Source organism: Notechis scutatus, chromosome Z, assembly GCF_049901735.1.
Source record: "Notechis scutatus isolate UNSWTSFEM ecotype Mainland chromosome Z, rNotScu1.2, whole genome shotgun sequence".
NCBI lineage: Eukaryota > Metazoa > Chordata > Lepidosauria > Squamata > Elapidae > Notechis > Notechis scutatus.
Window position 1 is genome coordinate 107,343,804 of NC_142025.1, and position 72,089 is coordinate 107,415,892.

At 37.7% G+C, this 72,089-nt stretch overlaps 4 protein-coding genes across 4 annotated transcripts; 1 reads left to right on the plus strand and 3 right to left on the minus strand.

Annotated features, from left to right (window-relative positions):
* Positions 1-6,397: 6,397 nt before the first annotated feature.
* On the minus strand, positions 6,398-7,354 carry LOC113424065 (olfactory receptor 14J1-like). The gene has a single exon (XM_026685668.1). It carries the CDS (start codon positions 7,328-7,330, stop codon positions 6,398-6,400), a length of 933 nt encoding a protein of 310 aa, XP_026541453.1. The 5' UTR covers positions 7,331-7,354.
* A 6,234-nt stretch (positions 7,355-13,588) lies between these two features.
* LOC113424066 (olfactory receptor 14A16-like) lies at positions 13,589-14,131 on the minus strand. Its single transcript, XM_026685669.1, has one exon. It carries the CDS (start codon positions 14,129-14,131, stop codon positions 13,589-13,591), a length of 543 nt encoding a protein of 180 aa, XP_026541454.1.
* A 26,199-nt stretch (positions 14,132-40,330) lies between these two features.
* Positions 40,331-41,251, minus strand: LOC113429433 (olfactory receptor 14I1-like). Its single transcript, XM_026691941.1, has one exon. The coding sequence runs from the start codon at positions 41,249-41,251 to the stop codon at positions 40,331-40,333; it is 921 nt and encodes a 306-aa protein (XP_026547726.1).
* Positions 41,252-58,922: 17,671 nt separating this feature from the next.
* LOC113425640 (olfactory receptor 14A16-like) lies at positions 58,923-59,888 on the plus strand. The gene has a single exon (XM_026687863.1). The coding sequence runs from the start codon at positions 58,923-58,925 to the stop codon at positions 59,886-59,888; it is 966 nt and encodes a 321-aa protein (XP_026543648.1).
* The last annotated feature ends 12,201 nt before the right edge of the window (positions 59,889-72,089 follow it).

A 72,089-nucleotide genomic window follows, 5' to 3' on the forward strand; every position in this document is an offset into this window, starting at 1 on the left:
GCCTTTTATCAAATTTTAATCCCTGTCAAGTTTTATGGCATAATTTTATAGTCTTTTCTAACAATAATTTAAAAAATATATTTCGGATTCAGATGAACCTGAGGGAACAGCTAAACCTCCAAATGGCCTCAATGACTCTCAGAAAGAAGGCTAATGACCACATCACTGCAAGGAATATAAATCCTTGAATTCTCCACCATTCACTCAGAACTGAACAAGCTTCTTGGATGAATAGCAAAACACCTTCTAACGAAACAAGAAGGTCCAGTTGCCTTTTCAAATAAAACACATTTGGAACAGTTTAAAATATATTTGATAGAATGAGATGCTATTTGAGAATTTCATAAAAATGAGGACTGACTTCTGCCTTGAGTGCTCTTAGAAGTATTTTAAAGATTTAAGAATCTAATAAAAGGCAAAAGATTTATATGATCTGAAGAGAAACCAGAGTATGTTAGAAATGTAATCTGACACCGGGTTCATACTATGATATGTGGTGGAAATGTCCAAAGGCAAAAAATATTGGACAAAAATACATATACAGTTAGAAAAAATAATAAAGCAACTTATTGATTTTAAACGAGACATATTTTTGTTGGATATTTTATCAGAACAGTATTATAAAGGGAATGTGTTGTGAATCAATAAAAGTTAATAACTTAAATGCAAATCAGGGTTTGAAAACCTGCACACTTGATTGGTCCTTACAACAACAACTTTGGATTGGGCCAGAACTAGTCCCCTGATTGGCCACTATTTGGACTATTCTTATTGGTTATTAGTTTGAACTTGTTGCTCATCTCATTGGGTAATAAGGTAGCAGCTAACCCTATAAAAAAGGGTTACTGCTGCCCATAGCCTTGCTCTGTTCTGTTCTATTTACTGTTATTAAAGAGTTGAAGTCACTGGTCAGATGTCTGGTCTCCATTATTCTCCATACTTAACACTGGCGACGAGGATGGGATCCGGAGACCAAAGAGCTGACTAACCTACAGAGCAACCAACATAGCACGTGGTCGAACACGCACCATCAACGGCAACATGGCCAGCGGTGCCGTACCACCCGCTCCATTCAACCCAGAAACTGAAGACTGGGAGGCATACATGGATCGGTTCCAGATGTTTCTGGAGACCAACAATTTGAAAGATGCAACAACCGGCAAAAAAGAGCTATCTTTCTAACTCACTGCGGGCCTACCGTGTTTAAAATGGCAAAGTCACTTGCCAAGCCAGCAGAGGTAAAGAGATGGACTGGGACGTCCTCGAGCCTTTACTACAGGCTCACTACGCGCCCACCGTGCCAACCTTAGTCAGAAGACAACGAAAATTACCAGAGGGATCAACGGAAAGGCGAAAGCCTTGCCAATTACATCACGGACCTCCGCAACCTTGGAGGCCTCTGCGGATTCGCAGACTTAGAAGAAGCCCTCCGGGACCGCCTGGTTCTGGGCCTAGAAGACGGCACGATCCAGAGCAAAATCATGGCTAAGGGGGACATCAGCCTCACCGATGCCCTTAAAGAAGCCTCGGTAGCGGAGGCGACCAAGAAGTCGGCAGCCCGAATGCGCCGCACCAATGCACCGCCACGTAAACTTCGCCACTGATACCTTGCCTCGCTCAGAGAGACACCCGGTATCAACTCACCACGAAGACCTAGAGTCCCGTCCGACAGCGATGAGGAAGAGGTCAACCGACTTCGAACGGAGCGAGACCAGTCCACACAACACTCATTTCGACCGTGTGCCGGCTGTGGAGCCAATCACCCACGATCCGGCTGCAAATTCCTCGACGCACTCTGCCGCAATTGCGGGAGACGAGGTCACATCGCAAAGGTTTGCAGAAGCAAACAGAACTCCAAACCCCGACAGGCCGAATGCCAATCTTCAGGATTCTTCGGCACACACCGAAAAAAAATTGAACCACCAATGGGGAAACCACTCCTACAGAAACAAACCGTCCACCACTTCCACCAGGCGCGAAGAAACCCGGCGGGAAGAGACCCACCAAACAATCACCATAGGCCACGCCTACATCCCTTGATGCCAGGAAAATCCGAGTAAAGCTCGCCATCGAAAACAAACCTTGTGTGATGGAAGTGGACTCGGGTTCTTCCCTCTCGATGGTATCGTGGAAACGCTACAACAGCTCATTCCAACGATTCGCCGCCAAGACCTTAACCCTCAAAGGGTTATACTCAAAGACTATCAGGGTAACAGAATTCCCGTTGTCGGGTCCCGCACCGTCGCACTACCACTGACTGTCGTGGACCGCGACAGGCCTAGCCTTTTAGGCCTTCAATGGTTCAGACCGCCGGAATCACTGTAGCCGGAGTCCACAGGGCCGAGAGCAGCGATTGGGAGGAAGCACTCGTGCAAGAATTCCAAGACGTTTTGCGAACGGACTAGGCAAGTACAAGGGGACCCGATCTCGTTTAACTTGAACCCTGAGATAGCACCCATCCGCCTTAAGCCGCGTCGGGTGCCGTTTCGCCTTGAAGCCTAAAATCGATGAACAACTCGATAAGCTAATAGTGCAGGGCGTACTGGAACCCATCGACCACGCCCGTTGGGAAACCCCGATAGTGACGCCTATCAAGCCTGATGGGTCCCTAAGAATTTGGCGGAGACTACCGGGCCACCTTAAACCACGCACTGCAGCAAAGTGCATATCCAGTGCCACTTGCTCCATTCCCTGGGTGGCGGGAAAGTTTTCGCCAAACTAGATCTAGCCCAGGCGTATCAACAATTGCCTGTAGATCCAACCACAGCTGAGGCGCAACGATCGTAACGCATAGGGGTGCATTTAAATGCAACCGGCTCCAATTGGTAAGCGTCGCCCCTGGAATATTCCAGAGTTTAATGGAAAGGTTGTTACAAGGGATAAGAGGCGTTGTCCCATATTTCGACGATGTACTCATCGCCGCACCTAACAAAGACATTCTAGAAAAACGACTCAGAGAGGTTTTACGAAGATTCCAAAATGCAGGCCTCAGAGTAAAAAAAAGATAAATGCCAGTTATGTACTGAAAAAGTAGAATTTCTGGGATATCTCCTGGACAGCCAAGGAATCCATCCCACTGAAGAGAAATTACGGGCAATTAAAAGGCCCCCACTCCAAGGAACAAGGCAGACCTACAGGCGTTCCTTGGACTTATCAATTTCTATAATGTCTTTTTACCCCACAAAGCAACGGTAGCTGAACCATTGCATGAGACTATTAGACAAAAAGCAACGTGGGTGTGGGGACAACGGGAACAACATGCTTTCCAACAAGTAAAGAAATTGCTAACTTCTGATTCTGTACTTATGCAGTACAACGAGACTCTGCCGCTCACTATCACGTGCAGACGCATCACCTTTGGGGTTGGGGCAATTCTGGCCCACGTATTACCAAATGGAGCGGAAGCCCCATCACGTTTTTTTCGCGAACCTTAGCTAAAGCTGAACGAAATTATAGGCAGCTGGACAAAGAAGCTTTAGCTATTGTGGCTGCAGTTAAAAGATTTCATGAATATGTTTATGGCCGTGCATTTACAATAATCACTTATCATAAACTGCTACTGGGAATCATTGCGGGTAATAAACCAACCCCGTATATATTGTCCCCCCAGAATGACCCGTTGGTCTGAATTCTTGGCGGCCTACAACTACACCTTGCAACATCGCCCGGGAAATCAATTCTCCACGCTGATGCATTGAGCAGAATGCCGCTTCCAGACTCTGTTGTAGATCCAGCCCCCACCATCTCAACACTACAGATCGAAGCTCTACATGTGCCACCATTGACGGCTAGAGACATTGCCTTTGAAACAAAACGTGACCCAGTTCTGCAACACATCCTATGCTGGGTTGAACGGGGTGGCCGACAGACCAAATAGCACCGGAATGGGCGCCTTTCAAAAGCCACCAAACCGAGCTGTTTTCCCAGAAATGCTGTATCTTGTGGGGCGATCGAGTCGTAATCCCCAGCAAATTGCAACAAACTGTTTTGGCGGTATTGCATGAAGGACATCCGGTATCGTGCGGATGAAAGCACTTGCACGCAGCTACGCTTGGTGGCCGGAATTGACAAAAGAATCGAGGCCTGGGTCGCTACTTGTCAACGTTGCCAAGGCGTCAGCAACGCTCCGCCTAAAGCAATCCCGACCGAATGGGAAACTCCGAGGGGACCATGGTCCCGTATTCATATTGACTTTGCGGGGCCTACCAAAAGACACACTTTCCTTATTACCGTCGACGCCTATTCGAATTGGCTCGAGATCCATCGAATGAACACAACTACAACGGACTCAGTTATCAATAAATTAAACAGACTATTTGCCACACATGGGTTCCCAGATGTGTTGGTCTCAGACAACGGCCCACAGTTTACTGCGTTACCCTTTGAACAATATCTTGCTGATCGGGGCATCCGCCATGCGCTAACCTCACCCGCGCACCCTGCGGCCAATGGACGTGCAGAACGCATGGTACAATTTGTAAAAAGACCCTTCACAAAATGGAATTCGGCAACATCGATGAGAAAATCAATCGAATTCTCTTGTTACAGCATATCACGCCACAGCGTGACCAACAAAACACCCGCTGAACTTCTTATGGGGCGGAAACTACGATCGCACCTTGACCGGCTCCACCCTGCATTCGCACCGGAAAAGCCCTTCGGCTCCAGCAGCAAATGCCGGGAATTTAAGGTAGGCGATTTAATCTTTGCCAAAAACTTTTCCGCTGACCCGTTGTGGATACCCGCAACCGTTACCCACCTCACCGGGCCTAGATCTTACCGGCTGCTAACAGACGATGGGAGGGTGTGGAACGCCACATAGACCAACTCCGATCGAGATTACCACCCAGCGCCCATGACTCCCCGGGTTCACCAACTCAAGGGGGAGGAAATATCGAGGGAATTGACTTTGATATGACAAATAGCAGGCCAACGGAAACCCTACGGCCCAGCGAGACACCGGAACGTGAAGCGGGAGGGAGTTGACTTTTTCAGGGAACTGTAATACGGGGAAACCGAACTGCAAACCCCGAAGAAACACGGAGTAGCGGAGACAACCAGAGTGAAAGCAGCACAGAATCACCGTGCAGTGAAACAGAATTTAATAAAGATCATCCAAACGCTCCACCGAACCGGACCTTAGACCAAAACCAGTGGAGCCTCGGAAATCATCCAGGCAGACCAAACGGCCTGTCTATCTTGAGGATTTTATTACAGCTCCCTCAAACGGAACCCAAGGGGAGGGTGTTGTGAATCAATAAAAGTTAATAACTTAAATGCAAATCAGGGTTTGAAAACCTGCACACTTGATTGGTCCTTATACAACAACTTTGGATTGGGCCAGAACTAGTCCCTGATTGGCCACTATTTGGACTATTCTTATTGGTTATTAGTTTGAACTTGTTGCTCATCTCATTGGGTAATAAGGTAGCAGCTAACCCTATAAAAGGGTTACTGCTGCCCATAGCCTTGCTCTGTTCTGTTCTATTTACTGTTATTAAAGAGTTGAAGTCACTGGTCAGATGTCTGGTCTCCATTATTCTCCATACTTAACAGAATGGATATCTAATTTTCAGATTTGATCCAATCGCTTCATTCTTTCTGGTGCTAATAGTACTAGCCCTCAGTTCTTTCCCAGTAGCATATTGGACACCTTCTGACTTGAGGGGCTCATGTTCCAGCATCATATCTTTTTGCTTTTTGGTACTATTCATGGGGTTTTCATTGCAAAGATACTGCCATTTCCTTCTCCAGAATGGAGAAGTGGGTTGCCATTTCCTTCTCCAGAAGCCATTTCCTTTTCCAAATACTTTGGTCACCTAATGAAAAGAAAGGACTCAGTGGAGAAGAGCCTAATGCTGGTAATAATTGAGGGCAAAATAATGCTTCCTGGACCTTTTGAAATTAATTGCACCATTTAGCGATAAAAATATAATAGAATGGATGAGTCTCATGACACTATTAAATCTATTGGAAAATTATGAAAATGAACAATTTATTCTTTTTCTCATGCTCAAATGATGACATCAGGTATTAACATAAATACTTGTTATTGTTAAATCAATTTGACATGCAGATTTTAGATACTAAAGAATAGGACATTGAATATTCATATTTTGCATGAACATTGGAAAACTACACAGTGACTGACAGTGAACTCTATAGTAGAGTTATAGTCAGGCATGAACTCTGTAGTATCTATATAGTATAGGAATCAGTGAACAATTAATACAGTTAACATATAAGTGCTTTCCATGTCCTAAAGGTATTTTCTTCTATTAAGAAAGAGTTGCATTTATTCTTCATTTGATATATGGGGGAATGGTTATATAAGTTTTATATCATATATCTATTTTTGTCTTTCCTGATTAAATGAAAACCTAGCTCAGTACACAATTCACATTTCTTTAAACTGCAGTGATATGTGAGCATAAAGTCTTGAAAGAGCAACTTTGATGTCCTTGTTTCTCATGCTGTAGATTAACGGATTCATCATGGGTGGAACAATGGAATACATTATTGTAATTATGAAATCAAGATGGGGTGGACTGTCAGATATGACTCTTAGATAAGCAAAACTAGCAGTAAAGAAAAAAATGGAGAAAACAATAATGTGTGGTAGGCAAGTAGAGAAGGCTTTTGTTCTTCCTTCAACTGAAGGAATTCTCAGAACGGCAGAGAAGATATGCACATAAGTCAGAAGTACAAAAACAAAACAACCCAGTGCTAATGTACCAGTGAAGATCATAACTCCAATTTCATATATATATGAACTAGAACAAGCAATCTTAAGTAAATAAGGGATTTCGCAGTAAAACTGATTAATAATCTTAGAACAGAAAGGAGTAAGAAAAGTGACAGTACTGTGTAATGAAGCATTGAGAAAGCCAGCTGTCCATACACTGCCAATCATTTTGGTACAGGCCTTCCTATTCATTATCATTTCATATTGTAAAGGGTTACAAATGGCAATATACCGATCGTATGCCATCACAGTTAGGAGGGTTACATCACAGGTCAAGAAATAGAAGAAGAACATGACTTGAGCAACACATCCAGCATGAGAAATAGCCCTAGTATTCATAAGAGAATTAAAAATAGCTTTGGGGACAATTACTGAAATGGACCCAATATCTTGCATGGCTAAATTCAACAGGAAGAAGTACATGGGGCTGTGAAGGTGCTGGTCAAACACAATAGCAGAGATGATGACAAGGTTCCCTGATAATGTCATTAAATAGAGTATCAATAGTAAAGTCATGTGCATAATCTGTAGCTCCCAAATTTCTGAGAATTTCCAGAGAAGAAAACCAGATGTATCATTATTCATTCCTAATAATGATATTTCTAGAAAGAACAGGAAAAATAATTGTTAAAATATTTCATATTTTATGAAATATGAAAATATTTTTTTTCATATTTCAATACCCCATCATTAATTGGAGAGCATTGGATCAACTTTTAGAAAAGATTAGAGTACAACTTGTTTCTTCATATTTATTAAAATATTCTGAGCAATAAAGTTTGTAATTGTGTTTGGTTAAAGTTCAAGGTTGATATTTAACAACTATCAAGTCTTATGCCTATTTTATAGTCTTGGGATTTGAGATCTATGATATTTTACTTGGTTAACAGCATTTTTAACACTAATTTCATCAGAAATTGGAGTCTAAAGAAATCAGTTCTTTTTTATCAGATCGTAGAAAAATTATTGAAAGCTAGATTAGAATATATATATGAGAATATATATATGAATATATATATTAGAATATATATATGTTCAACTATGTCAATGTAACATAACTGAGGTTGTTATTTCACACACTCTCGTAGTTTAACAGATAGCAGATAATCAGAGTTGGAAGGGACCTTGTAGGTCATCTAGTCCAACCCCCACCCAAGCAGGAGACCCTACACCATTTCTGGCAAATGGCAGTCCAAGCTCTTCTTGAAAGTCTTAAGTGATGGTGCTCCCACAACTTCCGAGGGCAAGCTGTTCCATTGGTTGATTGTTCTCACTGTCAGAAAGTTTCTCCTTATTTCCAGGTTAAATCTCTCCTTGTTCAGTTTCCATCCATTATTCCTTGTCTGGCCTACAGGCGCTTTAGAAAATAGCTTGACCCCTTTCTCCCTGTGGCAGCCCCTCAAATATTGGAAGACCTCTATCATGTCTCCCCTGGTCCTTCTCTTTACTAGACAAGCCAAGCCCAGTTCCTGCAACCGTTCGTTGTATGTTTTAGCCTCCAGTCCCCTAATCATCCTGATTGCTCTTCTCTGTACTTTTTCTAGAGTCTCAACATCTTTTTTATAATGTGGTGAACAAAACTGGATGCATTAGTCTAGGTGTGGTCTTACTAAGGCTTTATAGAGTGGTATTAGTACTTCCTTGATCTTGATTGTATCCCTCTGTTAATACAATTTAGGATTGTATTAGCTTTTTTGGCTGCTGCTGCACACTGCTGGCTCATATTTAGCTGGTTGTCCACTAGGACTCCAAGATCCCTCTCACAGTTACTGCTATTGAGCCTGGTTTCACCCAGTGTGAATGACCATCATACCTCTACCTTGTTCTATAGAAATTGAGGTTGTGAAAAATGGCTTACAATATTCTTCAAGTCATAAATTGTTGTCTCTAAGCAAAACAGTCAATTTTGCCATGTCAGCTAGCTCCACCAATTTCAAAGTCCATTCTTCCATTTTGGGAATAAACTCTTTCCATGTCTGGACATATATTAATCTTGCAGCTGATGTCATATACAACAACAAAATCTCATATTTCCTTTCCAAGAAAACATGTGCTGTCCCTAAAAGAAAAGCTTCAGGTTTCATTTTTCATTAATTTTAATTTTTTGAAAATCAAAAAATTCTTAGCCTTCTTACATATCACCCGACATATTAAAAAGTACCTTATTACATTACATTTCCAACATTTGTTTGAAACATCTTTTATAATAGATCAAAAAGTTAAATACCATTGATACACCATTTTATCAAAAAAAGCTTTCAAATTGGGCCTCAACTTAAATTTCAAATCTTGTATTCACATTTTTCCATTGATCAAAGCTTAAAATTATAACTGAAGTTTTTAGCCTATTTAACCATACAATCTTTCACATATACATCTTCAAGATTAAATTTTAATAATAATTTATAAACTTTGTCAAGAATGTGTTCATCATTTTTAATATGTAAAAAACATTTTATCCAGTTTAAATCTTTCAGACAAATGAATATATGTAAACCAAAGGCAAGTATAACCTTGCTTTTTCAATTCTTCTTTTATTTTGAGTCTAAAATCTATATTATTACAAAATGACAAATAAGCGTATTTCATCCATGGTTGTTTGGATATCATCTCTCTTCTTAAAAAAGTTTATTGCAATGACACCCATAAAAGCAATTTAGGAAATAACCTTATTTTACATGTATTCTAAAATCTAGGAATGGCATATTTAACAAAATGATTCTTAAATGTTACATTAACTTTTGATTTCTCATACCATTAAAAACTGTACCATTCAAATAACAATCTTCTACTCCAATAGCTTCCTTCCTTCCTCCTTCCTTCCTTCCTTCCTTCCTTCCTTCCTTCCTTCCTTCCTTCCTTCCTTCCTTCCTTCCTTCCTTCCTTCCTTCCTTCCTTCTCTCCCTCCTTCCAATTCTTCTCAAGTCAGAAAGAAGCTGTTAGAATTTGAATTTGAATTAAAGTATATTAAACTATATCAAAATGACATAATTAAGATTGTTGTCTCCCTTCCTCCCTTTCTCTCCCCTTCCCTACCCCAATCATCTATCTATACCTAACTGATACTGTTGAAGATGCTATTTTGCTTGTTTGTCGAAACAAATTCAATGTACCATAATACACAACATTTTATATTCATAGAACAGGTTTTGGTTTTTTTTCCAGAATAGCTCGATAACTGTGCATCTGAATTTAGTCAATTCAGCCTGACTCAGAATAATAATCTCCTCTGAGCTCTGTCCTTTAATAGTTCTAGAAATATCTTATTAGTTTTTGAACATTACATTCAATAGCAATGGAGCAGTAGATAGAGATATTTGTTTTTAAGCCAATATCTTAAAGTTTCTTCATTATTGTCCTTCATGGAACTATAGGATTTGCATTACTTTAAAAGATACTTTGAAGGTCCCTCTGTTTTGTATCTTGTTCTGCACAAAATTTGTATTGGGAAGAAAATATTTAAACCTTACAGAAAACTTACATTTTAATTGATAATTTAATTTGAATCAAGAACTCTATCTAGTTATCTTGGTTTATAAAGTGAATAAAAATGTTTCCAAATATTGGAAAGGGTTCTAAGTTTTAAGAATAGGGGGAAAGGAATTTATGAGAAATTAAAATAGAGTCACACTAAAGCTTAGAAAACACTTAAATCTTAAGCTTAAACTTCAGTGGGTTAAATTTACAACTCCATCCTGCAAAAAAAAAAAATATCTTTGAATAAGTAAAAATATTCTAAATAGTAACCAGAGAAAAGTGAAACAAATTACTGTGGGGAAAGGCTTTCTTTATTTCTACTTAGCTAATTTAAGATGTATTCAATTGCTATTTATTTTAATCCCATTCCTTAAGTAAAAGTCCCTGAAGAGTCATTCCTCTATAGTAGCTAAAATTATTTATTAACTATTATTTTGTAAAAGAAAGGAATGGGAAGACTAATGAGTATTTAAAGGGAAAAAAGGGAGAAATAGTGAATAATGCAAAATAAAAGCAAGTGAATGACTTACCATCTTCATCCATATTTATTCCAGCAGTTTTCTTACCTTTTTTCCTTATTGTCTTTCTACATATATCAGTAAGATTTTATATTGTGTAGTATTTCAGTGAGAGTTTCACTAATATTTCTTGCCATGTCCCCAAAGTTTTTTTTATTGTCTCCATACACAATATAAAAAAGTCACAGTGGATTGATTTTTTAAAAAAAGCAAACATAACAACAGAGATTCATTAAGTCATTGCCCAAGGGTTTGTATTATTTTAACAGTGGGGGCAGGATTAATTTGCAGGCTCAGAAACCAAAAAATAGATGGCTCTTACACTATCCATTTTTTTAAAGAAATTGAAATAAAAATGTATCCATTTCATAATTGTAGATATTTTCATTATGTTAAGTATAACATGTTATTGTTCCCATGTAACATGTATTTTGCTATTATTGATGAGAGGTTCAAATTCAGCATAATTACTGTTAATAATTAAAACAATTTGGTTGATATTCATTCAGCAATCAGTATAATTGTCCTTAGAAAATAGGATAGTGAGCATATCAGATTAGAAAATTCGCTGTTTCTACCAACACCCAGGAAGATTTTGACTTTGATTTTGTTTTGCTGATTAGAAAGGTTTGTGGTTATAAAAATGGTTAGTATATATTATTGTGTGAAGGTAAAAAGTTGAGGCTACAGTGCTATTATCTTCTACTTTGCTAAAGAGAGCTGGAAGTCAACTCTTTTTTTTTCTTTCTTTCTTCCCCACATTTTCTCTTCTTCCCTTTTTCCTTTCCCTAGTTTTCCATTATTTTTACTTTGATGATGATTGTTGATGATTAATTTATAACATTTCAATTTTTTTCTTACTTTGAAACGGAACATTTGTTTTCAAGCTTTCTTTTAGGTTTAGATTATGATTTACTTAAGTTGCGTTGTTGCTTTACTTACCCCCAAAATTATGAGAAATTGTGCTGCCATGTTTGTTTGCATCAAGTTAAGGACTAGATGCATGACTGTAGAAATGATCATAACACAGAGATTATTGTAACCTACTCAATATTTGTTGATCTATAGTATAAGAAATATCCAGTTTCTGATAAGTTTTTATTTTAGCCTTTATTTAGCAATAAATAAATAAGTAAATTCTGCAGGGCAGTCACCATTTATAGTTCCATTTAAGATAGATCAAAGCAATTAGGGTTGCATTTTACAACTACACCTCAGAGCACATATAATACTCATATACACTACACAAAGAATATGATTTAATTGTTTTATTGATAAATTTGGATAAATCTAAGTCACAAATATTTTAATAATGTTTACTGCTGCAGATTAACAGAGTTGGAAGAGACCTTTTTAGTCCAACTCTCCACTCAAGCAGGACACCATACACCATTTGTGATAGATGGCAGTCCAGTCTCTTCTTGAATCCATTATTCCTTGTCTGGCTTACAGGTGCTTTGGAAAATAGCTTGTTCCCTTACTCTCTGTGGCAGCCCTTCAAATATTGGAACACTGTTGTCATGTCTCCCCGGTCCTTTTCTTCACTAGACTAGCATTGCCAAATTCCTGTATGTTTTAGCCTTTAGCCCCCTAATGTAAACTAACCAAATCCTGTTTAAGCAAAATTTACTATTTTCTCTCTCTCTGACTCTTTTAGTATAAGAAGATTAACTTTTTGCATAAAGAATGGATTGAACAGTTTATTTGATGCTTCAAAAACTGGTAACAATTTTGATTCATAAACTTCCTTTTTATGCAAGTTTTTATCTCTGATATAAAGAGAGACAATGTCTACATTGATTTTGACAGAATTTTCAAATAATTTTCCACAAAATAGGCAAATAAGTTTATTTACTTTCAAATACATTTCATCAATACATTTTCCTAATAAATAAATAAAAAATATTGTTTTCACATGTTACACTTATTCCAATGTATTCTACATGGGTTTGCCTTTTATGATTATCCAAAAGCTGCAACTGATCCAGAATGTAGCAGCATGCACACTTTTGGCTGGACCATGGCTCACTCAGCTGTGTGACTTCATTGACTTCTAGTTGTTTTCCAGGTACAATTCAACAGGTGCTGGTTGTCAACCTCAGATAGCATCAAATCAATTGTAGTACTGTCTCTTCTTGAAGGTATCTTCCCATCCTATTAGCTTTAATGTTGCCATCTGAATGGATGCATGCTTCCTCAACTGCTGTGAAGACCTGGCTCTTCCCACCAGCATTAGATTAGGATGGGAGGGAGTAGGAGATTGAAGTGTAAGGAATCTTTGGTCTAATTCCTAGGATGATGGCTATGTTTTAACTATGTTTTATGGATTGCATTGTATGAGATAGATGGTTATATAAGTACCATAAATAGGTAAATAAATATTCCATACTATATCCATAATTTATATTATATATTTAATTGAAGATCCATTTAATTTAACATTTAATATCAGTTTATTATAATTTTTGTTAGCTATTATTGTCAGAGTATTGTAATAATTATTTGTGAAGCTGACATATCAGACACAATATATAAATTTAATTACTATAACAGAAAGAATATAGTCTAGTGGTTAAGACAATGGAAAAATAATCTGGGTCCTATCCAGCTGCAATTTCCTGCAGGAAACATTCTCTCTCAGTTCCTTCTCAAAATGTTTATAAGAAAATTATAGATTTGTCCTCCCAGAGTCAGAGCTTTTTCAGTGCAGCACAGACACATGCTATTAGTTTGATCTTATAAAATGAATTTTCCAGCTTATTTTTTTCTTTGATATTTTGTAAGATTTTATACCCTATGTCTGTTTTTTTATCTGTATATTAAAATTTGAAAATAGGTAAGTGCATACTTAATTCTTCTTAAACAGCAATAATATTTGAACTGAAAGTCTTGTAAGAGTGACTTTGATGTCTTTGTTTCTCAGACTATAGATTATTGGATTCAACATAGATGGAATAATTGAATACATTAATGTTATTATGAAGTCAGTGAATGATGGGTGGTCAGTGATAGGTTTTAGGTAAGCAAAAGAAGCAGTAAACACAAATAAGAAGACAAAAACATGTGGTAGGCAAGTAGAGAAAGCTTTTTTCTTTCCTTGAACAGAAGGAATTCTCATAACTGCAGAAAAGGCATGTACATAAGTGACAATGACAAAAACAAAACAGCCAGCTGTTAGAGTAATAGTAAACATTAAAACTCCAAATTTAGTTGCATATGAAACAAAACAGGCAATTTTAAGTAAATATGGGACTTCACAATAGAACTGATTAACAATATTAGAACAGAAAGGAGAAATAAAAGTGGCAATGGTGTGCAAAGAAGCATTGAGAAAGCTGGCGATCCACAAACTGCTAATCGTTTTGGTGCAAGCATTTCTATTCATTATCATTTCTGTTGTGAATCAATAAAAGTAACTAAGCCCAATGCAAAGCAGGTTTTGAAAGCCTGCACACTTGATTGGTCCTTAAACAACAAACAAGGATTGGTCCATAACAAACCCCTGATTGGCCAATATTAGGACACTTCTTATTGGTTATTAGTTGAACTTGTTGCACTAATTATTGGTTAATAGGGTAGCAGCCAACCCTATAAAAGGGTTACTGCTGCCCATAGCCTTGCTCTGTTCTGTTCTATCTACTGTTATCAAAGAGTTGAAGTCACTGGTCAGATGTCTGGTCTCCATTATTCTCCAAACTTAACACTGGCGATGAAGGTGGGATTCGGAGACCGAAGAGCTGACTGATCTACAGAGCAACCAACAGAGCACGTGGTCGAACACGCACCATCAACGGCAACATGGCCAGCGGTGCCGTACCACCCGCTCCATTCAACCCAGAAACTGAAGACTGGGAGGCATACATGGATCAGTTCCAGATGTTTCTGGAGACCAACAATTTGAAAGATGCAACAACCGGCAAAAAAAGAGCTATCTTTCTAACTCACTGCGGGCCTACCGTGTTTAAAATGGCAAAGTCACTTGCCAAGCCAGCAGAGGTAAAAGAGATGGACTGGGACGTCCTCGAGCCTTTACTACAGGCTCACTACGCGCCCACCGTGCCAACCTTAGTCAGAAGACACGAAAATTACCAGAGGGATCAACGGAAAGGCGAAAGCCTTGCCAACTACGTTGCAGACCTCCGCAACCTTGGAGGCCTCTGCGGATTCTCTAACTTAGAAGAAGCCCTCCGAGACCGTCTAGTTCTGGGCCTAGAAGACGGCACGATCCAGAGCAAAATCATGGCTAAAGGGGACATCAGCCTCACCGATGCCCTTAAAGAAGCCACTGCAGCGGAGGCAACCAAAAAGTCGGCAGCCCGAATGCGCCGCACCAGTGCACCACTACGTCAACACGCCAACGATACCTCGCCTCGCTCAGAGAGACACCCGGTATTGACTCACCACGAAGACCTAGAATCCCTGTCAGAAAGCGATGAGGAAGAGGTCAACTGACTCCAAACGGAACGAGACCAGTTCACACAACGTTCATCTCGACCTTGTGCAGGATGTGGAGCGAATCACCCACGATCCAGCTGCAAATTCCTCGACACACTCTGCCGCGTTTGCGGGAAAAGAGGTCACATCGCAAAGGTTTGCAGAAGCAAACAAAACTCCAACTCCAAACCCCGACAGGCCGAATGCCAGTCTTCAGAATTCTTCGGCACACCCCGAAACAAACTGAATCACCAATGGGGAAGCCACTCCTACAGAAACAAACCATCCACCACTTCCACCAGGCAGGAAGAAACCAGGCGGGAAGAGACCCATCAGACAATTACCATAGGCCACGCTACATCCCTTGATGCCGGGAAAATCCGAGTAAAGGTCGCCATCAAAAACAAACCTTGTGTAATGGAGGTGGACTCAGGATCATCCCTCTCGATGGTGTCCTGGAAGACGCTCCAACAGCTCATTCCGACGATTCGCCGCCAAGACCTCAACCCTCAAAGGCTTATACTCAAAAATTACCAGGGTAACCGACCCCGTTGTCGGGTCCCGCCGATTCCAGGTCTCTTCAAGGACCACACCGTCGCACTGCCACTGACTGTCGTGGACCGTGACCGGCCTAGTCTTTTAGGCCTGCAATGGTTCAGACCGCTTGGAATCACTGTAGCCGAGTCCACCGTGCAGAGAGCAACGATTGGGAGGAAGCCTCGTGCAAGAATTCCAAGACGTTTTCGCGAACGGACTAGGCAAGTACAAGGGGACCCCGATCTCATTTAACTTGAACCCTGAGGTAGCACCCATCTGCCTTAAGCCGCGTCGGGTGCCGTTTCGCCCTGAAACCTAAAATCGACGAACAACTCGATAAGCTAATAGTGCAGGGCGTACTGGAACCCACCGACCACGCCCGGTGGAAACCCCAATAGTGACGCCATCAAGCCTGATGGGTCACTGAGAATTTGCGGAGACTACTGGGCCACCCTAAACCACGCACTTCAGCAAAGTGCATATCCAGTGCCGGTAGTGCAACACCTGCTCCATTCCCTGGGCGGGAAAGTTTTCACTAAATTAGACCTAGCGCAGGCGTATCACAATTGCCTGTAGATCTGGCCACCGCGGAGGCGCAAAACTATCATCACTCATAGGGGTGCATTTAAATGCAACCGCTCCAGTTCAGGGTGAGCGTCACTCCAGGAATCTTTCAGAGCTTAATGGAAAGGCTGTTACAAGGAATAAGAGGGGTCGTACCGTATTTCGACGATGTACTCATCGCCACCCCTAACAGAGATATTCTAGAAAAACGACTCCGAGTGGTCTTACAAAGGTTCCAAGACGCAGGCCTCAAAGTTAAAAAAAAATAAATGCCAGTTATGTACCGAAAGGGTGGAGTTTTTGGGATACCTCCTGGACAGTCAAGGAATCCATCCCACTGAGGACAAATTAAAGGCAATTAAGAAGGCCCCACTCCAAGGAACAAGGCAGATCTACAGGCGTTCCTTGGACTTATCAATTTTTATAACGTCTTTTACCCAATAAAGCAACGGTAGCTGAACCATTACATAGACTCTTAGACAAAAAAGCAACGTGGGTTTGGGGACAACGTGAACAATACGCTTTCCAACAAGTAAAGAAACTGCTAACTTCTGATTCTGTACTTATGCAGTACAACGAGACTCTGCCGTTAACTATTACTTGTGACGCCTCACCTTTTGGGGTTGGAGCAATCCTGGCCCACGTATACCGAACGGAGCAGAAGCTCCCGTCGCGTTTTTTCACGAACTTTAGCTAAAGCTGAAAGAAATTATAGTCAGCTGGATAAAGAAGCTTTAGCTATTGTGGCTGCAGTTAAACGATTTCATGAATATGTGTATGGGCGATGCGTTTACAATAATTACTGATCATAAACCACTACTGGGGATTATTGCGGGTAATAAACCAACCCCGTATATATTGTCCCCCCAGAATGACCCGCTGGTCTGAATTCTTGGCGGCGTACAACTACACCTTGCAACACCGCCCGGGAAATCAATTCTCCACGCTGATGCATTGAGCAGAACACCGCTCCCAGAATCGGTTGAAGATCCAGCCCCAACCATCACAACGCTGCAAATTGAGGCTCTACACACGCCGCCACTGACGGCGAGGGACATTGCCCTCGAAACAAAACGAGATCCGGTCCTGCAACACATCCTACGCTGGGTTGAACGTGGTTGGCCAACAGAACAACTATCACCTGAATGGGTGCCTTTCAAAGCCCGCCAAACCGAACTGTTTTCCCAAAAGGGCTGCATCTTGTGGGGCAATAGAGTCGTAATCCTGGGCAAACTAAAACGAACTGTTTTAGCGGTATTGCACGACGGACATCCGGGCATCGTGCGAATGAAAGCACTCGCACGGAGCTACGCCTGGTGGCCGGGAATCGACAAAAGAATCGAGGCCTGGGTCGCTACTTGTCAACGTTGCCAGGACGTCAGCAACACCCCACCTAAAGCAAGCCCAACCGAATGGGAAACTGCAAGGGGACCATGGTCCCGTATTCATATTGACTTTGCGGGGCCTACAAAAGGGCACACTTTCCTTATTACTGTCGATGCCTATTCAAATTGGCTCGAGATCCATCGAATGAACACAACTACAATGGACTCAGTTATCAACAAATTAAACAGGCTATTTGCCACACATGGTTTTCCGGACGTTCTGGTCTCGGATAACGGGCCACAGTTCACAGCATTACCATTTGAACAATATCTTGCTGACCGGGGCATCCGTCATGTGCTAACCTCGCCCGCGCACCCTGCGGCAAACGGACGTGCAGAGCACATGGTACAGTTTGTAAAAAAGACCCTCCACAAAATGGAATTCGGAAACATCGATGAGAAAATCAATCGAATTTTATTGTTGCAGCACATCACGCCCACAGCGTTACCAACAAAACGCCCACCGAACTTCTTATGGGGCGGAAACTGCATCGCACCTCGACCGGCTCCACCCCGCATACGCACCCGAAAAGCCTTTCGGCTCCAGCAGCAAATGCCAGGAATTTAAGGTAGGCGATTTAATCTTCGGCAAAAACTTCTCCGGCGACCCTTTATGGATACCCGCAACCGTCACCCATCTCACAGGGCCTAGATCTTACCGCCTGCTAACAGACGATGGGAGGTGTGGAAATGCCACATAGACCAACTCCGTTCGAGATTACCACCCAGCGCCCATGGCTCCCGGGTTCACCAACTGAGGGGGAGGAAATATCGAGGAAATTGACTTCGATATGACAGATAGCAGGCCAACGGAAACCCTACGGCCCAGCGAAGTACTGGGAATTGAAGCAGGGAGGGAGTTGACTTTTCCATGGGACTTGAACACGGGGAAACCGAACTGCGAAACCCCGAAGAAACACTGATTGGCGGAGACAACCACACGAAAGCAGCACGGAATCACCGTGCAGCGAAACGGAACTTAATAGAGATCATCCAAACGCTCCACGGAACCGGACTTTAGGCCAAACCCGGTGGAGCCACGGAAATCATCCGGACAGACCAAACGGCCTGTCTATCTTGAAGATTTTGTTACAGCTCCCCTCAAACGGAACCCAAGGGGGAGGGGTGTTGTGAATCAATAAAAGTAACTAAGCCCAATGCAAAGCAGGTTTTGAAAGCCTGCACACTTGATTGGTCCTTAAACAACGAACAAGGATTGGTCCATAACAAACCCCTGATTGGCCAATATTAGGACACTTCTTATTGGTTATTAGTTGAACTTGTTGCACTTATTATTGGTTAATAGGGTAGCAGCCAACCCTATAAAAGGGTTACTGCTGCCCAAAAGGGTTACTGCTGCAAGGAAAGGAATATCAGAGCCAAGAAAGAAGAGCAATAAGAGGAGCAATACATCCATAATAAGAAATATATCTGATATTCATAAGAGTATTAAAAACAGCTTTGGGGATAATGACCGAAACTGAACCAATGTCTCGAAATGCTAAATTCATCAGGAAGAAGTACATGGGAGTATGAAGATGGTGGTCACAAACAACAACAGAGATGATGAGAAGGTTCCTGTTATGGTCATTAAATATAGTATTAGTAACAAAACCATATGCAAAATCTGTAGCTCCCAAATCTTTGGTAATTCCCAGAGAAGAAACTCAGTTGTGTCATTATTCTTTCTGAATAATGATATCCCTAGAAGGAAAAAAAGACCTATTGAAATATTTCCTATTCATTACTTTTTAGAATGAGCTGTAAAACAATAGGTCAGCTTTTAATGAAGATTATGTTAAAATTTATTTTCCACGTTTATGTAAAACAATCTGAGGAAGCATTATATCCTTCTGTTTGCTTAAATGTTATTGTGGTGATTTTTTCAAGATTTTTACCTCTTGCAAGGGCTATAGTATTCTTTTATAAAGCTTAAAATATTGATATTTTTTGCTTAAAGTATTTTTCATCACTAAATTCTCCATAATTGGAAGGAAATGAAAACAAAAAATTAGGTGAAAATTGATGGAAGTTGGATTTGAATTCAAGTATATTCAACCATGTTAATATGTAGGATCCAATCTGGATCAGTCACCAAGATTGAAGATTATGTCTTCCAAGCTTTTGGACTCATGCTGGAGCCCATCTTCAAGGAACTTCTCCAGAGCTTCAGCAGAGTTCTCTGAAAATGGGCTCCAGTATGAGCCCATCAGCTCAGAAGACAAAACCTCTGGTCCCAGTGACTGACCCAGATTGGATCCTGCAACATTATCCTGGGACATAAATATTTGCCTTTATTCATGTTAATATGACATAATATCAGTTCCCATTTCCCTCCCTTACTCCCTCTTGCCCTCCCTCTCTATCTCTTTCTCACTTTCTTCATCTCCAACTGACACAGTATAGGAGGATATATTGTGCTATGAACCTTTCTGATTATTTGTCGAAATGAATTCAATGTACATATACATTTTATATTTATTGAACATGATTTGATTTTTTAACAGAATAACTCTAAAGTTATGTATTTTATTTTTATAAAATCAGAATTGCCACCATTACTAAGCTCCTTTTTATTGTGAAGAAACATCTTATTAGTTACATTCAATTATTCTGGGAAGTGAGAATGGTTGATTTTTTTAAGCCATCATTTTAAAATTTCTTCCTAAATGTTCCTTCGTTTTCTGTAGAATTTAAATAGCACTTAGACTTATATACTGCCCCATGGTGCTCTACATAATTCTCTGGGCAGTTTATAGTGTTAGCATATTGCCCCCAATAAATGGGCCCTCATTTTATTGACCTCAGAAAGATGGAACAGTGAATCAACATTGAGCCCCATCAGGATCAAACTCCATGCTGTGGTCAGAGTTTGCCTACAATACAGCATTCTAATTACTGCACCACCAGGGCTCCTAAATTATAGCATTACTTTAATGCTATAATACAGCATTCTAATTACTGCACCACCAGGGCTCCTAAATTATAGCATTACTTTAATAAATCATTTGCAAGACCTTCTCCTCTCTAGTTTGTGATATACAAAATGGGAACTGTGGAGAATGGTTCCAAATTATAGCCTTCCATTCCACTTAGCAACTTAATTTGAATCATTACTCTATCTAGATGATTATCTGGGTTTAGAAAGTGAATGAAATGAATATAGATACAACTCTAGTGAAAATGAAAGTGTATTAAAAGATTAAGGAGGTAATCAGAAAAAAAAATAAAACATATAAAGACATAGTAAATCTATAAGCTCATTCTGTGACCTAATGGATTACATTCATACCAGTGGTGGGATTCATTTTTTTTTACTCCCGGTTCTGTGGGCATGGCTTGGTGGATGTGACAGAGGAAATGATACTGTAAAATCTCCAGACAGAGGTGGTATTTGACAGTTTTCTGAAATACTCAAAAATTCCACTACCGATTCTCCAGAACTGGTCAGAACCTGCTGAATACCTCTGATTCATACTCATTCATCCATCCATCCACCTTCTCAAAAAGAGAGAAAAGGGAAAAAAATACAATGAAATTTGAAAGGTACTCCAGCACAGTGCCCCAAACACCACATCACAATCACACTACACAGTATTTAAAAAGTAAAATAATTAAAATAATAATAATAATAATAATAATAATAATAATAATAATAATAATAATAATAATAATAATAATAATAATAATAATAATAATAATAATAATAATAATAATAATAATAATAATTAAAAACCTAGTCTAAAACCTATTTAAAAATATATATTAAATTAGATAGTTTAAAAATGCCACTTTATACATAGAACTAAATCACAAATGTACTGTTTGATTCAAGACAATTATTGCCTTGGAAAAGAAACTGCTTCTCAGTCTACTAGTCCTCATTTTAAGACACATATAACATCTCCCTGATGGTAACAATTCAAAATATGAATGACCAGGATGAGAACGGTCTGTGGAGATTTTTTGTGCTCTAGAGAGGAATCTGGTCTTTGCAATCTCTTCAAAAGAAGAAAGAGAGCAACCGATGATTTTTTGTACTGTGTTTATGGGGTATCATCTTATCCACTACAGAGCATCCAGCGTACCACACCATTACACAGTATGCCAAAATGCTTTCAATGGTAGAATGGTAAAAAGTACCGTATTTATCGGCGTATAACACGCACTTTTCCCCCCTGAAAATAGGGGGCAATGATGTATGCGTGTTATACGCCGATATAATGTTAAGAAGCCAGCGGAGGCCGGGCGGTGCGAGCGGAGGCCGGGCGGTGCGAGCAGAGGGCAAGCGGAGGCCGGGCGGTGCGAGCGGAGGGCAAGCGGAGGCCGGGCGGTGCGAGCGGAGGGCAAGCGGAGGCCGGGCGGTGCGAGCGGAGGGCAAGCGGAGGCCGGGCGGTGCGAGCGGAGGCCGGGCGGTGCGAGCGGAGGGCAAGCGGAGGCCGGGCGGTGCGAGCGGAGGCCGGGCAGTGCGAGCGGAGGCCGGGCGGTGCGAGCAGAGGGCATTATTTTGCATTATTTACCTTATAAGTGGTAATAATATTAATAAAAAAAAAAGTTCTGAGCTACCCTTATTTTGCTTCAAAGTTTTTATTTAGAAATTTAATTTTTTTTCCTGAAATTTCCCTCTTAAAATGAAGATGCGTGTTATACACCTGTGCGTGTTATACGCCGATAAATACGGTAACCAGCAACTTCTCACCCAGACCACTCTTTTCAGCAGTCTCAGAAAGTGCAGGGGCTGTTGGGCCTTCTTTGCAGTGGCCATAGTGTGAACCAACCAAGTAAGGTTGTCGGAAATATGAGTTCCTAGAAATTTAAAACTACGAACTCTTTCCACACAATCTCCATTGATATATAGTGGGAGAAACTCTGCTTTGCATCGTCTGAAGTCTATAATCAATTCTTTGGTCTTTTTGATGTTCAGGGTAAGGTTATGACTCTTGCACCACAAGACCAGTCTGAGAACCTCTGACCTACAGGCCATTTCATCTTCTACTGATATGAGTCCCACCAATGTGGTATCATCTGCAAATTTTATTATAGAGTTAGTGGGACAAGAGGGAATGCAATCATAGGTGTAGAGTGAATACAAGGGTACATAGCCCTGTGGAGAGCCACTGCTGAGAGCAAGAGTGGAGGAAAAATATCTGTCAATCCTAACAGTTTGGGATCTGTTAGTAAGAAAGGCCTTTATCCAACAGCAGATGTGAGAGGAGAGGCCCAATTCCAGCAACTTCTTAATCAGTATATCTGGAATGATGGTATTAAAAGCCGAGCAATGAAAAGCATCCTTACATAGCTCCCACTATGCTCCAGATGGTTCTGTGCAATGTGGAGAGCCATGACAATAGCATCCTCTGTGGATCTGCTATTCCAATAGGCAAACTGGTGTGGGTCAAGGTTTGATGGGAGGCAATCTTGTATATATTTTAAGACCAGTCTTTCAAAACACTTCATAATTATGGGTGTGAGAGCTACTGGTCTATAGTCATTTAAAATATCAGGAGAGGGCTTTTTGGGAACTAGAATAATAATGGAAGTTTTGAGACAAGATGGAACAATGGCTTGTGTAAGAAAAAGGTTAAAATATTTGTAAATACACCTGCAAGCTGGTCAGCACATGTTTTGAGTACTTTCCCAGGTACCCCATCAAGTACCCCATCTGGGCCAGCAGCCTTCTTTACATTCACTGCTCTAAGCACCTGCTTCACATCATACTCTTGTACTGTGAACAGCTGAGTAGTGGTGGTTTGTAGAGGCAGTGTGTTCGAAGACCTATTCAGTTTGAACCGGGCAAAGAAGCAGTTTAATTCTTCTGCCAGTGATGCATCCTTTTTTATTGATATGGGGTTGTTGTCCCTATAATTAGTGATGTGTTTAATTCCCTGTCAAGCCCATCGTGGATCATTATTTGTGAAGTAGTCCTCAATCTTCTCTTTGTAGTCCTTTTTTGCCTCCTTGATGCCCCACCTCAGTTCTGCTCTTGCCTTGTTATACCAAATTCTGTCCTCAGATCTGAATGCCATATCACTTGTCCTGAGAAGTAATTGCACGTCCTTGTTCATCCAGGGCTTCTGGTTTGGAAAAATCCGGATGCGCTTATTCACAGTAACCATATCCACACAGGTCAAGGTGTAAAACAGTACAGTTTTTGTGTATTCCTCCAAATCATCTTGTTCAAATAAGTTCCAATTAGAATTTGAGAAACAATCCTGCAGCTGATCAAGTGCTCCCTCCGGCCAGATCTTGATGAGTTTGATTTCAGGCTTAGTTTTCCTTCTGAGGGGGGTTTATGCTGGTATAAGGAACAGTGATAAATGATCTGAAAGTCCCAGATGTGGAAAGGACACTGCTTTATATGCATGTTTTATATTAGAATACACATGATCAAATGTGTTATTTTCTCTGGTGGCACATGTCACATATTGAGTAAATTTGGGAAATACAGTCTTTAAGCATCCCTTATTAAAATTACCAGTTATTATATGAGCCCCATCAGAATAAACCTTCAGTTGTTTATTTATTGTAATATGCAAATATGCAAGTGCAGTATTAATATTTACCTCAGGAGGTATGTAAACAGCTGTTAAAATCACCACTGTCAGTTCTCTAGGTAGATAGAAGGGTCTGCACATGACTGTCATTATCTCTAAATCAGGAGAGCAGTATCTGTTTATAACACGGCTGTTGGTGCATCAGTTATTATGAACGTATAAACAAAGTCCACCTCCTTCAGTCTTACTAGAGTCCTTATTATGGTCTGGTCGGTGGATGGTATGACATGTCAGTTTTAGTGAGGCATCGGGAATAGCTGAGAGAAGCCAGCTCTCTGTAATAACTATCACACAGCAGTCCCTTATCACCTTACATTAAGTTCTAGTGCTGTTTATTTTCATCCCTCTCCTTAAATAGATGTGCCTGAAGAATCATTTCTATACAAGCAGTTGATGCTTATATTATAATCTATTTTGGTAGAATTGTAAATGTATGTATGTATGTATGTATGTATGTATGTATGTATGTATGTATGTATGTTATGTCTCACCTTTCTCCTTTCCAAGAAAGATGAAGAGTCCAAACTCAAACAAACACAGGCAGGCAAGAAGACTCGGTCTTTACAGAGTTAATTCCTTTATACAGATAATGTCCTTGGCATTCTAACACACACTGCCTGCCAAGTCCGAAATGATAACAAGAAGAATTAATCACTAAAGCTTCCAACACAGACCACAAGAAACAATCACACCGAAGCCTGGAAGAAAAGTAAAACTTTGTCCTGTACAAAGTTTCCAAAGAAAACACACCCACTTTTATCCCCTGTGGGGTGTGTCTCAATGACTCAGCTCACTCTCTGATTCGCCCACGCCTCCTATGTTGCAGCTCACATTTATTCCTACGACGCTGCCTAGGATCAAGCCAACATTCGTCTACTTGATTCCCTGTCAGAGGTTGCTCTGATATGCCCTCCTCCTACTGATTAATCTCAGGCTGTTCCTCTCGGTTATCTGCTGAAACCTGAGGTATTATCAGAAAGGAAGGCATTGCCAAAGAGGAAGGTCCTGTGGAGGAAGGCATTCCCAATTCCTCCTCCTGATCTTCCGAGTCCTCTTCCTCTAACAACGCAGGATCAGGAATCGGAGCCACAACACACACACACACACACACACACACACACACACACACACACACACAAACACACACACACACATATATATATATATATATATAGATAGATCTTTGGTTATTCGGGTTTTCTCCCACATAAGATTGGAAGTATCTAGGCAACGTTTCGATGAAGTCTCATTCATCATCTTCAGGCTTCTGTCTTCAGCTCTGTGCTTCTCAGAGTGATTTATTTATTTTATTTTATTTATTTATTTGATTTGCCAATTGTTTACAAGATAATAAGTATAAGTGTATACATAGTTGTGAATACATGAAATGGGTACATATAAGAAAAATAAAAGAAGAATAAGAGAAACAATAGGACAGGGACGGTAGGCACGTTGGTGCGCTTATGCACGCCCCCCACAGACCTCTTAGGAAAGGGGTGAGGTCAATAGTAGACAGTCTAAGGTTAAAGTTTTTGGGGTTTGGGAAGAAACTACAGAGTCGGGTAGAGTATTCCAGACATTGACCACTCTATTGCTGAAGTCGTATTTCCTGCAATCAAGTTTGGTGCGGTTAACTTTGAGTTTGTATCTATTGTGTGCTCTTGTGTTGTTATGGTTGAAGCTGAAGTATTCATTGACAGGTAGGACATTGCAATGTATGATTTTATATACCATGCTTAAATCAGACCCAAGACGGCGTAATTCAAGGTTTTCTAGTTCTAGAATTTCAAGTCTGGTGGCATAAGGTATTCTACAACGAGTAGAGGAGTGGAGAACTCTTCTTGTGAAATATTTCTGGACTTTCTCAATTGTGCTAATATCAGATACGTAATGTGGGTTCCAGACTGATGAACTGTATTCGAGTATTGGTCTAGCAAATGTTTTGTATGCTCTGGTTAGTAGTGTGACATTACCAGAGAAAAAGCTACGTAGGATTAGGTTAACAACTCTTAATGCCTTTTTGGCTATGTAGTTGCAGTGGGCTCTAGCACTTAGATCATTAGAAGTGAGTATTCCAAGGTCCTTTACAGAGCTTGGGTCATCAACAAGATCTTGACTATTCAGCTTGTATTTTATTTTCTGATTTTTTTGCCAATATGTAAGACAGAGCATTTATTTGTTGAGATTTGAAGTTGCCATTTGTTTGACCATTCTGATACATAGTCAAGATCTTTTTGTAGGGTAGCAGTATTGTCTGTGGTATTGAACAGCTTTACATCATCAGCGAAAAGAACGCAATTGCTCTTAATATGATCACAGAGATCATTTATGTAGAGTATGAAGAGAGTTGGTCCTAGAACACTGCCTTGGGGACACCACTATTGACAGGTACAGAATTTGATAGACGCTCCCAATTTTGACCATTTGTTGTCTGTTTGCCAGGAATGCTTCTATCCAGTTATTCAGTTGTCCAGAGATACCATAGGATTTTTTATTTTTAGGAGTAGTTTGTCGTGTACCACTGAATCAAAGGCTTTACAGAAGTCTATGTAGATTGCGTCTATTGCTTTGCCCTGGTCGAGTTGTGTCGTCCATATGTTTTTACAGTGTAAGAGTTGCAGATTACAGGATAGTTTTTTTCTGAAACCAAATTGTTTATTAGAGAGTAGGGTGTTTGTCTCTAAGTGGAGGATGATGGATTGGTTAATAATTGATTCCATGACTTTACATGTAACGCAGCATAAGGAGATTGGTCTGTAATTTTCAACTAGGCTTGGGTCTCCCTTTTTGAAGATGGGGATGACTGTGGCTTGTGACCATAGGTTAGGCAAGGAGCTGGTCCTGAAAGATTTTTCAAAGATTATGCTTAGAGGTTTGCCTATGGCAGTGGATAGCTTTTTTAAGAAGTAGGCACATATTCCATCCGGTCCAATAGATAGAGATGGTTTTAGATTGCGTAGTGCTTTTTCAACATTGTCTTCTGTAAAATCGATATGTATTAGATTATTGTTTTTATCTGTGGTACAGCTAGGAAATACTGGGCATGATCCATTGCTGTTTACAAATACTGAGCCGAAGAATGTGTTAAAGATGTTGGCTTTAATGGTGTCGCCGCGTTGCAGTCTTTACCATCAGGTCCTATCATGGGTGGGATGGACCTTGAGTCTTTTAGTTTGTTGTTTACAAAATTGTAAAAAGCACGGGTGGAATTGGTGCTTAGAAGGTTTTCCTCTTGTTTAATGTGATAATTGGTGCATTCGGTCTTTATCTGGTGGCATAAATTTTTGTATCGGCTTTTGAAATTGGCAACGTGACCAGATTTGTTTTTCCACCAGAGTGATCTCTTTTTGGATTGAAGTTTCCTTATTGTTATGGGTAATCTGCTTTTTTGTTTTGTTTTGGGAGTTGTTGTTGGTACATATAGTTTGATGACTCTTTTGACTTCAAGTAAAAATATGTTGTAATGGTCTTCAACAGTATTGCATCCAGTGAATAGAGATTGCCAATCAAGGGATGAGAGATCGTTGTCTATAAGATCATAGTTGCCTTTTTTGAAGTTACAATTGGGGATTACATCATTGTGGTGATTTTTGTGTGGGCGTATGTTGAGACAAAAGTCAATCATATTGTGGTCACTGCTGGAAAAGGGTTCTTTAGTTTGTATTCCGTAAATTAAATTCAAACTATTGCAGAAGATGAGATCAAGGCAGTTGTTTAGTCTAGTGTTGTTGGTTACTAGTTGTTCCAGTCCCAGATTTGTAATAGCATTGTAGAAGGTTGTGTGTATGATTTCAGTTGTACAATCATTTAGGGTCCAGTCAATATGAGGTAGATTGAAATCACCAAGAAAGATAAAAGGGTATGGGCAGGATGCAGCCCATGTTAGTAATGTATTTAGCTTGTTTACATGTTCGATGTCATAATCAGGTGCTCTGTAACATAGTAAGAATCGAATTGTGATATTTAAGGATAGTTCACAGATGATGGTCTCAGGAAGAGCAAGCTCCTGGGTAACTTGGATATTTTTTAGATGTAAGGATTTTTTATAGAAGATAGCAACACCACCTCCTCTACTTAATTTCACAATCTGATCGGTAAACATGATAGTCTCTTACTGTGGTAATGGAGTCAGGAGAGATGCATTGAGCCATGTTTCACAGACAAATATAATGTCGAATTTAGCCATATTTAGTAGGAGGAAAAATTCAGGTATTTTATTCACGAGGCTTCTTGCATTGAGTAGTTTGCATTTAAGGCCAGCAGTAGTTGGAATTGAGGTAGTTAGGGCGTGCATGCCTAGTCTTGGGTGATGGTGGATCGGTTGAGGTAGGATTGTGGTTGAGGGTTATAGCTGAGTTGCGGGTTGTGTGGCTTACTTTTGATACAGTCAGCATGGTAGTCAATGTACAGGTCCTTCTCTCCATTGTCTAGACGTTTTTGAGTTCAGTGCGGAGTACACGGGAGGCGGGCACGTTGCTGTATGGTTAGGTCAGGGAGACAACGGAGGTTCTTATGGTTGGTGTTGGTTTTGGCGAGTGAATTTATAGTGTAAATGAATTTACGCTTTGCTTGCTTCATTTTTGCAAATGACCGTGCACAAGCGTGGGAGCCACAGAGCCGTCTCTGTTTTTGAGCTCTCGGCCAATGCGGGAAATGTCAAGTATTTCATCAGCGGAGATGGTTGATGCTTGATAATCACTGATGATGTTTCGGACAGTTGTGATGTCATCATTGTCATTGATGTCCTCTAGACCAAATAAGATGGCGTTTGGACGTTTCCGTTCACGCTCAACAGCTTCTCTGATGAGGATTGGGATATCAATATTTGTCTGGGTTGTGTTTTTTGGGTTTTGGATTGGGTTGTGGTTGTTGGGTAGAGATGTGGTTTGTAGCTATTGGATGTTCAGGTTTTTGCATTGTGTCTTTTTTTTCAAGGTTGGATATTCTTTCTTTTACGGCGTCCAGGGATTCTACTATGGTGTTAAGGGATGTTTCAATGGTTTCAATGGTATCAACTCTTTCCAACAGATCCAGTTTGGGTTTGCATGATTTGCAGAGATATGAAAACTCATTGGATGATTCCAGGTATTGAATAAATTGCTTGGTTAATCCCAAGCAGTCATGATGAGTGTATTTTTTACACAGAGAACATTTGATGGAGTTTTCATTATCCTTTAGATTTTTGTAGCATTTAAGGCATGTGCAGGAGTCTTGTGGTTCATTGGTGGGGATTATCTTCTCTTTATTTGTGGTTTGGCATTGGATTTTCTTTTTGGCATGGTAGGTTTGTTAAGATAGTACGTTGATTGAATTAATTAAAGGAACAATTTTGGGTAATCTATATAGCCAATATCACACCAATCAATCAATTGCAGTAATCTCTCTAGTCAGATAATATTCCTGAGCAACAATCAGCCTAATCAATTAATTACTCTAATCACTAATCAATTAATCAATGATGTGAGCTTGCAGTTGCTTCTTCCTTTTAACTGCTAGTGGGGGTGTGACTTGATTGGGTGGGGGCTTGGCTGTGTTCTGATTGGGTGGGGGTGTGTTCTCATTGGTTGGGGGTTTGGCTGTGTTCTGATTGGGTGGGGGTGTGTTCTCATTGGTTGGGGGTTTGGCTGTGTTCTGATTGGTTGGGGGGTTGGCCATGTTCTGATTGGCTGGAGGTGTGTTCTGTTCAGGTGGGGGCTTGGTTGTGCTCAGGTTGGTCTTAGTTACTGGGGGATTTGAGCTGGTGAGCTGTGATCTTGCTGTTTGGCTTCGAGTTCGTGGTCGTGCTGCATCTTCATGGTGGGGGTCAGTTCGCTTCATGTATGGCTCAGAGGGGTTTGAAGTGGGTAGTGATGCAGCTGCCAGCACCACACTTCCACGTAAAAAGCATACTCACACCCACACAGAAGATGAGACACGACCACAGACCAGAAGCTGCACTGCAGCTGCATCACTACCCACTTCAAACCCCAACTGCAAGCTCACATCACTCTGAGAAGCACAGAGCTGAAGACAGAAGCCTGAAGATGATGAATGAGATTTCATTGGAAACGTTGCCTAGATACTTCCAATCTTACGCGGGAGAAAACCCGAATAACCAAAGATCCACATACAAATACCGTGAGAACCTCCAGAAAATATATATAATATATATATATATATATATATATATATATATATATATATATATATATATATATATATATATGTATGTATGTATGTATGTATGTATGTATGTATGTATGTATGTATGTATATATATATATATATATATATATATATATATATATATATATATATATATATATATATATATATATATATATATATATATATATATATGGCCTTCAGCTTTGTTCGGGTATTTTCCCACGTCATTATAGTTGTGCTTTTAAAGTTGTAGCAACGTTTCAGCAGAATCTCATCTGCCATCATCAGGCTTCTGTATTGTGTTTGTCTGTGAGACTTTTACAGTGACTCACAGACTAACACAACAAGCTGATGATGGCAGATGAGATTCTGCCACGCTGCTACAACTTTAAAAGACACAACTGGCGTGGAAACTACCCGAACAAAGCTGAATACCATACATATATCTATATCTATATCTATCTATATCTATCTATCTATCTATCTATATCTATCTATCTATCTATCTATCTATCTATCTATCTATCTATCTATCTATCTATCTATCTATCTATCTATCTATCTATCTATCATCTAATTATCTATATCTATATCTATCTATCTATCTATCTATCTATCTATCTATCTATCTATCTATCTATCTATCTATCTATCTATCTCTATCTTTATTCTATCTCTATCTCTATCTCTATCTCTATCTCTTTATCTTTATCTCTCTCCCTCCGTCTCTCTCTCTCTCTCTCTCTCTCTCTCTCTCTCTCTCTCTCTCTCTCTCTATATATATATATATATATATATATATATATATATATATATATATATATATATATATATATATATATATATGGTGTTCGGCTTGGTTCGGGTATTTTCCCACGTCATTGTAGTTCTTTTAAAGTTGTAGCAACGTTTCAGCAGAATCTCATCTGCCATCATCAGGCTTCTGTATTGTGTCCGTCTGTGGGTCAGACTTTTACAGTGGTTTCAGATTTAAATTTGGGGCAGCCTATTGCTGTGCCAGAATGGTTTTTTCTTCATCCTGATTGGTTGGGAGTCTTGGTCTGTGTTTATTGGTCTCGGAGTTTGCTGTGTTCTGCTTGATGGGTGTTTCTGATATCTTCTGTCTGTTTTTGGCTCTTTTTGTATCTTGATTGGCTGGCAGCATTGTGTTACTTTAATGGAGGTCTTTAGTGCAGCTTGGCTTCGGGTAAATGGACGGCTATCATTAGTTAGGAAGCTGGGTTTCATCTGGGTGCCTGGTTGGGGTGTGTTTGAGCTGGAGGTATCAGGGGGGATCTGTTTGTGCCCAGGTGTTTGCCTGGCTTGTGGTGTGGAGATTTTTTTGTTTGTGAGTGCAGGCTTCCAAATGATTGACAGCCTGGTGGAATCATCTCTTCTGTTCATGCTTTCTGGTCTTTTTCAATCTCTATGGCTTCTCTGATGACTCTGTGGCTAGGGTTTTCCATAGTGGCCAGGGTTTTGGTGCCATTGAAGTTGATGCTATGACCTGTAGCTTCCATGTGTTGGACTAGTGAGGAAGTGTGTTCCAGCTTTTTGACTGCATTTTTGTGTTCATCCAGGCGGGTACTTATTCTTCTATTGGTCTGTCCAATGTATGTGGCCGGGCATGATGCACAGGGGACTTCGTATACGCCTTGGTTTTCCAGGTCAATTTTATCTTTGGGGTTGCTAAGGATGGCTGCTATTTTCTGTCTGTTTTGAAGGCAGTCCTGATGTGATGTCTGTGTAGTACCTTACTAATTTTGTCTGTAGTACCTCTTATGTAGGGCAGGACAGCTGTTCCATAGGTCTGTTCATCTTCTGGGTCTCTATTATGTTTCAGTGTGTTTTTGTGGATCAAGCTGGTGATTTTGCTTTTGTGGAAGCCGTTGGCTGTCAGTACTTTAGTCAGGGTGCATAGTTCAGCCTTAATGTGTGTCTTGTCTGCCAGGCGTTTGGTTCTGGTAATTAGTGTTTTAGCCACGGAGTTTATCTGTGCTGGGTGGTGGTGGGATTGGGCGTTGAGGTAGCGGTTGGTGTGTGTTTTCTTCTGGTATATGGTGTGTCCTAGTGTGCCATCTGTTTTTTTGTAGATTAGTACATCTAGGAATGGTAGTTGTTTGTTTGTTTCTGTTTCCATGGTGAACTTGATTTTGGGGTGTGCGCTGTTTAGGTGTGTTAGGAAATTGTTTAGGTTTTCTTGTCCATGGGGCCAAATCACGAATGTGTCATCGATGTATCTTAACCATAGTTTGGGTTTGAGGATGGCATTGGCCAGGGCTCTGGATTCGAATTCTTCCATGAACAGGTTAGCAATGACAGGTGACAGTGGTGATCCCATGGGGGCTCCTTCTATTTGTTTGTATCTTTGTCCTTTGTATATGAAATATGTGTTGGTTAAGCAGTGTTCTGTTAGTTCCATGAGGTGTTTGGCTGGTTGGTATTTATTTTTGATGATTTCAAGGGTCTCTTTTATCGGGACTTTTATCGGCACCACCACCCAGCACAGATAAACTCCGTGGCTAAAACACTAATTACCAGAACCAAACGCCTGGCAGACAAGACACACATTAAGGCTGAACTATGCACCCTGACTAAAGTACTGACAGCCAACGGCTTCCACAAAAGCAAAATCACCAGCTTGATCCACAAAAACACACTGAAACATAATAGAGACCCAGAAGATGAACAGACCTATGGAACAGCTGTCCTGCCCTACATAAGAGGTACTACAGACAAAATTAGTAAGGTACTACACAGACATCACATCAGGACTGCCTTCAAAACAGACAGAAAAATAGCAGCCATCCTTAGCAACCCCAAAGATAAAATTGACCTGGAAAACCAAGGCGTATACGAAGTCCCCTGTGCATCATGCCCGGCCACATACATTGGACAGACCAATAGAAGAATAAGTACCCGCCTGGATGAACACAAAAATGCAGTCAAAAAGCTGGAACACACTTCCTCACTAGTCCAACACATGGAAGCTACAGGTCATAGCATCAACTTCAATGGCACCAAAACCCTGGCCACTATGGAAAACCCTAGCCACAGAGTCATCAGAGAAGCCATAGAGATTGAAAAAGACCAGAAAGCATGAACAGAAGAGATGATTCCACCAGGCTGTCAATCATTTGAAGCCTGCACTCACAAACAAAAAAATCTCCACACCACAAGCCAGGCAAACACCTGGGCACAAACAGATCCCCTGATACCTCCAGCTCAAACACACCCCAACCAGGCACCCAGATGAAACCCAGCTTCCTAACTAATGATAGCCGTCCATTTACCCGAAGCCAAGCTGCACTAAAGACCTCCATTAAAGTAACACAATGCTGCCAGCCAATCAAGATACAAAAAGAGCCAAAAAACAGACAGAAGATATCAGAAACACCCATCAAGCAGAACACAGCAAACTCCGAGACCAATAAACACAGACCAAGACTCCCAACCAATCAGGATGAAGAAAAACCATTCTGGCACAGCAATAGGCTGCCCCAAATTTAAATCTGAAACCACTGTAAAAGTCTGACCCACAGACGGACACAATACAGAAGCCTGATGATGGCAGATGAGATTCTGCTGAAACGTTGCTACAACTTTAAAAGAACTACAATGACGTGGGAAAATACCCGAACCAAGCCGAACACCATACATGTAAGTACACTGCAAAACTTAAGAAAACATATATATATATATATATATATATATATATATATATATATATATATATATATATATATATATATATATATATATATATATATATTCTCTGTGGATATCAGTATCTAACAAAATGAAATTCAATGATGAAAAAAGTAGAATTCTACATTTAGACAAGAAAAACAAAATGCACAGGTACAGTATATGAGGTACTTCTCTCAATAGTAGTAACTGTGAGAGGGATCTTGAAATGTTAGTGGACAATCAGTTAAATATGAGTCAGCAGTGTGCTAAAGTCAAAAAAGCCAACACAATTCTAGGCTGCATTAACAGAGAGATAGAATCAAGATCACATGAAGTGTTAATACCACTTTATAATGCCTTGGTAAGGCCATACGTGGAGTACTGCATCCAGTTTTGGTCCCCACAATGTAAAAAAGATGTTGACACTCTAGAAAGAGTGCAGAGAAGACCAACACAGATGATTAGAGGACTAAAGGCTAAAACATATAAAGAACTGGGTATATCTAGCTTGATTTAAAAAAAAAAACTAGGGGCGACATGATAACAGTGTTCCAATATCTCAGGGGCTGCCACAAAGAAGAGGGAGTCAAGCTATTCTCCAAAGCACCTGAGGGCAGGACAAGAAGTAGTGGGTGGAAACTAATCAAGGAGAGAAGCAACTTAGAACTAAGGAGAAATTTCCTGACAGAGCAATTAATCAGGGGAACAACTTGCCTCCAGATATTGTAAATGATCGAACACTGGAAGCTTTTAAGAAAAGGTTGGATAATCATTTGCCTGAAATGGTATAGGGTTTCCTGCCTAAGCAGGTTGTTGGACTAGAAGACCTCCAAGCTCTGTTTCAACTCTGTTATTCTATTCTATTCAGTAAGATTTTCTACCGTATAGTACTTCAGTGGGAGGTTGACCTATTTTTTCTTGCTATTTCCCCAACAATGTATATTTTTAATTGTCCCTATATACATATAAAAAAATAGCAGAGTAAAAAACTTTAAACAAAACAGCAACAACAAAGACTCTAGAAGTCATTCTGCAAAAAATGTACTATTTTAATGATGGTGGAGGCACGACTAATTTCCAAACATAAACCAGAGAATTAAATCTGAATTTATTTGATTAACTCAGTCATATTAAAAATACAAATATGGTCAGAACAATTCTCTTTGATCAATTTTAAATAATTAAACTGTGGTTGAGCAAAGGATTTGGAATGATTAGTTCTATTTAACAACTTAAATTGTATTAATAAATAAAATTAGATGGTAAAGATGACTTAAACATTTAACATGCATTACAAATGAAGATGTGCATATATTAAAAAAAAAATATCTGAAAACATTCTCAGAGCTGAAGAAGCTTCTTGGATGAGAAGCAAAATGTCTTCAAAGAAAAACAAGGAAGTTCAGTTGCCTCTTGAAAAAAGTACCAGAGGACAAAAAGGAGATACTTAATAAAGAAATAACTTTAAGTGAATTAAAAGAGGCGATTAAAAAACAAAAAAGCAATAAAACCCGAGGCCCAGATGGCTTCCCAAGTGAGTTATACAAAGAGATAGAAGAGGTACTAGAAAATGTGTTGCTAGAGATCTGCAATGAGGTATTACTGGAAGCTAAAGTTCCAGAATCATGGAAGGAAGCTGATATTACATTAATCCCTAAAGAGGGTGCAGATGCCAATCAAATAAATAATTATATCTCTTCAATATCAATATCTCTTCTAAATTCAGACTATAAAATTTTCATGACTGTAATGACAGAAAGATTTAAGAAAGTGCTCAATGACAAAATTCATCCTCACCAAAACAGATTCCTTCCCATGAGACAGATTAGATATAATTTTTTAAATATATTTGATTTGATTTGTCAATCGCTTACAAGATACAGGTATAAGAATAAATATAGTTTTAAATACATGAGATAGATACTTATAAGAAAAATAAAAAACAATAGGACAGGGATGGTAGGCACGATTGGTACGCTTATGCATGCCCCCTACAGACCTCTTAAGAAGGGGGTGAGATCAATAGTAGACAATCTAAGGTTAAAGTTTTTGGGGTTTGCGTAAGAAACCATAGAATCAGGTAAAGTATTCCAAACATTGATCACTCTGTTGCTGAAGTCGTATTTTCTGCAGTCAAGTTTGGTGCGGTTAACCTTGAGTTTGTACCTATTGTGTGCTCTTATTTATTTATTTTATTTATTTATTTATTTGATTTGCCAATTGTTTACAAGATAATAAGTATAAATGTATACATAGTTGTGAATACATGAAATGGTTACATATAAGAAAAATAAAAGAATAAGAGAAACAATAGGACAGGGACGGGTAGGCACGTTGGTGCGCTTATGCACGCCCCCTACAGACCTCTTAGGAAAGGGGTGAGGTCAATAGTAGACAGTCTAAGGTTAAAGTTTTTGGGGTTTGGGGAAGAAACTACAGAGTCGGGTAGAGTATTCCAGACATTGACCACTCTATTGCTGAAGTCGTATTTCCTGCAATCAAGTTTGGTGCGGTTTACTTTGAGTTTGTATCTATTGTGTGCTCTTGTGTTGTTATGGTTGAAGCTGAAGTATTCATTGACAGGTAGGACATTGCAATGTATGATTTTGTATACCATGCTTAAGTCAGACCGAAGACTGGCGTAATTCAAGGTTTTCTAGTTCTAGAATTTCAAGTCTGGTGGCATAAGGTATTCTACAGCGAGTAGAGGAGTGGAGAACTCTTCTTGTGAAATATTTCTGGACTTTCTCAATTGTGCTAATATCAGATACGTAGTGTGGGTTCCAGACTGATGAACTGTATTCGAGTATTGGTCTAGCAAATGTTTTGTATGCTCTGGTTAGTAGTGTGATATTACCAGAGAAAAAGCTACGTAGGATTAGGTTAACAACTCTTAATGCCTTTTTGGCTATGTAGTTGCAGTGTGCTCTAGCACTTAGATCATTAGAGGTGAGTATTCCAAGGTCCTTTACAGAGCTTGGGTCATCAACAAGATCTTGACTATTCAGCTTGTATTTTATTTTCTGATTTTTTTTGCCAATATGTAAGACAGAGCATTTATTTGTTGAGATTTGAAGTTGCCATTTGTTTGACCATTCGGATACATAGTCAAGATCTTTTTGTAGGGTAGCAGTATTGTCTGTGGTATTGAACAGCTTTACATCATCAGCGAAGAGAATTGTTATGGTTGAAGCTGAAGTATTCATTGACCGGTAGGACATTGCAATGTATGATTTTATATACTATACTTAGATCGGACTGAAGACAGAGTAGTTCTAGGTTTTCTAGGTCTAGAATTTCAAGTCTGGTGGCATAAGGTATTCTGCAATGAGAAGTGTAGATCTCTTCTTGTGAAATATTTCTGAACTTTCTCAACTGTGTTAATATCAGATACGTGATGTGGGTTCTGGATTGATGAGCTGTATTCAAGTATAGGTCCAGCAAATGTTTTGTATGCTCTAGTTAGTAGTGTGATATTATCAGAGAAGAAGCTACGTAGGATTAGATTAACAACTCTTAATGCCTTTTTGGCTATGTAGTTACAGTGGGCTCTAGCACTTAGATCATTTGAGATGATAAATGGTACAGCTGGGTAGAGCACAAGAAAAAGAGTGTACAGAATAAATGAACCCAGGAAACATATTATATATAGTTGTATATTTTAATGTATAAAATAATGGGTTCAAGCTTCTCTTCTATTATATAAACATTATGAAGGTTTTATTGATTAAATAATACATTTATAATCCAATAGTAATAGCAGAGTAACGTGTGTTATTTATTAATTAATATGCTATCTATAAGAGACAAGGAATACTTGCCAATTATTATTTATTATTGTTTATTATGAACTATCAAACCTAATATCAAATGTAATAGAAAGAAATATGTTTACTGTTCTATTTGTAGGTTTACTATTTTTTATTTCTGTATATTTGTATGTTTATATTTTTTTAATCCTTTGTAAATAAAGTTTGTTTTAAAAATTTTTTAAAAAAGAAAAAAAATACCTTTAGGACATTTTGAAGGAATTACATAATTATGGGCATTTATTTGGGAGCGATAAAAAATAGTGGCAATATAAATACTAATATTTTTAGAATTTTACAGATTTTTTATTAAGTTTAAGGAATGAATAAATGCAATAATAAAGTCAAAGTTTTATGAAAATTGCTACTCTTTTATTTATTTACTGTTTAATTTTGTTTATTTCATGTTTTAAAACCTTAAAATATTTTTCAGGAGAATGAGGGTGATACAGTAAGAAAATTGATCCTAAAAATTCAGAAGGAACATCATCATTATTATTTCAAAAATGATGATAATATTATTATTTTTTATGAAGATGATTGTAATTGTGATGATTCTATAAGGTTGTTTCCTATTTTTTCTCACTTTGGAATGGACATTTTGTGTAGAATTGTTCTTATGTCTTTTAGATTACAATTTGGCTACATAACAAAGCCCAACTTTATCAGAAATTATCCTGCTATTTTTGTTTACATCAACTTAAAGAGCTAGAATGATGGTAGCACATAGATTCTTGTAACCTATTTAATATCTGTTGGTCCATACTATGAAAAATATTTAATTTATGATACATTTCTCCTTAGCCCTCCTAATTCTTTAAGATAATATGCAAATTTGTGATTGTGTGGTTGTATAAAATGTTAATTCTAGGAAATCCATGAATCCATTGCTTACCAGATACTGTATATATATGTAAATAAGAAAACAAGAAATCACATTAAAATAGTGATGGTTCTTCTGAATAGGCCTGGAAATGTAATACTCACAGTTAATTGCCTGAATAAATAATATTGCAGCTTCTCTTTATTCTTTTCTTTTCTATCCAGGAAATGATTAGTAGGGGAAAATGAATTGTGTGGGGGGGGGAGCAAAAAATGTCTTTATTTCCCCTTTGAATGGTATTGAATATAGTCTGTATAGCCTATATGATTTCTGAATATATTGTTTACATGAAAAACATTGGTTCCTCAATTAACTTTTTTAAAAATCAAAGAAGTAAAACCTAGTTTGCTATTATTTGTTTTAAATGTTCACAAAACATAAACAGATGTACAGCTAAAGTTCCTAAAGAAACAGATTGAAAACAACAGAGTTGTCAATGCCTGGAATGCACTACCTGAATCTGTTGTTACATCCTCAAACCCCCACTCGTTTAACCTCAAAGTATCCACTATTGACCTCACCCATTCCTAAGAGGTCTGTAAGAGGCATGCATAAGTGCACCATCATGCCTCCCATCCCTGTCCTATTGTCCCCATCCTATTTCTTCTATTCTTACTCATGTTTATACTTATAGCTATTATCTTGTAAGCGATTGACAAATCAAATCAAATCAAATCAAATCAATCAATCAATAAATAAGATGATTGTTTTCATTATAACCAAAAGCCATTATAAATTTATCAATATTGAAATATTTACAATTGTTCATATATATTTCTGTGCATTCATTTGAACACTAAGCAACATTAACTATAGAATTAGTACTCATTGCCACCAAAATCAATAATTTATTATGGTCATAGGCCACTATACGAAAGGTTGAATACAAACAATCAATTAATTTAATGATCAGATTCAAATTAATTTACTATGAACATGTTATGAGAAGACACAACTGTCAAGGAAAAGTTATAATGCTGATAGATGTGGGAAGAAAAAAAAGAAGAGGATGAGCTGCAGCAAGGAGGATGGATTTTGGAAGATTTGAAATATCTGGTTAGGGATAAACATAATGGAGAAAAGTTATCTATGGTTTCTTGGAGTTGAGAAAGATTTAATGGCACATAAGTCTAGATGAAAAGCAGCAGCTAGCTCATCCCCCAAAATTGTGATTGGAATTGAGAACAGAACCAAGGCAACAACAACCAAAATATAAATTTCCTATTTATTATGGATCATATTTATAAACATGCTAGAGGCAAATAAGGTCTAGATTCAGGAATGTAATTGTAATGAAATATGATTTGAAGAAAACTCTCCATATGAGATGGAAAAATAAAAGAAAGTCACTTTCAAAAATATTACCAAGAGAATTGCAGGGAATGGCCCCATACTAAACAAGGGTCAGTATTGCCTCAATGGATCATAGTATCATCAGTCTTAACCTAGATGGTATCAACCTCATAATCAGTAAAATAAACTTTCTAACCTAAGCCAAGTGTCTGCAATCAGCAGATGGTTATATAAGTTTTATATCAAATGTATATGTTTCTTTTCCTTATTAAAATATAAAAATAGTTACACAAGTCACACTTCTTTAAAATGAAATAACTTTTGACCAAAAAATCTTGAAAGAGAGACTTTGATGTTCTTGTTTCTTATGCTGTAGATTAATGGATTCATCATGGGTGGGATAATGGAATACATTATTGTAATTATGAAATCAAGATGGGATGGATGATCAGATATGTGTCTTAGATAAGCAAAGGAACCAGTAAACATAAATATGGAGAAAACAGTGAGATGTGGTATGCAAGTGGAGAACGCCTTTTTCCTCCCTTGTATAGAAGGGATTCTTAGAACAGCAGCAAGAATCAGCATGTATGAAGATATGATGAAGACAAAACAACCAATTGTTAATGAAACACTGAACACTACAACTCCAATTTCAGTTATATATGAATCAGAGCAAGTAATCTTTAGTAAATATGGGATTTCACAGTAGAATTGGTTGATAATATTAGAGCAGAAAGGAGTAGTAAACATTTCAACAGTGTGCAATGCAGCATTGAGAAGGCAAGCAGTCCAAACACTTCCAATCATTTTGGCACAAGCTTTCCTGTTCATTATTATTTCATATTGCAAAGGATTGCAAATAGCAACATACCGATCATATGCCATAACTGTAAGAAGAGAAACATCTGAGCCGAAGAAGAATAGAATCAAGAAGACTTGGACAACACAACCAACATATGAAATTTTCCTTGTATCTGTAAGAGAATTGAAAACAGCTTTGGGAATAATGTCAGAAACAGAACCAATGTCTTGCACAGCTAAGTTCATCAGGAAGAAGTACATGGGGGTGTGTAGGTGGTGATCAGAAACAACAGCAATGATGATGAAAAAGTTCCCCGTTACTGTCATTATGTACAGTATTAGTAATAAAGTCTGTAGTTCCCAAATTGTTGAAAATTCCAAAAGGAGAAACCCTGATGTGTTGTTATGCATTTTTCAGCATGACCACCCTGGAAGAAAATGGACAACTGTTAAGGTTTTCCTTTCAGGACAGTTTAGAGATATTTTTAAGAATAATTTAAAAATGTTGACACATTAATATTTTAAATAGTCTTATCAGTCAATTATCTTTTTTTTACAAATCAGTTGTATCAGTGTTATTTAGCAGTAATCAGGTTATTGCTATATTTTGTCTGAAAAACAAATACAAATGTCAGTTTTGTTCATTTTTAATAGGTGTTTAAGAAACTATATTTTTCATAAGCCCTTCCTATGACAATAAGTGAAATTGAAATTTAAAATCTTGGGAAAGAAAATTGTTTAATCAGGTATTATCTTTGGTATTAATTGCCAACAATATTTATTTGAATCCTGCTGTATTCAACTGTGGCAGCATTAGACTCTTTTCTTTCTTTTCTGAATATGTCTTGATATTTAATAAACATATTATTGACAGTTAGGGTTCCCTCCATTTCATTCTGCTGATAAATATTCATGGTACAAAGCACAAATATGTTGAAAAGAAACATTTTGCACTTTTAAAAATAACTGAAAAAAATGAAGCAATAGAAATTGGTGAGCCAATTCCTCTCGACAGTTTTCAAATATAAAGTGTATTATACTATCATTTCTGGTGTAACTCTTTCCTGTCCACGTGGTGATAACTGTCAACTTGTTCAGAGATGGTTTATGGAGAGGTTTTCCTTGACTCTTTCTAAAACTGGATTTTAAAACCCCACTTTTTTTTGTAAATGGCTTTTGAGTTGATTTATGACTGTAGCCTTGTTGCTTGTATCCTAACAATTTTTATTCACTGTTTCCTAGTATGATTTGATTGCTTATTGTACTATATGACTATTATTAAGTGTTGTACCTTGTGATTCTTGACTCTTGATGAATATATCTTTTCTTTTATGTATACTGAGAGCATATGCATCGACAAATTCCTTGTGTGTCCAATCACATTTGGCCAATAAAGAATTCTAATCTAATCTAATCTAATCTAATCTAATTCTAATCTAATTTAAGGACTCACACATTGTTATTCCTAAAAAAAAAGGTGATGTCCTGCATTTCTTATCCTTACTTTATGATAAAGAAATCAGTCTTTTAAAAATTGCTTGTAAAATAAAAGTATTTCTTTGACCAAATTAATAATGTGTAATATGATTGAAATTACTTTGAACCAAAATTTATGTGAGCAAAGGGATTAAAACTAGTAAATTCTGTTTATCAACTTAAATTGCATTCAAAAATTAATTATTTAACTTCAGACTATTACATTTATCTAAATTAGTGATTTTTTATGTTTAATGGTAGATCAACTTAATATGTTACTACATTTTAGTGTTGTTTATTTTCATCTACTCCTAAGTAACATTGCTTGAACAATAATGATGAAATGAATAATGTCTGACATTATAATGTGCTTACTTGTTTAGCTGGAAATGCAATTGTTCATAAAGGGAAAGAAAGCCTATGATCCATAATGAAGAGATGAATAGTAGAAAAAATTTATTCAAGAAAAAATTACCATCTTCATTCATGCAGATTTTTTATTTGTTTTTCTATGTCTTTACACCTCTGACAGTGAGATTTTATGAGTATTAATTAGGTAACTTTTTCTACTGTCCTTGTCCTTGGGATTTTCCCCAAAATTGTTAATGTCAGTCTCCATAGGCAGTACAGAACAACCACTGTGGATTGAAGGTTTTTCTGAATCCCTTAGGTTCATATTATTTTAGATGATTAGTTCTATAAGAAAAAAACCTTCCCACTTTAGTACCAAACTATGAGTAGCTCAATAAAAGTAACACATACAGTAAAAAAAAACACCAAGAAAAATAATAATAAAAAACAAAACAAGACCCAAATCAGGAAAAACAGAAAAATAAATTTTGCCCCATTTGTATAGTGCTTCAAGGTTCAATGTCATTATTTCTATGTAGTTAAAGCCCAGGAAAATGTTGCTATTTGTGATGAAAAATGTGCCCATCATCCAAAAATAAATAACAATTCAAGATTTGTTAGCTCATTCTTTCAATGAAAGGGTTATGATCTGATATTAGTATAATGAACATTCAATTTTCCTGAGCGGTCTTGCTATTGGTTTGATTTGAAAATGACCATCGGTAGGCCAAAAACAAACCAATGGGAATGGCATTGACTTCTGACTTCCTGCTGGCTTCCTCATTTAAATTAATTGTGGGAAGCTGTTGGAAATCACAATCATGTGACTGTAGAGATAACAACAGGCACAACTTTGTAAATAAAACTGATCAGAACATCCTGGGAATTTTAGTTCCATAGGAATAATATGTCCCAGATTTTTTTTACACATTATTTAAGTTAGCAGATTTTAGGTATCTTGATTTAAAAATTGTTGCACTATAATATATTTGAGGTACCTGAATAGCATTTCAGCATCCAAACATTTGTCCTGGGATCAGAAAGCACAGAATTCTCACTTCCTGTGTCCAACAGATGTGTGTGCTGGATAATGATACAATACCTCAAACCATAACATGATCCTTTTAAATAATAATGATGAAATTATGGCTGACACCAGACCTGAAATCCATATGTGCACATTTCTAATTCAAGAACTCCACCCTCCATGACCAATCAGGTTTCTATAAAGTTGACTCTTTTCATCCATATTGAGATCATTAATGTGGATAAATTTATTGAAATATAACCTGGCATTGAAGAACAACAGATAGGGCTGCTGTGAAAACCTGAAACTGAAACTGAAAGCCACAAGAGGACACTGTAAGAAACCAAACTCTTTTCCACAAAAGTAACCTGATCCTATCTCACATCACATATCATCAAAATGTCCCAGTCCAACCATTGGTTTCTATCAGTCCCATACTTCTATACAGGATGACTCAACCATCCAATCTTCCAATGAAGACCTCTAATACAAATAAGCTGAACAGCTGGCATAGATAGCACAAGAAGTTTCAACTGTCTACTCATCCAAGTTTCAGAACTTAACCAACAAACATATAACAGATGCATCACATATTTCTACATTTGACAAGGATTTATTTATTTAGCTGACCATTCTGAATTTACAAGTCTCCTCTTTCTCTAGCCTAAGGCTAGAACAAACTTTTGATAGTCAGACATAAACTTTTTTAAAGGGGGAACATTGTAGTAAACAAGATAGTCAGTCTCTTTTAGCTTACTCTATTTGTTTCCATGTTCTTCTGGATAAATTTGAACAAAGGTATCAAAGAGGTATTCTAAAGGTCATATGACTGTTATTTTATTCATCTATATTAAAATTGTGGCACATATATGGTAAGAGGGAAATTATTATTATTTACAAAATAAAGACTCTGTACAAGTCCCACATTTTTCATACTTCTCTCAGATATGCAGGGTACAATTATGTCTGTAAATTTTACCAGGCACTTTCAATACATTTCTTTAACATGTTTAAGTGAATCATTTCCTTTCAAAATCAAATTCTGAAAGTTCAGAGTGGGGAAATATGTACACAAATTTGTCACCATTCAATCTAAATAGGCAGTTACTAAACATTATAACTTTCAGAAATAGATACAATACATAAATAATATCTGACAATGCTGTCATCTCATTTTGCAGTATACCTTACATGTGTTTCTCAACATATGGTATGTCGCGTTGAGCGACCGGTCTGTTGTTTCGATCTTCTGGTTGATTGCTGAATTCCTCTCAGAAAGGGACCCTCGCAAGAGTGAGATACAGAGAAGCCCTCGCAAGGGCGAAGTTTGGCAAAAGCAGGACCCTATCCAGGGTGAGTTTAAAAGTGATTGCAAAAGCTAAAAGAAAAAAGAACACAAGACGAAGATATCTTTAGGTGAGGCAGCGCATTGCCTGGGGCAGATGGAATTGTCCCAGTTGAGCCTGAGACAGATGGATTGTTCAGGCTGCCAGCTTGCTCTAACGCTGTCCTCTTTTATTGTGCTGAATCAAAGAAGGGGGGGTGAGGGATTACAGAAAGACAAAGAAGTTACAAACTTTATCTTTGAGACCAGGCTACGTGATACAAGTAACGAACTTTCTGACTGATAAACATATTTTACCGAATACACATCTTTTATCTGACACAGACCTCTGTGTTAATCTTATCAACTTCAGCTTCTTCCTGTCAGTTCTTTTCCTGTCAGCTTGGTGAACTTTGCTCTGAGAGGTATACGTGCTGAGCAGGATTTCTCTTATGGAAAAATACTGAGACAGAATAGCCACAATGGTATATTTTCAAAAATAAGACTTTGATTTATAAACATTAGGTTGGACCAGACTAACTTAGTAGTTGGAAGGAAAACTAACAGGAACTACCATGGTACTAGGCTCTATGGAGAAGCCCTTTAAAGATCCATAAATAATACATTTTTATATTCTTACCAATAAAACCAAATATGCATATTTAAGAAGTCACAAGAAACAAATTTCACAATTTCATGTGGATAAAGAATGATACCTCTGTATTTTAGATAAAAAGAAGAAGGTTTTTGTTTATCCCACACACAAAAAATCTTTGGTGCATTGTAATTCTACTATCTGTCTTTATGAAAATTAATATTTGCAATAAAAATTGTTTAAAAATTCTTTTTTATTTTCTGACATAATAGTCAAGCATACCAGATCATTTAAGATTAGAGCAGCTGTTAGTTGTTAGCAAAATAAAATAAATTTCACAAAATACAAATGGGGAGGAAAAGGTGTGAAAAAAAGTCCAGATTGCAAATGAAATATAATTTCATAAAAGAATCCAAATCAAATATCCAAGTTCTTTCCACATAACTGTTGTCAGAGGAAATCAGCTCGAATCCCCAGCTGGAAGGAAAGGGCAGAAGCAGCAACAGCATATGGTTCTGGGACAGCTAACAAATTAGTTTGTTGAGTACAAGCATTTTAAAGCTATTTACAGCAGTTTGTAATTTTTGAGGTTTGCTTTGTGTGCTTTTGTTATTTGATTGGTTTTATTTTCCCTGTGGTTGAATTTAACTATTGGCTTCCCTTGGTTCTAATCCTGTGGAGCAAATATAATTAGTTTCATCCTGTTATTTTTAATCTGTCTATTGCCTCTAGTGCATCTTCTTCAATGAACAAACAGGCTTGAGTCAATGTTTCCGCTTTTCTCAATGGCCAGGATTACTCAAGTTCATGAATGAAACAATGTTTCCATTCACCAACTTGAATCCATGTTGGTTGATTTCTTGAGGCTATTTTCTGACTGCAGACAGAGAAAAAGGAAAAAACCCAAACATAGCTGGTGTTCTTTTACCTATGCAGCTTCTGTATTTGTTTTAGTCTTATGTGTGACTATTTGGGGCTTAGGTCAAAATAATTTGGAGTTCTTGGGGTTGGAGTTCTTATCACCCTTTCTTTCTTTCTTTCTTTCTTTCTTTCTTTCTTTCTTTCTTTCTTTCTTTCTTTCTTTCTTTCTTTCTTTCTTTCTTTCTTTCTCTTTCTTTCTTTCATTCCCTTTCCCCTTCCTTCCTTCTTTCCTTCCTTTGACTTATGTTTATTTTTGATAAATCAATATAATTTTAGGAAATCCAAGTCATGTGTTAACTACCAACAACATACAAACATACATATACACATACACACACAGACACAGACACAGACACATATATATACACACACAAACAAACACACACACATAAACATATATTTTTACATTTATTATATATATATATATATATATATATATATATATATATATATATATATATATATATATATATATGTTTTCTTAAGTTTTCGCGGGTACTTACATGTATGGTGTTCGGCTTGGTTCGGGTATTTTCCCACGTCATTGTAGTTGTTCTTTTAAAGTTGTAGCAACGTTTCAGCAGAATCTCATCTGCCATCATCAGGCTTCTGTATTGTGTCCGTCTGTGAGTCAGACTTTTACAGTGGTTTCAGATTTGAATTTGGGGCAGCCTATTGCTGTGCCAGAATGGTTTTTTTCTTCATCCTGATTGGTTGGGAGTCTTGGTCTGTGTTTATTGGTCTCGGAGTTTGCTGTGTTCTGCTTGATTGGTGTCTCCAATATCTTCTGTCTGTTTTTTGGCTCTTTTTGTATCTTGATTGGCTGGCAGCATTGTGTTGCTTTAATGGAGGTCTTTAGTGCAGCTTGGCTTCGGGTAAATGGACGGCTATCATTAGTTAGGAAGCTGGGTTTCATCTGGGTGCCTGGTTGGGATGTGTTTGAGCTGGAGGTATCAGGGGGGGATCTGTTTGTGCCCAGGTGTTTGCCTGGCTTGTGGTGTGGAGATTTTTTTGTTTGTGAGTGCAGGCTTCCAAATGATTGACAGCCTGGTGGAATCATCTCTTCTATTCATGCTTTCTGGTCTTTTTTCAATCTCTATGGCTTCTCTGATGATTCTGTGATTAGGGTTTTCTATAGTGGCCAGGGTTTTGGTGCCATTGAAGTTGATGCTATGACCTGTGGCTTCCATGTGTTGGACTAGTGAGGAAGTGTGTTCCAGCTTTTTGACTGCATTTTGTGTTCATCCAGGCGGGTGCTTATTCTTCTATTGGTCTGTCCAATGTATGTGGCCGGGCATGATGCACAGGGGACTTCGTATATGCCTTGGTTTTCCAGGTCAATTTTATCTTTGGGGTTGCTAAGGATGGCTGCTATTTTTCTGTCTGTTTTGAAGGCAGTCCTGATGTGATGTCTGTGTAGTACCTTACTAATTTTGTCTGTAGTACCTCTTATGTAGGGCAGGACAGCTGTTCCATAGGTCTGTTCATCTTCTGGGTCTCTATTATGTTTCAGTGTGTTTTTGTGGATCAAGCTGGTGATTTTGCTTTTGTGGAAGCCGTTGGCTGTCAGTACTTTAGTCAGGGTGCATAGTTCAGTCTTAATGTGTGTCTTGTCTGCCAGGCGTTTGGTTCTGGTAATTAGTGTTTTAGCCACGGAGTTTATCTGTGCTGGGTGGTGGTGGGATTGGGCGTTGAGGTAGCGGTTGGTGTGGGTTTTCTTCTGGTATATGGTGTGTCCTAGTGTGCCATCTGTTTTTTGTAGATTAGTACATCTAGGAATGGTAGTTGTTTGTTTGTTTCTGTTTCCATGGTGAACTTGATTTTGGGGTGTGCGCTGTTTAGGTGTGTTAGGAAATTGTTTAGGTTTTCTTGTCCATGGGGCCAAATCACGAATGTGTCATCGATGTATCTTAACCATAGTTTGGGTTTGAGGATGGCATTGGCCAGGGCTCTGGATTCGAATTCTTCCATGAACAGGTTTGCAATGACAGGTGACAGTGGTGATCCCATGGGAGCTCCTTCTATTTGTTTGTATCTTTGTCCTTTGTATATGAAATATGTGTTGGTTAAGCAGTGTTCTGTTAGTTCCATGAGGTGTTTAGCTGGTTGGTATTTATTTTTGATGATTTCAAGGGTCTCTTTTATCGGGACTTGAGTGAATAGTGAAACCACGTCAAAACTTACAAGCAGATCTTCTTGCTCCACGTGTAGATCTTTGATCATTTCCAAGAAGTGGTATGAGTTTTTACATGAGAAGCTGCTGTTTCAGCATGGGGCTGTAGCTCTTTTGCTAGGTGTTTAGCTAGGTTTTGTAGTGGTGCTCCTCTGGAGCTGACTATGGGTCTGAGAGGTATGCCTTCTTTGTGTATTTTTGGGAGGCCGTATAGTTTGGGGCATCTGGAAGATTTCTCTCTGGGTATGATCGCGTGTTGGATCTCTTTGCTTATGTGGCTGGTTATAATTTTCTTCTTGGTTAATTTTTCCAGATATGTGGTTGGGTCTGTGTTTATGGGTTTGTATGTGGAGTCTTGGAGTAGGTCTGTCAATTTTGTTTCGTAGTCTTTTCTGTCCATTACTACAGTGGCATTCCCTTTGTCTGCTGGGAGGATGATTATGCTGCTATCTCTTTTCAGGGTTTGTAGTGCTTTGATTTCATTTTTCTGTAAGTTGCTTTTTGGTGGTTTGCTTGTGCATAAGATGTTGGTAACTTGGTGTCTTATTTTATCAGCTTCATCTGTATTTAATTTAGTTAGGCTGGATTCTACTGCACATATGATGGATTCTGTGGGGATTTTTTGGGGTGTTATAGCATAATTGAATCCTTTGGTTAGGACATCTGTTTCTGTTTTGGTGAGTTCTCTGTTGGAAACGTTGTGCACTAATTGTTTCAGGTGTTGTTGTGAGTTGTTGGGGGTTTTCTTGTCATGTTCTAATTTCTTTAGTTTTTTCAATAATTTTTCTTGTTTGTAAATGCCTTCAGAATCAGCTCTCCAAGTTGTAAGTTGTTTTATCTTGTCCCAAAGTAGAGGTGGATTTTGCTGCTCAGTTCCAGGTGTAGTGCTAGCAAATCTTTGTTTAACTGATCTAATCGGAATCTCTTATTGTGGGGCTCGTTCCGTAGTAAAGCCATTTCAGTTCTTTTCAGGATACGTTTAGTGGCTGCTGTGCTTTGATGAAATGTTAATTTGAAGCAGGTTGGTGTAGTATTGTTGTCTCTGCAGCTGCGTAGGAATTGGAGGTCACATAGTATTCCTGCTCTTTTAATTTCCAGTTTCTCGTAGGTTTTGATCTGGCTGTTTATTTCCTCCCGTAGAGGTTTGATATTTGTTTTCTTAAGTTTTCGCGGGTACTTACATGTATGGTGTTCGGCTTGGTTCGGGTATTTTCCCACGTCATTGTAGTTGTTCTTTTAAAGTTGTAGCAACGTTTCAGCAGAATCTCATCTGCCATCATCAGGCTTCTGTATTGTGTCCGTCTGTGAGTCAGACTTTTACAGTGGTTTCAGATTTGAATTTGGGGCAGCCTATTGCTGTGCCAGAATGGTTTTTTCTTCATCCTGATTGGTTGGGAGTCTTGGTCTGTGTTTATTGGTCTCGGAGTTTGCTGTGTTCTGCTTGATTGGTGTCTCCAATATCTTCTGTCTGTTTTTGGCTCTTTTTGTATCTTGATTGGCTGGCAGCATTGTGTTGCTTTAATGGAGGTCTTTAGTGCAGCTTGCTTCGGGTAAATGGACGGCTATCATTAGTTAGGAAGCTGGGTTTCATCTGGGTGCCTGGTTGGGATGTGTTTGAGCTGGAGGTATCAGGGGGATCTGTTTGTGCCCAGGTGTTTGCCTGGCTTGTGGTGTGGAGATTTTTTTGTTTGTGAGTGCAGGCTTCCAAATGATTGACAGCCTGGTGGAATCATCTCTTCTATTCATGCTTTCTGGTCTTTTTCAATCTCTATGGCTTCTCTGATGATTCTGTGATTAGGGTTTTCTATAGTGGCCAGGGTTTTGGTGCCATTGAAGTTGATGCTATGACCTGTGGCTTCCATGTGTTGGACTAGTGAGGAAGTGTGTTCCAGCTTTTTTGACTGCATTTTTGTGTTCATCCAGGCGGGTGCTTATTCTTCTATTGGTCTGTCCAATGTATGTGGCTGGGCATGATGCACAGGGGACTTCGTATATGCCTTGGTTTTCCAGGTCAATTTTATCTTTGGGGTTGCTAAGGATGGCTGCTATTTTTCTGTCTGTTTTGAAGGCAGTCCTGATGTGATGTCTGTGTAGTACCTTACTAATTTTGTCTGTAGTACCTCTTATGTCAATCATTTGGAAGCCTGCACTCACAAACAAAAAAATCTCCACACCACAAGCCAGGCAAACATAATTTGAAGGTTTTGTTGCCTTATTACAACTAAATAATTTCCAAAGTTTATAACCAATAGTAACAATCTGTAACAAACCAATTTGTTGCTGGAGAAAATCAGCTCAAATCCCCAGGAGGGAGGAATAATTTTTAGGAACTGTCCTTCCTGTAGCTGCCCTTATTCTTTTCAGCGATAAAGAAAACACAATATATTCTGTCCAACCATTCTAAATGAAACCGATCAGTCTCTCTCTCTGGGGGGTGTTTGTATGACACAATGCTGTTTTGCACATCTGTCTTTCTTCTTAACCTTTGGTTCATCACTTTCTTTTCTTAATTGGGAATTTATCATCCTTCCATCGCTCCCTCCCTTCCAAAAGCCACTCCCTTCTAAAAAGGCTCAAAACATTAACTGTGGGAATAAAACTTTGACTTGAGTATTGGGTAATGATTAGTCTAAGACCTTATACATACATGTCTGCCTAAAGGTCACCGAGATAAAACAAGGAAATTAAAAGCAAACACCAGAAACAATTAAGCAGCTCAGACAAGTATAAACAATTCTATGTACTATATCTAATTATTGTAATCCACAATGTGAATGCTTACTATGTACAAAATTCTCAATAAAAGGGAGCACTGGGATTTGCTCTAGACTCCCATCTCGAGTACACACGCTTGTGTCTCATTCTTTCCATGGGAGACCACCACAAGTGGTGACCCCGACATGATCCACTGCAGGTGGTACGTGTCCGGACCTCCGTGTTTCCTCACCTGGAATAGGTAAAGTACGTACTTAACTATTGCTGGACAATAGGATTTTTTTTTCAGGGAGAATGGGGGGAAAACTCTCTCAGCCACAGGAACGGCATGTTAGTGAGCTGCTGAAGTTAGTCAGGACAAACTTCTTTATCTTTAAACCCTCTGGGGGGGAGCAAATAGTTCTTTCAAAAGGTAATGTGAAAGAGCTGCTGCAAGAGATCTGGCGACAATATCCCTGGTATCCAAAGAAGGGATCTTTAAAGTTAGACACGTGGAGGAGAATTGGAACTATCCTTCATGAAGAGCCACGGGCAACAGCTGAAATTTTGATATATTGGAAGGTTGTTATGACTGCTTTAGAAACCCAGCAACAACCTCTTTTAAAAACTTTAGTAGAACCTCCTCCTTATGAAGGAGTTGTGTTGCACCCCCCAATTTCTAAATTGGAATATGCCTTCTCAACCCCAACAGCGCCTACTCCAGTGGATGAGAAAATCCAACCAAAAATGGGAAAAGTTCAAGCAATGATGCATCAGGCTTTCAATGAAGGGAAATTAGAGCCTGATGAGATTCCCCAGATGAATTTGTTTCCAGTTAATAGACGAATAAATGCTCGAGGTAATCTGCAAACTGAATGGGTTCCGATTCCTTTAGCAGTTCTTAGGGAAATTAAAAAAGCAGTTAAAGATTATGGTATTCAAAGTCCTTTTACAAAGGGGCTTCTGACAAGTTTGGCTACCTCACGCATGATTCCTAATGACTGGAAAGATTTAATGAGAATGATATTGAGTTCTACTCAGTATGTGGTCTTTGACTCAGAATACCAAAGAGAAGCTATCACTAGGGGAAGGAATTCAGGGGGGCTGTATACGCCAGACCAAATCTATGGGGCAGGCTTGTTTGAATCTACTGCTGATCAAGCTGCTAATTTGCCTGATCACGTATTTCCAGTGATTATGGCAGCTGTCCTTGGGGCGTTGTCCCACATCCAGGATGTGGGAACCCCAGCACGGTCTTTTTCTCAAATTAAGCAAACAGCATCTGAGTCTTATAACGATTTTGTGGAAAGGCTACAATTGGCTATTACCAGACAAATATCTAATGAAGAAGCAGCAAAGGAACTTTTGCTGAAATTGGCAGTTGAAAATGCAAATGCTGACTGCAAGCGTATCTTACAGCCTTTGGTGGCTAGAGGTGAGGTTACTCTGGCTGATCTGTTAAAGGCATGTGCAGTAGTAGGTTCTCAGGCTTACAACATGGAGACTTTGGCTATGGCATTACAAAAAGGGACGAAACCTACAGGGAATTGTTTTAATTGTGGGAAACCTGGCCATTTTAAAGCTCAGTGCCGTGCCCCGGGGGGGGGGGAATGGCATTTAACAAAACCAAAAATAGGGACATCCGCCCGAAATCGGTCTGTCCAAAATGCAAAAAAGGGTTTCATTGGGCAAATCAATGTCGCTCTGATCAGAACCAAAATCCGGGAAACTAAATTTGGAGCGTGCAGCTAGCCCCGCTCCCAAGGCTGTCACAAAAGCATCGCCTGCAATTACTAGGAGTGCAGGTCTGAGTTTAAAAATGTTGAACTCAATTGATGTGACCTTTCCTAATCAAGTGTACATTGAGGACACTCATTTGCATGGGCCACTGCCAGAAAAAACAGTGGGATTAGTACTTCCCAGGTCTTCTGCATCAGAAAAAGGGTTTTTTGTTATTCCAGGAGTTATTGATCAAGATTATAAAGGGGTTATTAAGGTACAATTATACACTGATACTCCTACATCATTAATGGCCGGTGACTCTATTGCCCAGTTATTATTGCTTCCATACATTCCTATGAATCCTTTAATTGGGATCCCACGAACTGGCGGTTTTGGGTCCATTGAAATGGCCAGTTCTCCAGTTGCTGCAGAATTGCTAGCGCTGACAAAAAATTTGACTACAGACCAACTAAAAATGACAATTGAAATTCAAGAAAAATCATTTTCTGGCCTTATAGATTCCGGAGCAGATGTCTCTGTGATACGCCAAAGGGAATGGCCAAATGAATGGGCACTTGAGGACTCTCCGGCTGTTCGTGGAGTGGGTGGTATGCAGTTTGCAAGAAGTAGTGTACATTGGTTGAAGGCATTGCATAGAGAAACTGGTGAGACTGCAAGGATTCAACCTCTTGTGTTGCCCCTGCATATAAACTTGTGGGGTAGAGATTTGCTGTCACAATTTCGCACAAAAATTGTTATTGGATAATAGAAAAATTACAATTGTTAACCTCTCAGCCAGTTTGGATTAACCAATGGCCACTTCCAAAAGAAAAGCTTATAGCTTTACACAAACTCCAGCCTTGCCTACTGCAGCTTTATTTCAATTACATGAAGCGCAGGTTTATATCATTGAATGGTTGCATTTGCAAAACACTCCCAGAAAAACAGTTTCTACTATGGCTATGCTTTATAGTGAGTTAATCATCAAAGGCCGAAATCGCAGTATGCATTTATATGGCATAGATCTAGTTCAGTTATTTTTACCTATCTCCCTCACTTTGTGGGAAACTTGGTATAGTCAATCCATTGAATTGCAAATTGCTCTTGAAAATTGGCCAGGGAAGATTTCTTGCCACACCCCCAGTGACCCTCGTTTCCAGTTGCTTCGAAACGTATCTGTAAATTTTAATTCTGTTATTGCTAAGCAGCCAGTTGAGGGAGTGACCGTTTATGTATACGGTGGTAAGACCTACGGCGCTTGTGCATGGAGACAGGAAGGGGTATGGAAAACAAAGATTACCCCTCCTCAGCAATCAGCACAAAGGGCTGAATTAGCTGCTGCTATTTTGGCCTTACAGGAATTTGCACAAGAACCGCTAAATCTTATTGTGGATTCTCTTTACATTTATCAATTGATACTTAACATTGAATTTGCTTATCTTTCTCCTTCTGTTGATGCTAATCTTATGACTTTGTTTTTAGCCCTGCAAAGCTGTCTTCATTCTCGCACACATTTTCTGCATATCGCACACATTCGCAGCCACCAGCTACTTCCCGGGGAGCTGCAGGAAGGGAATGATGTGGCTGACGCAGCAGCCTCAGCCATGTCCTGTCTCTTGCTTTCCCCTGTTACTCCGTGGGACTCACATAGCTATTTTCATCAAAATGCCAACAATTCCACTGATCAGGCCATTGTGGAATGAGCTCACCAGACGCTCAAACAAGCACTCCTTCACATAAAAACAAAAACGGGAGAAGTGGATGGATATGGCTTGCCTTACATACAAAACATTCTTAATATTACATTATATACTTTAAATTTTTTAAACATGACAGGATCTCCTGCTGCTATGGCAGCCAGTAGGCATTTTGCTTCCTCCCCTTCTGCAGGTACGCCAAGACCGAAAGTTCAGTATAGGAGACTACCAGATCCAACGTGGAGAGGACCTGTCCCGCTGATAACTTGGGGCAGAGGATACGCTGCTGTTGAAGATGAGGGGACAATTGTTTGGGTTCCTGCTCGCTGTGTGCGTCCTTATCATCAGCCAAAGGGGCAAGGGGATGGATTTGGGAGAATGGAAAAGAAATACGTTGATCCAGGACATGGGGAAGCTAGCAAACCTTCATAATAAAACTGATTGTTGGATATGTATGCACATGCCAACTCACAAAACATCAGGGCTTCCAATGGTTGCAGTACCTCTGGCCGAAGGTGACTGGTATAAGGGACAATGTTATGGTTGTTCAGGGATGTGGTCTAGCAGTTGGACTACAAGTAACATAAATACCTTACACCTTGGAAGCCGGATCCAAGAGGTGGCGGGTATCTGTTGGACCCACAATGAGACAGTAGAAAATATGACTTACTTGGGGACATATCCGTTTTGCAACAAAACAATTGTTATTAGCAATGGAAGTCGGTTTTATTCTAATGATATGAAAACTAAAAATCTCACTTATTTTGTACATAACATTTCTCGATATGATATCACATCTTTGATCAATGAAAATAGGTGTCCATATATTCCTGCCACATGTTGTCCCACCACGAGAGAAAACCAGTTGTACAAATGTGTGAATGGGAAATATGCACCACCGTCCACTTATTTCGCTATGTTAATGGAATCCTTTGCACAATTAATCTATGCTGAACCAAATATGGTTGGTCATCTCCTGGGAGCAAATCTATGGTTGCTGTGTGGACGGATGGCCTATGATCGCATGCCAGCACGATGGAAAGGAGTCTGCACCTTTGGGAAAGTAATCCTATCTCATTTCATTCAAAAATCTTTGGGGACTGCTCATATCCGCAATGCGCGTTCCGCAACGGAAGTAAACTCTGTTTTGACTCATGACTACTGGACACAGATATCGAGCGGAGTTATTCCTCCTTTAGGAGTCATGATGAACTATAGAGATTTACATCGTTTAAACAATTGGACAGTTACTATGTTTAAAGACACCATTAAAACTCTAAAGCTGCTTGAAGAAGAGCAAGGAAAAATCCTTGACTTTGTCCAGCAAACCAGATATGCGGTGGACACTATTTTGGCAGCGCAAGGGGGAGTTTGCGCTATGATTCATACGCATTGTTGCATGTATATCTCTGATTATTCTCCAAACATTACAGCTACTATACAGCATATGGAACAAACCCTGAATGTGAATCCATTACAATTGGAGGACGAGGGACTGGACGTGTGGTCTGCACTTTGGTCCTGGTTGCCAGATGGTTCATGGATTCGTCATTTAATTGTTGGAGTGATATTGCTTTTTATACTTTCTCTTTGTGTATGCTGTTGTATCCAATGTCTCCCTGGACTTTTAGGAATGTGTCGGGTGAAGCCTACGGAAGGAGAGCTGTTGTTGCAGATGGCGAAAAGCTACCGAGGCATCCGCGATCATCAAAAAACTAAAACAGGGGAGATGTGGGAATAAAACTTTGACTTGAGTATTGGGTAATGATTAGTCTAAGACCTTATACATACATGTCTGCCTAAAGGTCACCGAGATAAAACAAGGAAATTAAAAGCAAACACCAGAAACTATTAAGCAGCTCAGACAAGTATAAACAATTCTATGTACTATATCTAATTATTGTAATCCACAATGTGAATGCTTACTATGTACAAAATTCTCAATAAAAGGGAACACTGGGATTTGCTCTAGACTCCCATCTCGAGTACACATGCTTGTGTCTCATTCTTTCCATGGGAGACCACCACAATTAACTTTTACAAATGGCCAATTCATCTTCAAAAACCCTACAATCTAATGATAAAAATGCTTTCATAAAATACTGTCATACGGAAAATTTTAAAGATCATAAATTTAAACCCCCAATTTCTGATCTTCCTCATGAAAGAAGAAGTCATAACATGAGAAAGTCATAAGGTGGGAATCATAACAGACTATTTCTACATGCCAAGATCAGATGGGCAGATTGAATTTTAGCTATTGTGTGCACTGTTAGAGATATCCTAGTGCTGGTCAATAAAGGTTTTAAACAATTATGGATACTTTACTGAATTAAAAAACTTACTGGTGACAATATGGAGACTTTAGAATAATGCTCTTCTTATTTTATGTAGGAATCTAATTGCAACTTTTTGTATGGAAAAATATTGATGACTACCTGAGATCACATTTGTAATACAAATCAGGATCTGCCGTGAATGTCTACAATATAATGAACCTAGGTAGAGGCTAATATTTGGAATAGACTCTCCTGTTTGAGCAGGGAATTGGACTAGATGACCTCTAAGGTCCTTTCCAACTCTGTTATTCTATAAATGCTAAGAAGCTTTTGCACCCTCCTCTTATCTTTTCAGAAAATCAGTGCTGTTAGTTTGAATAAGCTGTTGGCAAAGGAAATGTTCGCTCAGGGCAGAAAGCTATTCATATTGAAGAAGCAGATATTTTATTAACAATATTGGCAACTAGCAAAAGCATTACAATTTATTGGGATTTCATTGTTCTCTTCATACAGAGTTATGGTTTCATGGGATGATATAATGGTATCCTGAAAAACAAAATGTCCAAGTTGGTAAGTAAATCTAAAATTTGAAAAATCAAATGTTGGCAGAAATTTTGTCATGAGGATACATTACATTAATCAGTGGAAGAGAGTATGTTAGATTGGTGGGATTAATTATTTGCCAATAAAAGGAAGCTATGAAGGGTCAAACTTGTATAAAATATTGAATGCACTGAAGGACTTGTATGCATCTAATGTCCTACAAAAAAATTTCAACATCTTGCATCATGTCACATCAGAATGAACCATAATGCTTTAAGAACTCTTTCTCATCTGATACGTTTATAAACAGTTTGCATTAAAATTAAAGTGTATAAAGTATTTCATAAACTTATAATTAAAAATAATGTCTTTTTAATGTTTGTTTGTTTTCTGTGTGTGCTTGTGGATATTTTGTTTATGGATTGTATTATAAAGTAGAGAAAAATGTTTCTCAAACTTGGCAACATTAGAAGAGATGGATTTCAACTCCCAGAATTTCCCAATCAGCATGTTTTGGAAATGGAGCTATAGAAGTTGTACTGAGTAGGTAAATCTATAGTATTGTTAATTTAAAAACATAACTAAATTAACAGGAACTTCACTTTTTAAAATTCTGCATTGGTGCTAACTAAAAGTTTATTTGAAACTCTTGGTTAAAAAAAATGTTAAATTCTTTCTTGAGGCCACTTTCCTATCCCTACTGCAACTCTTCATGGGCCCCTTTGTCCCTGCCCCCTTCTCCCAGATCTAGTTTTCACAGCCATTTTATCTTTAAACCAATATAAGGGGATAGAAATCACCTTATGCTATAATTATGGCAGTCTAAAAGTTATTAGAGACCCTATCCTTTGGGTTAAAGACAACTCAAACAAAACTACAAGTTCCTTCTTATGCACCTTTTAATCACACAAAAACTTGCATACATAGAAAGTGTTTCACCAAAACTTTTTTAAAATGGACTGAACCATACAAAATCTCTTGTGACCCAATTAATACAATTTGAAAGTTATTATAATAATGGATGTTTAGATTAAAGCAAACTTAACATTTGAACTCTATTTTCAAACACATAATTTCATTCAGTACTGATCAACTGAGAAATGAACTCCTTGGGGATAGTTACAGACATTTCATGGATAGAACTTGTTCTCATCTCTCTAGCACTGCCAGGTCTGAGAAAATGGTATTCATAGTGTTCCAGTCCATCTTGAATCCTAGTGCATTGAAAAGGAGTCTGGTCTTTGAGTTCTTTTTACAGACTGCAAAGCAAAAACAGCACTATGGACAATCAATCAAGAGTTGCTGAATTCATTCTGCATGGATTCCCTGACACTGAAGAATTAAGAATAGTTCATATTATCACTTTTTCAGTTATTTATTTAGTGGCACTCACTGAGAATCTCATTATTATCACTGTCATTCTTTACAGCCATCAACTTCACTCACCCATGTATTTTTTTCTAGCCAACCTATCCTTCCAAGATCTTGGCTCCATCTCTGTCACAATTCCTAAATCACTATTGAATTCTTTGATATCCACTGAAACTATTTCTTATTCTGGTTGTCTCTGTCAAGTTTTCTTCTTTGTTTTCTTTATAATGTCTCATCTCTTCCTCCTTGGTGTCATGGCATATGATCGTTATGTAGCCATCTGCAATCCATTACATTATGAGATGGCAATGAACAAAAAAGTCTGTATCCAAATGGCAACCAACGCATGGATAGTTGGCCTTTTCTACTCTACGCTCTATACTGGAAATTTATTCACGGTGGATTTCTGTTCCAGAATCATCAATCAATTCTTTTGTGACATTCCTCAATTACTCCAAATCTCCTGCTCTGATTCATATTTCATTGAATTCTGGACTCTCATCTTTGGTTCCTCTTTAGGATTTATTCAGTTTGCTCTAATTGCTTTTTCTTATGTGAAGATCTTCAGAGCAGTTTTTAGAATCCCATCCTCTCAAGGAAAACAAAAAGCCTTCTCTACTTGCTTACCCCATCTCACAGTCATTTGTCTGTTTACAGTAGGTGGTACCCTTGCCTATTTCGGTCCAACATCCACTACCACTTCAGCTTTATATCCATTTCTATCTGTATTTTACTGTTTGGTACCACCACTCTTAAACCCACTAGTTTATAGCATGAGAAATAAGGAACTCAAAATGGCATTCTGGAAACAAATGCTCAATATTTGTCCTAATTCCTTGTGCAAACATCATTCTTGGTTTCAACTATTCTGGTAAGCTTTACGTAGATATGTTGTTATCAAAAACTCATACATTTCATGTAAATTAAGCATATGCTTCTCATTGTTATGCATGTTTTATCAAGATAGAATTTATTTTTACCAGGTATAATTCTTCAGTAAATCAGCCTATAATTGTAACATAAATCTCTTCTATTAATTGGCCATCCCGAAGAGGATGACTCAGCTTGACTAAGATTTGTGCAGGAGGGAAGAAAGAGGTGGATAACATCTGAACCGGGACAACTGGGCAATATAACCAAATAAAAGTACCCTGGGATTAAGGTAACATAGAATTTTTAAGAAAAGAAAAGTGAGCGGCAAAATTACAAAGGGACAGAGAAAAAAAGAAAAATATTTTTGACAGCTAAATGGGGCTTCGAACCGGGAAAGGAAGAAGCTGGAATTAAAGATTTAATGAAATTGGACTAAAATAATTTGGGAATAAACAAGTATAAAACTAAAGCTGGACTTAAGATTGTCAAAGAATAATAATAACAAAGTTTACAAATTGGAGACTGGATTGTGTTGGAATATTGATGTTCGAAAAACTTTAAATAAAAATATAGGGGAAAAAAGTGAAGACTTTGTATAATGGAGAGTGTCACCTTTTGATAAAAATTTAGTTCAAATAAAAGGGAAAGCATCTTGTTTTTGAATGAACTGGTGTGGATACAACATTACAGAAATATTGAAACAAAGTAAGAATTTTAGAAAGTGAAAGCAGAACCAGAATAAAGGAAAAAGCAAGGAAGGAAAGATTGTTTGTGGGACTGATTGATGTTTTGGTATAAACCCTGGACTGGAATAGCTGAGAACTTTAAAAAACTGAAAGAAAAAAGAAGGAAAGTAAAAGTGGTTTCTTTTTTGTGGACTTTAACGATCATAAAATATAAGAATGATGATATCTCTTCGGGAATTAAAAATGGAACTTAAAAATATGAGAGAATTACTATAGGAAAGAGTAATTCCTAGAATTACTAGGAAAGAGGCGAATCACTTTGCTCTATGCTAGAAAAAATGGAAATGGCGATTGAAGAACAAGAAGAAAGATTCTCAGAGGAGGAGGAATCGACTCAAGGAGAAGACATTTTAAATAGACAATTAACACAAAGAACGCTACAAAGAAGTGGGGAAAGAAGGAAGGTTAAAAAGTTGAGTTTCAAGAAAGCAATTAAAAGAGGGAATACCTGTGAAGTCAGAAAAGGCAGGAAGATTCAGCAGAAAAGGGGAAAGGAAGATATTAAGAAAGAGATAAATTGGAATGAGAAAAGTTATGGGGAAAAGAGGGGGAGGAGAAGCAGTAAGAAACAGGCATGTGAAAGAAAGAAACACAGAACTAGTAAAATGTTGAAAGGAAATTGTTTCTTTACAATTAAAAGAAGGAATACTTGTGAAGTCAGGAAATGCAGAAAGACTCAGCAGAAAAGGGGAAAGGAAGATATTAAGAAAGAGATAAATTGGAATGAGAAAAGACATGGGGAAAAGAGGGGGAGGAGAAGCAGTAAGAAACAGGCATGTGAAAGAAAGAAACACAGAACTAGTAAAATGCTGAAAAGAAATTGCTTTTTCAGAGATAATGGTTGATGAATTAAAAAGGGGATTCTGCAGGGTGACAAGGGGTAATAAGAATATCTCTGCAATTAAAAATATTTAGAAAATAGGGTAATATAGATACTGATAACTCTTATTAAAGGAGGGGGGGAAATATGCTGTGGAATCCAATTGAAAAGATGTAATGACTAATGGTTTATTGGGAATTAAGATGAGGGAATAAAGGTATATTCTAATCATTAAGGTGTCACACTCAAAATAGTAAAAGAGCGGAAACTTATACTTGTTCTTTTTTCTTTTTGTGTGGGTGTGTTAAGATCTGTATTAATTTAAAATTCATAAAAAATGTGTAATGGAAAGGGAATATGACAGACTAAAGAACCAGCTAAATTAATAAGTTTAATATAGATTATTAAAAGCAAGGAGAGACATTGGTAACTTCATTATTACCACTATTAGGCAAATATATATTGTTTATTTTTATTTTTAAAATAAATATTAAGGATTATATTTGAAATAATTGAAATGAAATAAAAAGATGTTTAGATTGAGATTAATGAAAGAATTTAGAATTAAACTTTATTATTATTTATTAGGCAAACACATATTATTTATCTTTATGTTTAAAAACAAATACTAAAGGATTATATTTGAAATAATTGAAATGAAACTAAATTGATTGAGATTAATGAAAGAGGCTAGAATTAATGTGTTTGTTTCTCTCCTTACTGAAAATTTGGAATGGAAAAGGTAATAATAGAATTAAGTATGCATATATCAATGTATAATCTCTGTCATATTTGTATGTAAAGATGATGACCCGGAAATATGTTGTCCACTAAAAAGAGATTTTTGTTTTTAATGTGAAAAACTGAATAAAGTCTGTTAAAATAAATAAATAAATAAATCTCTTCCATTAAATACCTAATGTAATATAAATTGATTAATGATGCAGCATGGAAAATAATGATTTCATATATAATTATATCATAATTATAGATTATTATATATGTTGAATATAGAGAAAGGTTAGCAATAATGAAATTATTAAGAAGTTTTATGCTTTAAAATATGCATGTATTATTTTTTCCATTTACTTTTTAATGCTATGTGGAAAAATCTTACAATTTTGCTTATTATATATGCATATAAATGCAGGAATGGTGTGTTATGTTGGTGTATTATTTTTTTTCTACAATCATTCATTAATGTTACCTAGGTGGCAATGAATTGCCATAATGTTTCATTTATTGTGAAGATATTTTTAGAGGACTTTGACTGACAAGCAAATTTCTTTTGGCAAAACCTGGAATAGCCCATAGGAGAAAGGGAGGGGTGGGAAAGAAGTTAGAATAAAATTTGCAGGATATTATAAATTATTTATTTATACCCTGGGTTTTAGAAAGGTAGAGTTGAATTGTTTGAAGTATATGTTTTTAAGCAATGCTCTCTGATCTTCTGTTTAATGCAGCTAGTACCTACTTCAATTTCAGATTTTAGGCAAGTAATAAACCAAAATTATAGGATAAAATAATTTGTAAGTACATTATGCCCAATGAAGAGTCAAATAAACAAACAAACAAACAAATAAATACAAAGCTTGAATTGGAACCTTAGTTCTTTCTACTGGGATTTTTTCAGAAGAATTTTAAAAAATGTCAATTTATTATGCTCCTGCCCCCAAAGTCAATTTTGCCCCAATGTTTTCTTACAAAATCAGATTGGGAAACCAATCTGTTGTTGAAGAAAATCAGCTCAAATCCCCAGAAGGGAGGAATCATTTTTAGGAACTGTTCTTCATGCAGCTGCCCTTATTCTTTTTTGAATGATAAAGAAAATATCCAATATTCTGTTCCACCATCCTAATGAAAATGGTCCGTCTGCCTTCTGGGGGTGTTTGTATGAGAGAATGCTGTTTTGTACATCTGTCTATATTCATCAATCTTTGGTTCATAACTTTCTTCTCTTCATTGGGAATATATCCTTCCTTCCATATTTCCCTAGGCCATTGCTTTCTACCAAGACTCAGAAACATTAACTTTTACAAATGAATCGGTCTTCAAAATCCCTATAATCTCATGACAAAATGTATCTGTAAAATACTGTCATAGGGAAAATGTTCCGTAAAAGATCATGAATTAAAAACCCAATTTCTGATCTTCCTCTTGAGAGAAGAGGTCATAACAGGAAAAAGTCAAAAGGTGGAGATCATAACAGGCCATTTCTACATGATAAGACCAGATGGGCAGATTAGATTTTAGCTATTGTATGAATTGTTAGAGATATCCTAGTACTATACAATAAAGGATTTGAACAATTATGGAGATTTTACTGTGTTCAAAAATTTACTGGTAACAATCTGAACACTTTAGAATAAATGTTCTTATTTGATGTAGGAATCTAATTGCCACTTTTTGTATGGCAAAATATTGATGATTACCTGAGATTACATTCACCTACAATATAATGTTAAGAACCCTTTGCATCCCCCTTTTACCTTTTCAGAAAACCAATGCTGTTAGTTTGAATAAACTGGTGAAAAAAATGGTTGCTCAGGGCAGAATACCTATTCATATTGAAGGGGGCAAAAGCATTTCAATTTATTGGGATTTCATCATTGTTCTCCTCATGCAGTTATAATTTCATGGGATAATGAAATAGTATCTTGAAAAATAAAATGCCCAAGATTTGTAAGTCAATCAAAATTGTGGTAAAATTAAAATTAGAAATTTAGCAATGAGGATATATCAAATCATCAGTGAAGGATTGTCTGTTAAATGGATGGGATTTATTTGCTAATAACTTTATATGTGTATGCATTCAACAAGAACTTAACTTGATTATTCAGTACTCCAGACATGAAGCTATTAAGGGGCAGCTCAGGCTCCTATAAGCTCTAAATGTAGTTAAGAATTTGTACTCATTTGTACTCATTTTTTGTTCTACAAAAATGTTCAACATCCTGCATCATGTCATAACAGAATGAACATGGCAAAATGCTTTAAAAACCATTTTTATCTATAATATTTCATAAGGAGTATGAATTTATTCAGAAGCTGCTGTTACAGTTCTACAAAAAAATCATTGAGTCTGTCATTTGCATCTCTATGACTGTCTGGTTTGGCACAGCAACCAAACAAGACAAGGCACAGACATCAAGAGATAGTTATAATTGCAGAAAAGAACTATTGCAACCAGCCTGCCTTCCATTTAGAAATTGTATGAACCAGAAAAAGGGCTGTGAAAATTTCTACAGATGCCATACATCCCGGACATAAACTTTCAACTTCTTCCTTCAAGATGACACTATACGTCAAAACAACTAGGTACAAGGACATTCTCCCCCCCTCCATACCATCACTTTGCTAAATGAATAATTCCACAACACTGTTATATGGCATATATGTCAAATCACCCAGTATGGCTGTATTAGTATCATCCTTCTCATCTTTCCTTTACTTATTTCTTTTGCTTCTTGTGACTGTCACTTTGTTGTTTGTATCTTATGATTTAGGTTGATTATTTTTAATTAAATATCCTATTATGATTTATGTTGATTTCTTATTTAGTATACTGTGACTATCACTGAGTGTTGTATTTTATAATTTATAATTTATGATTATGATCATAATTTATCATTTGTTGCTTCTATGTACACTAAGAGTTTATGCACTGGAGACAAATTCCTTATGCATCCAATCATACTTGGCCAATAAATAATTGTATTCTCTTCTATAGCAAATTGATCATTAAAATTTACTAAAGTGTATAAAATATTTCATAAACTGACTGTTTTTTTTAAAAAAATAATGACTTTAATACCTTCAGTCTTCAGAGATAAACTGAGTCAGAATCAGAAGCTTGTTATGATTGAAGCTGAAGTATTCATTGACAGGTTAGTCATTGCAATGTATTTTATATACCATACTTAGATCAGACCGAAGATGGCGTAATTCAAGGTTTTCTAGGTCTAGAATTTCAAGTCTGGTGGCATAAGGTATTCTGTAACGAGCAGAGGAGTGGGTTCCAGACTGATGAGCTGTATTCGAGAATTGGTCTAGCAAATGTTTTGTATGCTCCAGTTAGTACTGTGATATTACCAGAGAAAGAGTTACGTAGGATTAGGTTAACAACTCTTAATGCCTTTTTGGCTATGTAGTTACAGTGGGCTCTAGCACTTAGATCATTAGAGATGAGTATTCCAAGGTCCTTTACAGAGCTTGGATCATCAACAAGGTCTTGACTATTCAGCTTGTATTTTATTTTCTGATTTTTTTTTTTTGCCAATATGTAAGACAGAGCATTTATTTGTTGAGATTTGAAGTTGCCATTTGTTTGACCATTCTGATAGATAGTCGAGGTCTTTTTGAAGGGTAGCATTATTGTCTGTGGTGTTGAACAGATTTACATCATCAGTGAAGAGAATGAAGTTGCTCTTAATATGATCACAGAGGTCATTTATGTAGAGTATGAAGAGAGTTGGTCCTAGAACACCACTATTGACAGGTACAGAATTTGATAGGACACTCCCAATTTTGACCATTTGTTGTCTGTTTGACAGGAATGTTTCTATCCAGTTATGCAGTTGTCCAGAGATACCATAAGATTTTAGTTTTAGGAGTAGTTTGTTGTGTACCGCTGAATCAAAGGCTTTACAGAAGTCTATGTAGATTGCATCTATTGTTTTGCCCTGATCAAGTTGTGTAGTCCATATGTTTTTGCAGTGTCAGAGTTGCAATTACAGGATAGGTTTTTTTTCTGAAACCAAATAGTTTATTGGAGAGTAGGTTATTTGTCTCTAAGTGGAGGATAATGGATTGGTTAATAATTGATTCCATGACTTTACAGGTGATGCAGCATAAGGAGATTGGTCTGTAATTTTCAACTAGGCTGGGGTCTCCCTTTTTGAAGATGGGGATGACCGTGGCTAGTGACCATAGTTTTGGCAAGGAGCTAGTCCTGAAAGATTTTTCAAAGATTATGCTTAGAGGTTCGGCTATGGCAGTGGATAGCTTTTTTAAGAAGTAGGCACATATTCCATCCAGTCCAAGAGATAGAGATGGTTTCAGATTGCATAGTGCTTTTTCAACATTGTCTTCTGTAAAATCAATATGTATTAGATCATTGTAGTTTTCTGTGGTTCGGCTAGGAAATACTGAGCATGATCCATTGCTGTTTACAAATACTGAGCCAAAGAATGTGTTAAAGATGTTGGCTTTAATGGTGTCATCGTTGCAGTCTTTACCATTAGGTCCTATCATGGGTGGGATGGACCTTGAGTCTTTCAGTTTGTTGTTTACAAAATTGTAAAAAGCGTGGGTGAAATTGACAGTAGAAGGTTTTCTTCTTGTTTAATATGATAATTGGTGCATTCAGTCTTTATCTGGTGGCATAAATTTTTGTATCGGCTTTTGAAATTGGCAACGTGACCAGATTTGTTTTTCCGCCAGAGTGATCTCTTTTGGGATTGAAGTTTTCTTATTGTTATGGGTAATCTTTTTTTTCTTTTTGTTTTCGGAGTTGTTATTGGTACATATAGTTTGATGACTCTTTTGACTTCAAGTAAAAATATGTTGTAATGGTCTTCAACACTATTGCATCCAGTGAATAGAGATTGCCAATCAAGGGATGAGAGATCACTGTCTATAATATCATAGTTGCCTTTTTTGAAGTTATAATTGGGGATTATGTCATTGTGATGATTTTTATGTGGGCGTATGTTGAGACAAATTCCAAAGAAGGGCAATGCCAAAAAATGTTCAAACTACCACACCATTGCACTCATTTCACCTGCTAGCAAAGTTATGCTCAAAATCCTACAAGCCAGACTCCATCAGTATGTGTACAGAGAAATACCAGAAGTACAGGCAGAATTTTGAAGAGGTAGAGGAGCTAGAGATCAAATTGCTAACATACACTGGATCATGGCAGATCCTGAAGTTAGGGAGTTTCAGAAAAAAAACATCTACTTCTGCTTCATTGACTATGGTAAAGTCTTTGATTGGATCACAACAAATTGTGGCAAGTTCTTAAAGAGATGGGAATACTTATATGTCTCTTGAGAAACCTATATGTGGGTTAAGAAGCAACAGTGAGAACTGGACACAGATTGGTTCAAAATTGAGAAACAAGTTTGGCAAGGCTGTATACTGTCACCCTGCCTATTTAACTTATATGCAGAGCACATCATGAGAAAGGCAGGACTAGTTAAATCACAAGTTGGAATTAAAATTGCTGGGAAAAATATCAACAACCTCAGATATGCAGATGATACCACTCTTTTTTATATATATATAAATATAGTTTATTAATTTTTACAATTAAAACCAGTCACAATACATACACAAATAAGCAAAGGAAAGAAAAAGAAAGAAGAGAGAAGAGGAAGAGAGGGAAAGAATTTTGAGAAAAGAAAGAAAAAGAAAGGGGGAAGAAAGAAAGAAAGAGGTTACAAGATAAAAAGTATTCTTATTTTAACAGTTTGCAAGATCTTCTTTTGTTTTCATAACCTTAACTTGTGTCATATAACCACACCTGTTTTTAACTTATATCACTACCTCGTTATTATGGATTGATACTTTTCTTTTATGCCTTATGATATATAATTTATCTTTGGTCAATCCAATTATACCAACAATTCCAGCTATCGTAGTATAGTGAAGTGTCTTTGTTTTTTAGCGCCAAAGTCAATTTATCCATTTCTGCGCATTTTGAGATTTTTTCAATAATCATTTCTTCTGATGGAATTTGATGTTGTTTCCAGTGTTGAGCGAAGGCTAATCTGGCCGCTGTTAAAATGTGTATTGTTATGTATTTGGCTTTTTTTGGAAATTTGCTTATCAAAAATCCCTAGTAGGAAGGACTCTGGTTTGTATTCGATCTGCTCTTTGGTGATTTCTTCCAACCAAGTTTTGATTTTCTTCCAATACTTTTGGGTTTCTGCACAAGACCACCACATATGGAAAAAGGTTCCTTCTTTTTTTCCTACACTTCCAGCAATGCGGACTCATGTTGGGGTGCATCTTCGCTAACCTCGAAGGGGGAGATGCCATCTATAAAACATTTTATAAAGATTTTCCTTGTATGCTGCCGATTTGGTAATCTTTTGTTTCTGCCCCAAACTTTCTCCCATTCAGCTAATGTGATGCTGCGCCCTACGTTCTTACTCCAAGCAATCATATTTCCTTTTACAATTTCTTCTTCTAGTTCTGTTTCTAATAAGTAGTTATAAAATTTTGTTATGTTTTTTTATTTGATCCTAATAAAATTTTATCTAACTGTTGCAGTTTGTTATTAATTCCGAATTCTTTTTTGTCTTGTTTATATCTGCTTTGAATCTGAAGGTAAACCCATTGATCAATTTTATGTCCTTGCTCCTGAAGATCCAGCCTCGGTTTCAAATTTCCTTGTGGGTCTAATAAGTCTTTGTATTTAATCATTTTGGTAAGCTCCAAATTGTTTGGGTGAATCATTGCCTCCATTGTTGAAATCCATACTGGTACTTTTGTATAATGTTTTTTCCTTATTTTCCTCCAAATTGTTAATAGTGCGTCTCTAATTAAATGTCTATGGAAATATTTTTGACTGGTTTTCCCTACGTCCCATAGAAAAGCATTTGTAAATCGTGGCCTTCTAGAAATAGTATTCTTTTATTGGTTAAATTCACCCAATCCTTCAACCAAACTAACGAGGTGGCCATATGGTATAACTCCCAGTTTGGAAATGCTAACCCTCCCCTGCTCTTCATATCCTGCATTGCTTTTACATTTATTCTGGGTTTTTTCCCTTGCCAAATAAATTTCAGGGTTATTCTATTGAGTTCTTCAAAAAAACTTTTTATATAATTTAATTGGGATCGTTTGGAATAGGTACAAGAATTTAGGGAGAATGTTCATTTTAATAGTAGCAATTCGGCCTAGTAGTGAAATTTGAAGTTTCCCCACGATTCTAAATCTTTCTTTACCTGGTGTATCAGTTTATCATAATTGTTTTCTTTAAGTGTCTTACAGTGTGGGGTTAGCCAAATTCCTAAGTATTTCACTTTCTTTGTCACTTGTATATGCATTATTTCTTTTAGTTCTATTTTCTGTTTTTCTGTTAGGTTTTTGGTCATTAATTTGTTTTGTTTTTTGTTTTTTGTTTATTTTAAGTCCAGCTACTGCTCCAAATTTCTCTAATTCACTCATCAATTTTGGTCCCCTGTCTTTTGGTTCTTCAATGAAGAAAATCATGTCGTCCGCAAATGCTTGTAATTTATATTCCTCTTTCTTAACTGTTAATACCTTTATATCTGAATTCCGCCTAATTCGTGTTAATAATGTCTCTAATGCTAATATGAAGACCAGGGGAGAGAGGCAACCCTGTCTCACTCCTTTTTCTATCTTTATTGGGCGGGTGCATTCCCCATTCACTATTATATTAGCTTGTTGTGTATCATATATAGTTGTTATAATATTTTCAAATTTGGTGCCCAAATTCAAATTTTAAATTTTTTGAATTAAAAATTGCCAATTTAGATTGTCGAAAGCTTTCTCTGCGTCTAGGAACATAAGTGCTACTTGTTTCTCGGGGTGAGCTTCGTAGAAAATTCTAGTACATCTAATACTATTCTTAAATTGTTCTTTATTTGCCTAGTTGGGAGAAATCCGTTTTGGTCTACATGTATATACAAATTTAAGATCCTTTTAATCTGTTTGCTATAATAAGTGTGAATATTTTGTAATCAGTATTTAAAAGTGAAATCGGCCTGTAATTATTTATATATCTGGGATCTGTATCCTCCTTCGGGATCAGCGAGATCAACGCCCTCCTCCATGAGTCCGGCATCCTGGCTGCCAGTAAAACGTCATTAAAGACTTCCACCATAAGTGGTCCGATTTGATCTGCTATTGCCTTGTACAGCTCCCCTGGGATCCCGTCTGGGCCCGGGGTTTTATTATTTTTCTGGCTCTCTATTGCTGATTTCAATTCTGATTCAGTAATGTCTTTATTTAATAGTTCAGCCATTTCTTCCCCAATTGCCTTATCCTTTACTTCATCTAGATAATTCCTTATTCTATCTTCACTGACATCCTCTCTTTTGTATAAATCTTCAAAGTATTTATGAATGATTTCTTTTTCTGTTCTATTTCCTGGTATGTATCTCCTTTGCTATCTATTAACTGGTATATCAATCTCTTCTCTTTCTTTTTTTTCAATTTATAAGATAGCCATCTTCCTGGCTTGTTGGCATGTTCAAAATAGATTTGTCTGGTTAAGTTCAAATTCATAGTCATTTTCTCTTGATCAATTAAATTCAGTTTGTGTTTGGCTATACTTATCTGATTTTGCAGTTTGGGTTCTTTTGGGTTATTTTGTAGAAGGGTTTCTAGCTCCTTAATTCTTTGTTGTAATTTGTTTTGTTGGGAATATTTTTCCTTGTTTCTCTTGGCGTTATAAGAGATTGTTGTGCCTCTTATAACCGCCTTCATCGTATCCCAGACATTTTGTTTCGTGGTTTCTCCATTATCATTTTCTTTAATAAAAAATTCAATTCCTCCTTTAATTTATTAATGTATTCTTTCTCTCTTATTAATTGAGTGTTTAAGGTCCATCTTTTCTTTGGTTTTACCCTGCCCTTCCATATTACCTGTATTGGATTATGGTCTGCCCATTCATTAGGCAAAATTTCCACTTCTTTTGTCTCGTTTGCTATTTCCCCACTCATCCATGCCATATCGATCCGTGTCCATGTTTGGCGGGATTTGAATAAAATGTAAATTGTCTTTTTCAGGATGTAATCTTCTCCATATATCTGTCAGATTTAACTCTTTCATCATTTCCTACAAATCTTGGGGAGCCTCTCTTCCCCTTTTTATTCTTCCTGGCATTACTGTGATCATTTTGGAAATCAGCAATGGAGTTGAAGTCCCCTACCATGCAAATATTTCTTTTTTGCAATTCAACCAATTTTCCATATAGGTGTTTAAAAAACTCTTTTTGGTCTCCATTTTACTACTCCATATTACTACTAAAAGAATTGGAATATCATTAATCCAGATCTGCAAACCCAGAGTCCTTCCTTCTAAGTCCGACCATATTAGCTCAGATTTCAAATCCTCTTTCACATATACTGCGATTCCCTTCTTTTTCTCCTCATCTGCTGGTGTGGTAAATAACTTTCCTAATTTCGGGCATTCTAAATATTTTTCATCCTTCTTCTTTATATGGGTTTCTTGCAGGCACGTTATATCTGCATTATGTTTAATTAATTTAGATAATATCCTTTTTCTCTTAATTGTTGAATTTAAACCATTTATGTTTATTGATAGTAATTTTTTTTCTTCTCCCATCTATTTAGTTTTGTTTTGCTTTTTGTCGTGTAACAATTCCTCTATCTTCTTGCGCTTGTGTTGATGTAGTTCCTTCTGTCTTTTGTTGTGGATAGGTATTTTCTTGGTTTCCTACCGTTCCAGTTCTATTTTTATGTCCACTGTATTCTTCTTGAAACTTTGTGTCCAATTCCTCCCTACTACTTTGCTCCTGTGGGCCCACCATCCATTCGTAAAAATCCTGGGCTTTTTCCATAGCATCTATTTTGATTTTCCTCTCTTTCCACGACACTAACATTCCTTCTGGAATAAGCCATTTAAAAGTGATTCTTTTT

Bases quoted from the DNA above. Each gene is read 5' to 3' on its own strand.
- LOC113424065 (XM_026685668.1), bottom strand. From the start codon at position 7,330: ATGAATAATGATACATCTGGTTTTCTTCTCTGGAAATTCTCAGAAATT.
- LOC113424066 (XM_026685669.1), bottom strand. From the start codon at position 14,131: ATGATAATGAATAGAAATGCTTGCACCAAAACGATTAGCAGTTTGTGG.
- LOC113429433 (XM_026691941.1), bottom strand. From the start codon at position 41,251: ATGCATAACAACACATCAGGGTTTCTCCTTTTGGAATTTTCAACAATT.
- LOC113425640 (XM_026687863.1), top strand. From the start codon at position 58,923: ATGGACAATCAATCAAGAGTTGCTGAATTCATTCTGCATGGATTCCCT.